Genomic DNA, 60,948 nt, shown 5'->3' on the forward strand with positions numbered 1-60,948 from the left:
ATGTTTGCAGGAGGACTTGTTATGTAGCACAGTTTTAAAAAATACTTACTCTTCCTTTTGTCTTTTTAAACTTCAAAGAATTGCAGAACTCCCCCGGGCAACAGTCTCTTGACATAGAAGAGGAAGAAGAAGAGTTTGGATTTGATATCCCGCCTTTCACTCCCTTTAAGGAGTCTCAAAGCAGCTAACATTCTCCTTTCCCTTCCTCCCCCACAACAAACACTCTGTGAGGTGAGTGGGGCTGAGAGACTTCAAAGGAGTGTGACTGGCCCAAGGTCACCCAGCAGCTGCATGTGGAGGAGCGGAGACGCGAACCTGGTTCCCCAGATTACGAGACTACCGCTCTTAACCACTACACCACACTGGCTCTCATCTGTCATTACATTTCCCCCCCACAGTGTCCTAGAAATTTAGTCCTCCTCGGGCATTTGACTGCTTCAAAAGCCATCCATAATTGCTATCTCCCAGCACCACCATGCAATGGCCCAGGTGGGTATTGTAGGAAAACAAAATAGCAGCCACCAACCAAATTACAGTCACTGGAGCGCCATCCTGCTTGGGATGGAAGCAGTGATAAAAGGCATGCACCAGCATGCAGGGCCAGCCCAGCCATGAGGAAGGTGAGGTGACCACCTCAGGCAGCAGGATTCACAGGGGCAGCAGACCCAGCCTTCAAGGAATGCATCACCCACTGCTGCTGCCTGTGCTGTGGTGGCAGCGACAGCTGTGGCACACTGCCTAGAGGCCAGGTCTGCTGCTTCCCTCAGCATCTCCCCCACCAATGCTGCCTTTACAGCAGCCTCTGGGAGAATAGGAAGCTCTGCTGGTCTCCTCTCCCCATTGTTCCTGATGTAGATCTTCACTAACTCCTTCCCTAGCAAGCAGCCAGGCTGGTACCCGCCTTTTCTCACTGCTCCCAAGCAGAATGCGAAAATGTATTGGGCTGGCCCTGACAACATGGCAACTTGATTCTCAGCCTGCATTTAGAAATAAGAAGATTTCTGAAAGTTTGAGCAATACACACACACCCCTCCTTTAAATGTTTTGCCATTTGTGCCCGCTTCCTAAGTTCTATTGTACAAGGGTATAATTTATCATTTGATTCTCAGCATCTTCATTTTCCCATTTCTTTGACACATTATTAATTATCTGAATTCAAATGGAAGCAAATCACCCCAAAGAAAAGGGATGGCAGGGAGATAGAATTACACTTTTAACTGCTGACTAGAGACAGAAGAAGCATTAAGAAGAGTTAAGACGTTGGATAGATGGCCATTTAAATCCGCACTTAGCACATAACAAACCTGTTCCGTTTCTCCCCCAAACAGCCAGGGTGTATCTCTGAGAGATGGAATTGCTCCATGAAGCCTTGAAGGTCCAGATCTCCTCGTCGACAGGCAGGCAGTTTGAAACATAAACTACAACATTCCACACAGTAAAACAAAAGCTTATTACTAATGCAATTGCCAGTTATGGATTTCAGCAGCAGCTATCTTCTTCCACAGCCACTTTAAGCATTTAGTTTTTATTTAAAAAGCTTAATTGGAAGTTTTTATTACTCCCAATTAAGCTTTTTAATTAAAAGGGGAAGTTGAAGGAAGCTGCAGGCATCTACTGCCGAAGCTCGCATCCTCTCTCGCCGCCTGCCTCCCCACCCACCCCCAAAACACTGAAGGGGAAAAATTGTTTTCATAAAATTGCAACTGTCAGCCAGCTGCAGCTTTCAGCAATGCTCACTGCTGGTCCTATTTACCTTGCCAGGGGCACTTTGCGAATGCAGAGACAGACACGACTAATTGGAAAAACAAGGCAGCTGCTTTATACGTTATTATAAAGCAATTAAACTCATTCCACCAAGGCAAAGCACGTATCACAGGAAAACATCCTACCAATTCCATCCTCTCTTATCTGCCTGCCTGCTCACAAAGCTGAAAGAGTCAATGGAAGCCCTCCCATCCAATTGCTGTTGAGTTAATTGCAGTTTACTTCAGAGTAAGGACATTTTTGGATCAAGACGTCATACAGAAAGAAACTCAGAACCGGCATAGCCGGTGAAAATCCAATTCCCCCCCAAGCTGTGTATGGGTTTGTGCTAGGTTTGTGCTATGATAAATCATAAAAACGAGTTTGCTGGATCAGACCAATGGTCCATCAAGCCCAGCATCCTGGTCTCATGGGCTGACCAGACACCTGTGGGAAGCCTGCAAGCTCCACATGAGCACAAGAACACTCTCCCCTTCTGTTTTCTAGCAACTAGTATTCAGGGGCATATTCCTCTGACAGGAGAGGCAGGATGTGGCTAGTAGTCATAGAATCACAGAGTTGGAAGAGACCACAAGGGCCATCGAGTCCAACCCCCCTGCCAAGCAGGAAACACCATCAGAGCACTCCTGACATATGGTTGTCAAGCCTCTGCTTAAAGACCTCCAAAGAAGGAGACTCCACCACACTCCTTGGCAGCAAATTCCACTGTCGAACAGCTCTTACTGTCAGGAAGTTCTTCCTAATGTTTAGGTGGAATCTTCTTTCTTGTAGTTTGGATCCATTGCTCCGTGTCCGCTTCTCTGGAGCAGCAGAAAACAACCTTTCTCCCTCCTCTATGTGACATCCTTTTATATATTTGAACATGGCTATCATATCACCCCTTAACCTCCTCTTCTCCAGGCTAAACATGCCCAGCTCCCTTAGCCGTTCCTCATAAGGCATCGTTTCCAGGCCTTTGACCATTTTGGTTGCCCTCCTCTGGACACGTTCCAGTTTGTCAGTGTCCTTATAGGGTTTGTGATGTATATGGATGCTCAGTGTTCCCCCACCTGTTGTCTGTGTTCTCAAACCACCTTTGGAATTTGGTGGAGAGGGGCCAGGGGGTAGGATAGCTTTCCAATACATGAAACTTGAGGGCATGGTTTGAAGGTATGTTATACAACAGCTGTAATGATCTCTGGCAGGCAAGCAAGCCCCAATAAGAAGTAATGGCTCTCCAGCAGTTTTGTGTACGTTTATTTACAAAAAAAAACAAACTAACACACACATCCAGAGCACAGCTTCTCACCTGTTCGTACTGGCAATAGTTGGTCAGTCTAAATCTTCGCCCCTCCCACAGCAGGAAGGACGTCAAACTCCTGCTTTTCCCCCTTTCCCCTTCTGTTTCCCTCTGATCTTATCCAGTCTCCTAGAACGGGGACTGAGACACTGGGCTCCACCCTCCCCACTTTCACTTGACACAGTCTCAAACCTCTGCTTATCTGCTGATTGCCTACCAATGCTTTGGCTGCCTTCCAACTCCTCCTCTTCTTGAGAGCTAACAGAGTCTTCCCCTTTCTCGACTCTATCAGCTAGTTCTCATCTGCAGAGTCGTCCCTCCTTCGCTTAGCTCAGTTTCTGATTCTGAGTCTTCCCCTGCGTTCTGGGGGGCCACATTCCTGACAACTTTGCTAAGCAGGTCTAGCTTCTGGTGACTGGTGACATGAGAGGGTGACTGCTTGGAGACTCCGTGTGTTAGAGCTTCAAATTTATAATGGAAAACAAGTGGGATATAAATGTAGTTAACAAACAATGAAATGTCTGCAATGTTTGTCTGGGGGGGGAGGGTTTGACTCTCTTGTCTGTATGCCATTTCTCATGCACACAGCTATTGATTATGTTCTTTACTTGTCCCATAAGACTGGAACCTGCTTCACACAACAAGCTTTGGTTTAGCAAGACCGAGACCTCCTGGAGAGGAGCTCACAGCCTCTTTACTCCTCCCTAGTTTTCGCTGTCAAGCCACACTAAACTAATCAAGGTTGAGCTTAATGTTTCATCCGATCCAGGACTTGTGTTTAAGCTCTCTCTTCACTAACCATGAGCCATAACCAAGGTTTGTTATTGGCTACAGCTTATAGTAAGGAAGAAGAGAGTTTAACCATAAATTCTGGTTCAGGGGTAGACAAATCCGTCAATTTTGATTTCTCTCAGTTTCTCATTTGTCCAACATTAAGTTCCACATCAGCTGGATACTGGTAACCTTGATAGAATAGCAATGAACATATTTCCACACTATGTTGTTTTTTGTCTATAAGATGCAGTTTCACAGGACCTTGCATAGAGAAGCGGCACTTCTCAAGTGTAGCATCCGCACATGACCAGGCCTTTCTGGTTGCATTAGTGCAAGGCTGCAACTAATGACACTGGGTTGGTTCAAGGGCTCCTGGGTATGATCCTGTCTAGCTTTCATGGATAGAATCAGAATGTTAGATACAATTAATATGCTGCTCCATAGGATGGAATACACATTTTCCCCATGGGTGTACTTCAGTTTACAGTATAAAGTATTTGGCACGTAACTTCATTTTGGCCAAGTTTAAACCCTCTAAATTATTAATATTATAGAGGATTTTTTTTCACATTGCTACTGTATAAATTGATTATTACTCTTGGCAATGACTTTGAACCTAATACAGTTCAACTTAAGAAAGATCGTGGAAGAAAAATTCTCAATCACTTCCCCCTTCATCCACTTATGACCCCCCAGAAGTGCTCCTGAACAATAAGGGATTGTTGTGGTGGGGATACCAGGGAACGTCCTTCCCTTAAACTTTCTTAACTTTCCTTAGGATCCAAGCCATTATTCTCACTTATTCAGGGAGGAGAAAGCAAACAGTTTATATTCATCCATTCTGATGAGATATTTAGGATCAAACAGCATATGGCTCAGTAGGAAACAATGGAAATAAAAGAAATTATTATGACATGCCTGTTCTTAGTACAGTGGAGCCTCCAGAATCAAACTTAATTCATTCCGGGAGGCCCGTTTGCACCACAAAAGTTACATAAATAGGGGCACACTTCTGCACATGCACAAAGTGCACAGAGCACTTATATGCATGCGCATGCAGCGAAACCCATAAGTATATACTTCTGGGTTTGCCGCAGCCATAACCCGAAGATTACGTATCCAGAGGGATATGTAAACAGAGGTACAACTGTAAATGAATAAGAATTCTTATCCTTAGATTTGAAGGATAAAATGTGTATTTTGTCTGTTTTTACCTATAACTAGAAGGTGAAACCTATGGTTTGTATTCTGTTAACACAAGGACTTAACCTGCACAATAGGACTTTCTCTCCCTCACTTCTCTCTGTGTGTTTTGGGGGTTCCTATCCATTCTTCAAAGCAGATGGTGGGAGTGCATGTGGGTAGTGCAGGAAGAGGGGGGAAAGTTCTGTTGTCCTTGGAGTAATGGGATGACTTTGGTAGACAAACTAATCTTTATTTAAAAGAGCAGTAAAAACAAACATTTGGGAATGCCATGTATATGCAACAGTACAGACTGGTGATAGGCAGTGGTGTAGCGTGGGTTGTCAGCACCCGGGGCAAGGCAAGTAATTTGCACACCCTAACCCTAACCCCCAGATGTTGCACCCGGTGTGGCCAGCCCCCCCTGCACCCCCCACACTACGCCACTGGTGATAGGATAATAATATGGTGCCCTTCTTTTAAGTTAACATCTTGGTCTGTACACTGTTTTGTAATGGATTTTCCCCATTGTTCTGGGCATCCGGCCAGTGTGGATTTGATGGTGGGAAAGATGCTAAGCTTAACAGTTGGCACCATGGTTATTAGTAGTAACATCGGAAAAGGAATAGAGGCTCAGCATCCTTGTGAGGATGAAAGGAGACTGATAAGCAGTCCTGCAGCAGGAGGAGGCGTAGGTTTTTCTTATCCTGGTGCATTAGGTAATGACCTCCAACTGTCCAAATTCCCAATTAATTCTGCCTGATGGGGAACACTAGCTATTTAACTCAGCTATCTTTGCCATTAGGCTTCCTGCTTGATGCTGTTTGAAATCTGAGTCATGGCAACAGCTCTCCGTTTGATGCTTGCTGAGGATGCTGGGCAAATTCTCAGCTTTGCATTTGCTAATCATTTTACTTCCTGCAGTGGTCTCTTGACCACTGCAAACCAAATCAAGGCTGTGGCTTTTTAATGCAACAGGAATGTATTATTATCTTTCTAGCCACTCCACAACAGAGTTAAATCACTTCAATTCTTTTCCCCTAATGTAAAGGATCTAAGCCAAATACTTTAAACAGGCTATGGAGAAGATGGTTATTTTCATAAAATAATGATCACTGCTGATTCTCAAAGTTATCTGCAACTGTCATTTTAATCCCATTGTTGTTGAGTACTTTAAAAACCTATTTGAGTTTTTCATTTAAAATATTTTTAATGCACCTTTCTAAAAAATATGTTCATGGTAGTAAGCAATAATGGCAAAGTGGCTCGTGAGATATGGTGGCCTTACTAGTTGCTGAGAATCTCAAATGGAAAGAGCACTGTTGCACTCAGATCCTTCTTATGGGCTTCCATAGGCGTCTGGTTGGCCACTGTGAGAACAGGATACTGGAGCAGATCACCCATTGGCCTGATCCAGCAGGACTCTTCTTATGGTCTTACACATTGGTCACCCCAATATGCTGCTTCCTGTGCCACAGCAGCTGTTTCTCCTCTCTTCCTCAGAGATGCTCTTTGGATGACCAACCTGCTCTGGCAGTTCCCCCTGGTGACCTCAGTGACTCACCTGCCCCTGGGGTGAGTCACTGGGGTGAGTCCTCCTCTGGGCTTCCTCTCAACTGGACCAATGTGCAGAAGTGGGGGAAGTGGAGGATTTCATGGGCCCTCTGGCACTTGTACATGGCCTCTTGAACCCGGCCCTGGTCCTGGTCCTCATTCCTTGCTCTGAACACTTCACAACAGTGATTAAGTGCCCCTAGCAATAGCAGCTTCCCTGCATCTCCCCCTAATAAGGCTTAGATTGTTGCCTCCATATTTGAAAAATCAGGAGCACAAACCAGTTCCCTGGTGTTCATGTCACCTGGCAGTGATTAAAGGGGAAGAGGAGAGGACCAAGAAGAGGAGGAAAAACAATGGTTTTCAACTTCTTACATATTCAGTGTTGAATATACAATAGTTTTTTGTCTGCTAACACGTTTCCGGGAAACAAGGCAATGAAATACTTCCAGGTGTTTGCCATTTAAGTGTATGGCAACATAGTAGAACAGACCAATATCGTGCAGAAGAGTGTTAGCTGAATCTTCTAAAACCAGAGGCCAGCATAACTAGATAAGATTGCTTCGTCAGCCACATCCATTCCCATTAGCAACTCCTGTTGGCAATACAAAGTCATGTCGATAGCAGCAGCTGCAGAAAGCAAAAGAGGCAAAGATGTGGAACAGAATTCAGTGGAGGGAACAAGCAGAAGGTGTGCAAATTATGTCACTCTAATTGGATATACTATAATTTCATCCTTGCATCAGTATGAAGCCTTCTTTTAACACAGGAATGAGGACCCTACCAGAGTCCTCCAAATGTTATTGGACTCCCAACTCCCACCAGCCCCAGCCAGCATGGCCAATGGCCAGGGATGATGGGACTGTTCAACAACATCTGGAGGGATGCACAGAATGGTCCATGTCCTTTGCATGCAAGTAGACCTTTAAGTCCAATCCACAGTTATTTTAAGGCAAGTTCCTTAAAAAAATAAATCAACACTTTGAAACAACTTTGAAATCATAAATTTTAAAAAGCACTCAGGAGGTGGTGTGATAGCTTTCTGGCTTTTCATTTAAAAAACAAACAAACAAACAAACTGATTTCTAGCTGCTTCTGGCCATCTTTTTTCTGTACTTAATGCTGGTACCCTTATATAGGGTTGCCCTATGTAGAGACATATCTGGAATACTGCAGTCAGAAGCTGTTGCTAAAATGTCTGGGGAAATCCAGACCCATGGCAACCCATGTTGGCAGTGTTGTTTTTGGCAATATTCCTTAAAAGTTTGTCCTTATGAGGACATTGTATGAGGGGGGAAAGATGGTTGCTGGTACATGGGCATAGGCAGCCATCTTGTCCTCTGTACAATTACTCTGTACAGTTACTCAGGTAGTGGTGGCATGTCATAATGTACTTTCACATCCAGGGACTTCCGACTCAAAACCTTTAAATGAGCATGACAAACATTGTGCTTTCTAACTGCTCCAAGCAACTAGAAACGGGTCTTTTACAAGACACAAAGAACTGGCAAGAACCGTGCTCAAAAAGGTTCATAGTCATATGCTGTAATCTGCTTTTTGGTTTTTGTTCCAATCCATGCATGATCCACTGTATGCAGACTTGGGGAGGTTTGCTCCAAATTGTGGCACACGTTGAAATTCTCCCCCATCCGTAGTCACAGGTTCTGCATCTCTCTTGCAACAGTGTGTGCTTCAAACATCTTACAAAGCCAAACCAACTACAAAAAACATGCATGCAAACGCCACCAAGGCATTTGGGGTTCTGCTGTCCTTGACTGTGTTGTTACATAGATTGACACAGTTCCCTAAAACAGGGGGCTAGAGGAACAGGGCCTGATCTACATTTGAGAGGATGGTATGCTTTGAGAGTGGTGGGCTTTGCCAGGATGCTGGGACGCTCATTGTGTTGTGCTGAAATCACAACTGGAAGTGACTCTAAAGTGCATCATGTAGACTTCTGAATATTTTCAGTCTAGCCTATGTGCAGATATTGCTTCAATTATTTTCTTATGGACTGTGTTCCGTACCTCATGGCAAGGCATCAAACATAACAGAAAGAAAAGTTTTCCACTGAAGACAGGATGCTGAAAAGTTCCTAAAGAAATGACCCCACACTGAAGAACTTTCCTTATCATAGAAGAATGGTGGCTTTATCTTCAATAATCACAGTCACATAACCCACAAGGTTGACACCTTGGTGTGCAGGTATCTGACTGTGGAGTAATGCTCTTCTAAGGTATCTAAGGCTGTATTTCAGTGTCCACTGCCAAAGTCTAAGAAGTTCTCCAAAGGCCTATCTGAACAGCATGACTTACTGGAGAAACATTTGAGCCAAGGTGAGTGTCTGTTGAACTTGAAACATTTTTTTTCTATCATTTGTATCCAACTATTACTTTGAGAAAATGCTGCTGTTTATAGTTCACAGCACACACTCTGCGCCACTGCAGTGCTCCAAGGGAAGATCTGTGCAACCTTTCATCATCTCCATGCAGATTAAATTCATCCCCCGGAACACTAGACTGTCTTTTTATTTGCTAAATTGTCTGTTTACTCCTACAGCAGCATGCAGATTCGTTTTCAGACTTTGCTCAATGGAATGATCCCCAGCAAACATAATGTGAATAGAATTTCGATAAAGGTTTGCGTGAGATTGCACCTGGACCAGCACACGGCCGTTCAAAGCTTACACACACAACACACACACACATTTGTGTCCTGTTCCCTTGACCTAATATAGCAACATGCTGACCACAGTAATGCACACCATATTCATATTAGACTGGGCTACTATAGCATGTTCTGTGTGGAGATTCCTTTTGGGAAATAATTAGAAATTGATACAAAACGTGGCTGTCAGATTATTGAGCCAAGAGAGATGCTTGGAGCTCATCATTTCAATGTTGCAACAATCATATTAGTTCTGTCTCTTTTTTAAGGTCTATTTTTTATTGATAACATAGGTTCTCAGTCTTACAGAAGAGTCGTGGCTTTTCTACAAAAGAACAGATCCACCTCTCATTTTAGGCGTGTGTGTTCCTTTAAAAAAAAAAGAATGAAAAAGGAAATGAACAAATGTGAAAAATAAAAGTGACCATACCTCTTTTCATTTTATTAATTTTCTTTTCAATTCGCCTGCCTGAAATTTGGCAAGTCTGATACTCTTGGGGCATAGAAGAATTCCGAAATGTTATGCTATTTGGAAGGAAAACATTAAAGTTACCAGCAGAAGAAGCATAGATCTCCACTAAGATCCATGGAACAACGAAAATGAATATGAATCAAAGGCAACTAATTGGTTGTAAAATGACCTGAATATTGCCTCAAAAACAAAAAAGAAAAATTACCGGTAAATGAAGATTTTAATTTTTTTTAACATTGCACGTCCCTAATTTCTTGTTCTGCCCTCTCACAAGTAGCATCTAGTGATAGAAATCACATCAAACGGAATCGTTTGTGCTCTGCTCTGAGCCTTCTCAGCTGCACAATTAAGCAGCCAATTAAGTGAAACAAGGACAGGGAAACCAGGAACATAATGATATCATGTCACACATTTTGTATAACTAGATGCCACGGGGAAGAAAGAAGGGGACCTGGAATTTCTACTTTTTCCAACGGCCACGCATCCTCTGTAACATCCTGCTCTGGTCTTCATTACATTGCCTAAAATCCATGCATGGCTAGCTGCACGTGCTTTGATGTACTGATAACTTTTACAAATTGCAAGAATAGGCCTGCTAACAGATAGTCACAGCTGGACTTTGTATGCTGGATTTGGAGGAGCCAGCTTCTGACTGTCTCGTCCAGGTGACCACAGGAGCGACCTAACTCATGCAGTGGAGGTTTCGTCGTGCTATAGCAAGTTTGCAGGATGCTTCATAAACCATCTGTTGGATCTATAATTATATTATTGGCCCATAGCAGCCACTATGCTTACACTGCACAAATTAATCCTGCCAGTGAATACTTTGGAAGCCATTTTTCTAAGAAACTGCCCAATGCAAGGGGTTGTATAAAGAACTGTATTGCAAAGTGCACACAATCAAATTATTTGAAACTATTTTAATGCTCATGACTAAGATGAAATACCAGGAGTCAGTGGCTGGGATTATATGAGTTCTTGCAAACCAATGGCCATCCATCAGTGGCTTTGTATCGCCCCTGAGGATTCGTCATGTTGACTGGGGCTGATGGGAGCTGGAGTCCATCAGCATCTGGAGGGCCCCAGGTTTCCATTTTTGGTCTAAAGAAACATTGGATAACATGATAAAGTCTCTGCACTTAAACTTCAGACATATAGTCCAAATTGGAAAAGGCATTAGTTACAGACTGCACTAGCTATTCTATTTGCTGGTGTGGGGGATCCTCAGATCCCAAGACAGGGCTCATTAAAGACTCTGGTGGAATCTACACACATATAAAATATGCTAAGAAAATGCTTTTTAAAAAAAAGTTTTGAAAAATACATTGAATTTGGCATAGCTCACTGTCGCCATCTGGTGTCACATTTGTATATTGCACTTTGCAACACATTTAAAATATTTTATTTGCCGCTGTATATCTGAGTCCTCTGGTTCTTAATTCTGCCTCTGTCATAAACTGGACACAGAATGAAGTGCTCACTTCCAGAAAGCTTCTTTGTGAGATTGGTCACACAGTAGTTATAACAGGACCCCATAATAATTTCAGCCACACACAATAAAAGAGGAGTGAGGAAGCAAGATGAAGCACTAAGGCCAAATCTGGCATATTCTCAGGGGCTAAGAGTGGAGAGGAAAATAAAACTGGCATCTGAAATAGAGCAAACGCTCCCAGATGCCCTTTCTGAACAATAGAGCAAACACTCATCTATTATATTTGTCAGGATAACAAATCAGGGTAGCACAAGTGAGAGGATGCCAGTTCTTGGAAGGACATATAGGGAAAGCATTTTGAGACATGCAAGATGAATACGCTGCCTAATGAAGAACAATGGAAAGGTACGCTCTATTAAGCTACTAATCACTACTCTGCTCTTTTCATATAGTTCGGAAGAGGAGTATGATGAAGAGTGAGAATATTTACACAGATGTTCAAAGAGACAACAAGGACTAGGAAAGGACAAAAGAGCAAATCCAATTCAGTAGGTGTTTAAAGCCAAGGGCGATGAAGGAAAGCAGAGAGTTTGTATAAGTGAACTTGTGTTTGGGCAAGAAAGCTCTCAGTCTTGGGTCTATGTCAGAGTCATCATAAAAATGCAATGGAGAATATATTAAAGAATGTTGGCCATCTTCTAATCAAATTTAAATCCAATTGCATATTATTACCTCTACCTTTTTGAGATACTGAAGGAAAAGTTAGATAACTTACAAATGAACAAATTATCACTCATTGCAAAAAGAAAAGCATACTTTTAAATATTTTGTTATTCATTCCTTATTGCAGTAACCCAGTAAGATCAAAATAGCCTCAAAAATAAGCAATCGTGCCCTTATCTTTTAGATTCACCTATGAAAATGAATCCTGGTTGATTAATCAACTAAAGCTTTAGTTGATTGACCTACTGATTACACTAATCAAAACTTCCAGCCTGACTAAATGAAAATTGCAGCTGAAGGAATCTTATCACAAATGTATCTGAATTGTTGCAGCATTATGCAGAAAATTAATACTAGCTCTATTATGGGATATATAATTTATATATATATAAGCAGTGTTAGAAATGCAAAAATAAGGTGCAACAGAGGCATTTAAACCTTGTTGTAGTGTGGATAGTCTAAAGTATGTGCACAGGTCAAAATAGAGGTTTCTAATTCCTGACTTCTTTGTAACCCAACGGCAGACTCTTCAAGTGTCCCTATTTTCCAGGGATATCCCTGATTTAGAGAAGCCATCCCAGTTTCTGATTTGATCCCAGAATATCCCACTTTTCCTTAGGGTGTCCCTATTTTCATTGGAGAAATGTTGGATGGTATGGAGTTATCCAGCCCCCAAGCCGTCTGAAGGCAATCCTGTATAAGGAAGGTTGTTTGTGTTTTGTTTTTTAAATGTTTAACGTTTTACAGTATTATGTTTTTATGTGGGTTGGAAGCCGCCCAGGGTGGCTGGGGCATCATTATGGAATGGGATCATAGCAGAATCATAGCACTGTAGAGTTGAGGATCATCTAGTCCAACCCCCTGCAATGCAGGAATATGCAGCTGTCCCATACGGGGATCAAACCTGCAACCTTGGCGTTATCAGCACCATGGTCTAACCAACTGTGCTATCCAGGGATGTCCCTATTTTCATTGGAGAAATGTTGGAGGGTATGCAACAGGAGGGGGTCTTGGGCTAGATCCTTAAAATATTCAACTACATCATGTGGCATGGCAACCCAACAAAGAACACTATTTTAAAGTCTTGTTTTGCCTCTGCCAAGGTAACAGCAGCAACAACCCCACTACTTAACGGGGTTTGTATCTGGTGTAACTTTACGGTGGTTTAACTTACACAAGCTTGCTTTACATCAGCTTCTTGTGAGTAGGACTGCTCCCTTTATGCTTCACTGTGCTTGTTTATTAGGTGTGGGAAATACAATTTGAAAAGCTTCCCTGTTCTTTGTGTCCATTCACAATTCTGCCAACACATTCTGCATATGAAAGTTACACTCTGTGAATGCAAAGTCACCTTTGAATATATATTGTTTCCTGCTCCCTAATTAAATGCACAATATGACAATTTCTGCACACAATTACGTGTCTCAACTTCAGAACCAATGCACAACAAACAGGCATGCATAGCATTATGGTATGATTAAAATGTAAGTCAGGTTTCTCCCCCTTCCCCCTTGGATGCACTAGAGAAAGCAAAATAAGATCAAAAACTCCAGATGCTCTAACTTGCTTTACTGGAGTAACCGCCAACCAAATCAGACATGAGTAGAATATAATTAGGTTATAAGTAATATGAGCAAGATGAGCAAGTGGATAACTGTTTAGCATTTTGTTAATGAATGTTGCCAGAAATTAAGGAGGGGGGTTATTTCTTAAAGCAGAAACAGAAAAACTGACAGTGTTCTAGGTATAAAATGTGCAATTTTCTTGAAATTGAGTTCATGCTCCATCACCTTGTCCAAGCAAAAGGCTGGCTTGCTAGAGCCATCTGGATCTGTTTCACTAAATTTACTGACACCTGCCTCACTCTGTGTATAGTCAATGGTTTTGGAAATCTGCACTACAATATATTGAAAAAATCCACATTTGGAATTGAAAAGTATGCCGGAATTATATTTGCACAAGGACGCTGGATTTGCATGCTTTGTCATTCACACAGTTGCAAAATTGGTTTCTAAGGGAGTTTGCTTGGATTTAGGAATATTATGTTTGGTAAGAAAAAAAGGGGGAGACAATTAGATGAAAGAAGATAGAATAGACTAGTAAAGGCAGAGATGTGCAGAAGAGGAGGCTGAAGTGCAAAGAAGCTCATTGTTCTCACCTGTGTCTTCTCCTTTGTCTATATTATTACCATAAAAACAGACATTTTATCAGGCCTCACCTGGAAGGCTCCCTCAGAGGGTACAGAAACGGCCTTTGCTGTTACTCAGGCTTCCTAAGCTATTCCCTGTGGTACACCTGGTCTTTGAGGTGTGTGAGGGGCTTGCATCATCAGCAACTGAGCAAGCTGAGGTCTCAGTTATCCTACAGGTAAGGATCTCCTTAGTGTGTCCTTCCAAACAATCCCATCCTCTCACCATCCTCTCGGACTCCACCTTTGACTTCCCATCACCAAATTGGTCAGGCAAAGCCAAACGGCTGCTCCATAGGCAACAGGGACTCTCCATGCTTTTGCAGTGGAAACTTTCCTCACTATTTTTTATTTAATGGGATCACATTCAAGAAAGCAGCTGAATTTCATAGGAGACAGCATGCCCCATAATCTGAGAAGGCTGCCATTGCAGACTATCAGTCCAGCTAGCTCAGTGTTGTAAACAAAGACTGGCAGCAGTTCTCTGGGTTTCCAGACACGGTACATTCCCACTCCTAGCCAATGATGCCAAGGATCAAACCTTTGGCACACAAAGCAAATGCAGAGCTATGACCCTTCCCCAAGAGATGCAGCCATGGAGATTTCCAGAGCCTCTGAATGTCATTTGGGTGCTATAGGGACTAATCAGCAAAAGGCTCCAAATAGAGAGGCTCTATTCCGTCATAGGCTGATGGATTTTATCCTGTCACAATCAGCCCTACAGTTCAAAGAACGCGCAGCAATAAGAGCAGTGAAGAGTCACATCCTATGTGACTCTGTGATTGAACAACTTTCAGGGCCAAAAACTGAACGAAGGAATGGAGCAAGGCCTGAAACTGTGGGTGTCCTGCTCAAAATTGAATTGCAAGTATGAATATGTACTATTTTTACCCTAAAATGATACTTCTGTACATGTGCACAAATGTGGGAATGGTTCACGTATTTTTAAAAAATGAACAGGCAAGGGAGGTGAATGTTGCTTATAAGGTAAAGGATCCCTGGACGCTTAAGTCCAGTCAAAGATGACTATGGGGTTGCGGCACTCATCTCGCTTTCAGGCCGAGGGAGCCGGCGTTTGTCCATAGACAGCTTTCCAGGACATGTTGCCAGCATGACTAAACTGCTTCTGGTGCAAAGAACACCATGATGGAAACTTGGAGTGCACGAAATGCCATTTACCTTCCCACCAGAGCGGGACCTATTTATCTACTTGCACTAGTGTGCTTTCGAACTGCTAGGTTGGCAGGAGCTGGGACAGAGCAACGGGAACTCACCCCGTTGCGGGGATTCGAACCGCCAACCTTTTGAACCGTCACCCACATCCCTTGTTGCTTATAAACAGAATCCAATAAACCTACTGCGATGATTGGTTCAAAATGCATGCAAGGGGCAAGGTGAGCACCTATATATAGAACTTGCCTGTGCTGACTTATAAACATATGGATGCAAATTTAGAAAGTTGTCATCATTTAAACAGGAATGCAGTACCTCTCAGCATAATGAGGAAGGCTATGGCCAAGTGACCCATGTGCCTTCTCAGGCCCCTGTCTAGGTGTTGTTGATAAGCGATTACAAGGGCCCTGCAGCTCACCCTTCTTGTGGGTCTTTTATCTTTAACCGCTTCCAACAGAGGATTTCCTCAAATAGAGGACTAGCCTCTGCAAAGGAGGGCACATGGCCACCCAAGTAAGCAGTGAAAGTTGTTCATGTTTGCAAATGGTGCTGGAGAGACAACATATATCCCATAAAGTTTAAAAGAAGCTCAGTGGATCGGTTAGCCGAAGACGCCAACAAACTTTTAAAGTTTTACTGCAGTCCTTTTAGAAGCCATCTTCTTACTCAACAGTGCCACCCAGAGGCACAAATAAAATCACCTACTGCGAAGGTAAGAGATATTTTTAAAACTATGTTCTCATATAAATGGATGTGCATGACAGAATTATCAATATGTTTCATGTTTAGCACTACGTGCCCATATGTTGCTAAACTGCATGTTAACTGACAAGCAGTCGTAAAGCGCACATTTTGCCTGCAAAATAAATAAAAATTACAGCTTCCTATTCTGGCATCTCCAATATTTCTTCTTCTTTTAAAGTCAGGTAACAGTGCTGGAAAAGGCCTTGGAGTGCCTCAGCCATTTGTTATGGTGAGCACAGGGGTGCAGGATCTGACTCGGTGCAATGCCACCTCTTCTGTTCACCTCTACAATATTTTTTCAAGTGTAAAGGGTTTCACACCTATCCAGCTGCACATCTCTCCAACAGGAAGATAGAAATAAAGTTAATGCATGAAAAGGTCTGTAGAAAATAGAGGCATTGTGAAGGAGAAGGCACTTCCTTCCATATCCTGGAAGGAAAGGGGCTTCTGAATTATTGGACTGTGGGACTAAAAGAAAAAGGAAAGAATTTGGCATGCTTGGATACTGAAAATGCTAATTTTGACTGCAGAAATATTGCATGTAACGGAAACCTTAGGAAAGAGAACCTCCCCATTATGTGAAAGGAAGCACTCCACAGGGTATCATAGAAACTGGGGCTTAGTTTAAGGTAGGGGTATGCTTGTTTGCATCCTGACTAATGAGGCAAGTTGAGATTTCAAGGCCAACTATTGCATGCCTAAATCAGATTGCGTCTTGTGTTTTGAGGCAAATCAAGGACCTCCTAAGCTCCTGAGACACTCTGTAGCCTTATTTTGTTTTTTACACTCACACTCACTCACACACACACATAAAATCTGGTTAAATGTGACGTCCTTTATTTTCCCCTCTTCCTTTCTGAGAAATGAAACCTTGAGAAATGCCCAAAGCTCAAGAGGGAAAGAGTGTAGAGGGTAAGGATCTTTCATTTTGATGGTCAGATCTAGCTTTTAGTCCCAGTGAATTATTTCCAAAGGCAACTCCATTCACAGTGGAGGGGTGTTGCAGGATGATGTTCGGAAGGACTGCCCTGTCAATAATAAGTAAGATCATTGGTTTGCAAGCAACGATAGTCTCTCTATAGCTTGCTTTATATTTGGGGCACAGAAAATCAATATAGCAGAACACATGAATCTAATACTTGAGGTTTGTCCATGTCCTACTCCCATGTCAGTACACTGAACAAAATGAGGGACCCACTGGCATTATTCAGTAAGGCCCGTACATATGCATGGCTCCTACAACCAACTTAGAACCCGAATCACACAGAAGACCTTTAGGCAGCACAAGTAAATCCCATTGAACTCACTGTGGGCATGCATACAACTGTGTTGTTAGGCATTATCGCTGTCAGCCTGCATAGCCCATGGTTGTATTGGTATTTGGAAACACTGGTATTTGGGGACATGGCTATCAGGCACACCCAACTTCCCCTTATACATTCAGTGAGATAATTCCAGCAGACCTAGAAGCAGAGGTCTGCATCTCCCCACATCCTGCAGTCCAGCCTGTACCCTGCCTGAGGCTGCTTAACTGGTGAGTTTCATTTAGATCTCTCAAAGTCTGAGAACAAAGAACCAGCCACCACTCTTCCAAGATGGTGAGTTTGCAATTCAATACCTCTCATGTGATCTAAGGTTAAACACTCACATGTTAAGTAGCAGAAAAACAACAATAGTTAATTATCAACTCAGTTAAAGTTCAGAGTCCCTACAGTGGAATTTTCCAATTTTAACCCTTTCACCAGTACACATCCAGCCATTCATCATTTCAGTGTCAATTAAATAATAATACTTAACAAAATATGCAGCAGCCTATGGATAACTGCCCTTGTAGAATGCAGGGATGGTGCTGTAGGAATACCCCATGTCTGTGAGACCACTGATCTAACTAAGTTCAGTGACTGCTCTGAATGGCAGCAATACTCTATGGTCTCAGACAAATATCTTTCTCAAACCTGCTGAGATTTTAGCTGAAGAAACTCAGATGCAAAGCATGTATGCTATCACTGAACTTTGGCCTGTCCCTTGACTTGTGGAGGGGGGGCAACTCATATTAAGCTCATATTGATCTTCTAATAATAAATCTATCCAAATAAAGACTTCAGTTTTATCACTTTTGCCAAAGCAGACTAGAAAGTATCAAGCAAGGGCCCACAGAGGTTTCTCCAGCAAAATTGCTTCATAAAAAAATGAAAATGAATATACAATGCATTCCCGAAGAGAGCTTTGCAAAGCATTCATATTTTCTCTTATGCATCATTTTTCTTTTTTAAAAAAATGCCATTGCAACAAGAAAGCTGAGAAGAAACAAACTGAATGCTTCAGCTAAAAGCCCCCCGAGGAATCATCCCTCAACTGCCCCGAAGACACAGATCTCCAAATTAGAGATATCAAACGTTTATCTTGGGTTTAAAGTCCTCTTGAAGGTCAACAAGAAAGCAAAAAAGACTACAAAGGAAAGAAAGCTGTTGTCTAAGTGTTTGCAAGTACCAAGATCGATTTCATATAAAGCCACTTAAAAGTGCTTGAGTTTTTCTCCCATCGTTGGTCTTCATGTGTAAAAGGCAGACGCCATTTTATAAATGAACTTGTGTTAGAATCAGATTATTTTAGTTGATTGATGGAAATGCAGGAAGATGTATGTACAACTGCACAGAGGTGTGTATGGGCCCCAAACTTCACTTTTTATTTGTATCTGTGCTTTAAAAAAAATATTTCTGATTTGCCTGAATCACTCTTTGTTTGATCCACTTCACTCTCTGATTTGGGTTCCAAGCCACACTATAAAATGAAGCTCTGGGTTCCCAGTTTACTCTTATGGAGTGTCTTGCACCTTCATTTCGTATCTTTATGTGCCAGGCAAAACACATTCCTCTTCTCCCAGGCCTCTGACTAATTAAACAATCTACGGCCTTTTAAACTGTGGGGGAGAGTATCAGTTTTTGTTACTATGTTTGCATTTTGGTCTTTTTATATTGTAAACCACTCTGTGATCCTCAGATGAAGGGCAGTATAGAAATTTAATCAATTAATTAATAATAACAGCTGTAACTCCCCCCCTTTTGGAAGAAGCAGATGAAATTTGCAGGCACGAGAGCCCCTCCAGAGCAGTTTAATTCTGCCCAAATGCAAGTCCGTGGATTTTTGTGGGTGAGGATTAGGCAAAAGAGATTCACTATCGTCCATAATGCATATTAGGGCAATATCTTTATTAGGTCAACTAAAACTCCAAAATCCATATTAGCTTCATATTATCCAGGGAGAACCAGGAGGTTGTTTGAAATAATTAAGAGGTGACCAAGTTGTGTATATTACATTATTTAAGCAGCTGGAAAGTGTAGGGTGTATTTTAAAAAAACATTAGCAGTTTCACACTGCTTAGCTAAATATAGACATCTGGATGTGGACATTAAGTTTTTAATAAAAATACATCCTAAAGTTGCATCACCCAGAGAATGTTTTTAATGTTTCTGTACTGGCCTTTAGAATCAAATTGCATCTTTAGTGGTTTAGTGAAGCACTCTATGATTTTCAACATAACCTTCTTCACAGTGCCCCTACCTCAATTGTTTGCACCCCTCCTTACACACTGATAGGTATTCTCTTGTCCTAATGCATTTAGTATATTATCTGACTTAGAAGAAAAAGAAACCATTAAGAGCAAAGTTATTAAGTTTGTAGCTGCACTTTTAAATTACCTATGTAATATACAATACCAAAGACTGAAAAAATGAAATTCAGGAAAATAAAAAGTACATTATCTATTAACCTTATTGATAAGTCTTTTCAACAACACAAGCTCCACATAATAATCAGCATACCAGGAGCATAATGGCACAGAAAAGGCTTTCCTGCAGTACGCAGGAGACTTATAAAAGCCATTTTCTGTACAATTGACTTGGCCTGTTGAAAGAAAAGAGTTGTCTGCAGCAACCGGTCTCCCTCAGAATTGAAACTCTGTGATGGAAAAAGCTTTTGCTGGAGTCTTGCATGCTAAAAAGCAAGCTGTAATTTTCATTCAAAATATATTAAAGGAATTACAAAAAGAATGATTGGAGCAGTTTACTTCCATAGGAGAGCATGAGTTTTGAGTTTGGGACAGATAATAGCATCAACCAGCTTGCCAGGGTTAGGCAGTTTAATGGCTACTATAAGGTGTTTCTATCATGGCTATTTGCCTTTTTATCTGGGTGAGAGACCTGAAGCCAGGGGTTGGAATCCAACGTAGCACTACATGAACATTCCTTCAGGGCATTGTTTGTGCAATGGAATGTTATCCCCCTCTCTTCTCCCCCTCCCCATTGCCTTCTGTTTTAGGGGTCCCCCTAATCCTCTGGAGCAAATGGGGGGATGGAAGATCCCTGGGGAGTAGGAGAGAAAGGAAAGTCCTGTCACAGCTGGGTTAGTTGAATGCCTGGATATTTTTATCATGCATCTGGAGATTATTTGGATAAAAATTATTTGGATAGTTTTGTTATTTATTTGGGAAAGGAACCGGGGGCACAGTTTGAGTCTGCTCTTGAGCCTTGCAGAGATACCTGGGAGCAGGGATGGGGAGAAATCTGGAAGGTCACCAATTTCCACACCTGGATTCAGGCCTTTAGAACTTTCCTAATGGTCATGTAGGACCGAATCAACAATAAGAAGAAGCCACCAATTCACAGATATTGTTAATAGAGATGCAGATGCCAGTATTTTAAATCACCAACTCTGTGTTGCATTACTGCTGAAAATATATGTTAAGGATGTGTCTGCCTAGATGTTGCTGGATTAAGACTCCCACCATCTCTGAACACAATCCCTATCTATAGGACCACAGCCTCCCATTCCTGATCTAAGCTGTTTTGTCTATACAAGTCTATACAAAAGCAATAAATTACTGCCTTGTGCTCCAATACTGTGCAGCATATTGCTGTTAATATAGAACTCAATCTGTATAAATGCTGAATCCTTGAAGACTTAAAATAATACAAAGCTAGTGGTTTGTCTTTTCATTTTTCCTTCAAATTTCAAAAAAAACCCACAACCCTCATCTCTTTAAAATTGCTCAGTGCTCCTCTTGTACCAGAAGAAAATAATGCATTTTTTTTAAAGCAAGCATTCATGGAACTGGCTGATTTGCATGTACTTGGGATATATTAAAATTTATGTGTGCTGCTCTTGGAGTGTACTATAAATCTCCATTATTGATGTTGGCAGTTTCCATATATTTAAATGTCTAGAGCTCCTTGCAGATAGAGATTTTTATGATTATTTTGGTCACCAACTGCACTGTTTAGAGAAATGGTTCAAACGGTATGGATAATTCAGAGCTTATTCATGAAAACGCCAGGAAGATAACTACAACATAATAGCTAATGAAGGTGTCTAACTTTGCTGACTACAAAGGATAAGTGGTGAGTCATCTCATGACTCTCCCATTCAATATCCAGACTTCATTTTCTCCCTCATACAGGAGATTACTTATATCTGGGTTCCTTTATTTTACAGTACTATTATACATAGGGTGGAATGCTAAGTGGCACAAATTAATACATACATTGTTGCTCAGAAATACTTTGATGGTTGGGAGGATACTAACACTAGTTAACAGTAAGTGCAAAACCAAGACTGGAGGTACTGGGAGGAATTAAGTGCAGAATTTGAGGAAAAGATTCAGGAGCTAAAAAGTATAGAGCAGAGACAAAGAATGAAAATAAAGGTTTTGGAGGGGGGCAAAGGTAATTTAGCCATGAAGCCCAATGGGTGAACTTGGACAAGTCAATGTCCCTTGGCCTTGTAAGGTTGTATGTGAGGGAGAAATGGAGAAGGGAAAAGTGTGTGTGTGTGTGTGTGTGTGTGTGTGTGTGTGTGTGTGTGTGTGTGTACTGTTCTGATTTTATCTGGGAATTTTAGCTTTTTGAATAATTCCCCTTTGCATTTCCCCTCTGTGAATTTTTCCTGGCTGGATTACTGCAAAGGGACTACTCTTAAGGAGGATACAGAAACTTGGGTTGCCAAACCAGTATGGCCAAATTTATGAAGTTCACTGGCTGCTGGTTCACTTCTGGGTCCAATTCAATATGTTGGTACTTACATTTGAAACCCTAAGCAGCTTAGGAGCCATATACCTGAAGGAGCATATGGCAACCTAAACAGTAGGGATCTTGACACCTATTGCATATGGCACCAAGGAATGGTGATTTAAAAAGAGGTCAATTCACCAGGGCCTTAATAGGTGCAAAGTGATGGCATCCTCAGCCTGAGCAGTCTGGATGTGTACAGCTGTACCAGGAAAACCAAGCCCTTTTCTTTCATGGCATTATTACATGCATTTATTCCAAGTGCTTCTATGCTGACTTTCAGGGCAAAGCCCATCCAAGGCAGCTTACAAAAGATACTAATCACTTCTCCCATCTTGATTTCTTTGCCAAAAATGCATCACTCCTGCAACCTATATGCTACCTAGCATGCTATTGGCACCATCGAAATGCTTGACTGTAGCTTTATGAGTTAACTATGAAGAAATGGAAAACTGTGAGCCTGTCTAGGGTGTCCATTGGCCTCCCGCTTATTCCCCCGGGCTCAAATGAGAAGCAATTATTCAGAAGCAAGGAAGAAGAAGCTTCCATCCAGAGAAACCACATTTCCACTTGGCTGAGAAGTTACACAGAAGCAAGGCAAAATCTGAAAAATCAATAACAGGGTCTATGAACAGTGCTGTTGGTTTTTTTTTTTAATTTGAGTACATACACACTGTAATTGCTCTGCCTTGCTTTAAATGTCTGGTGGCCGCACACTTCACAGCTGCTGGTGCCATGGCTTAGTCTTGTGGGATATAAGGTGAAAACCGCTTGATGTACAAATTGAAGTTCAGTTTGAGTACATACATCATGCCACAGCTTTTAGGACCATGGAAGAATCAATAAAGCATGACTTTGGAGGGGAAAGGGAGAGACTTGAACAGAGAAAGCAGAGAGAGAGAAAGGAAGGTGGAGAGAGATTGAATATGCTCTAAAGAAAACCATGAGAAAATCTCTCCCACTCATCTAGTTCAAATGTGCTTTACTTTTATGTCTCCTTAAGACATAATTGGTTGGCATTGTTTAGCAGCAACCAAAGCACCAGTCCAAATTGGATTCAATCCCCTCACACACAAAGGCCCTGAGGCAAAGCTCTGCTGCACCAAGCCTAATTCATATTTTATAAAATGCAAATACCAATAAGATGTTCCAGCATGATGGATGGGTGGTTATAATCTGTCATGTACATCTAATACTTCTGTAAATATTTTCTTAAGATTATTCTGCTATTATGTTTGCTGTTCCCTAGATGAAAAGTTCTAATTCTAAATAATACTAGCCTGCAACTCATACCAATCGTAATAGTATATTCCTCCCTGCTGCCCTGTGATTTATCACTGTTTCCATTAGGAATCCATATGAATGCAATATACCTGTTTAGACTTTCAGGATTTCAGAGGAGGGACAGCACAGCTTCAGATGACTGACAGAGGGAGTTTGGAAGGCATGCAGAGAGCAGGAAGAAGAAAGGTGACAGCTGAGACACTGTTGAGAGCACAGGCAAGCACCTTCTCTTGTTGGGCAGGAGATGAGCGAAGCAAAAGGTCCCTATAGTCCAATAAGTCTGTTATCGATTTCTTAACCATTTAGCCTTCACTGGCTCCCAGAAGCATCAGTGTGATTGGTCCTGCTTCCTGCACTTACTTGCTGGTCCCATTTAAGCCTTCTCAAAACTGTAAAGGTTTTTATTTGAAGTAAAGAAGAAATAGTCCAAATGTCCATATAGCCAGGCTGCTGTCATGCCCCCAACCCACTGTGGAAAGGTTGAGAGGGGGCCTGACATTAAAAGCCAAGCTAACAGCTGTCTGCAAGGAATGCAAGGAGGTTTCTTCAGTTCTTCCTCTCAACCTTTTAGGAAGCTGTTTGTCCTAGTATGGGTGCCAAGCCCAAGTCTGGGGTGCTGCTGCAAAGAATTGCTGCAAGGAGTGCAGATCTGATAGTTGAGCAACCTATATCCACCCCCTCCAGTCTGGTTACCATTTTGATGTATTTTTAACCTTTGTTGACTCTGGGGTTGTGGCGCTCATCTCGCTTTATTGGCCAAGGGAGCCGGCATACAGCTTCCGGGTCATGTGGCCAGCATGACTAAGCCGCTTCTGGCGAACCAGAACCCGGTGGCGCTGTGGGTTAAACCACAGAGCCTAGGACTTGCCAATCAGAAGGTTGGCGGTTCAAATCCCCACTACAGGGTGAGCTCCCGTTGCTCGGTCCCTGCTCCTGCCAACCTAGCAGTTTGAAAGCACGTCAAAGTGCAAGTAGATAAATAGGTACCGCTCCGGTGGGAAGGTGAACAGTGTTTCCGTGCACTGCTCTGGTTTGCCAGAAGCAGCTTAGTCATGCCGTGGGCCAATAAAGCGAGATGAGCGCCGCAACCCCAGAGTCGGCCACGACTGGACCTAATGGTCAGGGGTCCCTTTACCTTTACCTTTAACCTTTGTTGGAAGCTGCCCAGAGTGGCTGGGGAAACCCAGCCGGATGGGTGGGGTACAAATAAATAAATAAATAATAATAATAATAATAATAATAATAATAATAATAATAATAATAATAATAATTGTTATTACTATTATTACTATTATTATTATTATCCTCCATATGTTTTAGACTTCAACACCCATCAGCATCAGCCTTCTTTTCTAGGGTTGTTGGGAATTTCATTTCGAAAAATATAGAGGGCACCAGGTTGTAGAAAGATTATCTATAGTTGTGGCTTCTGGTTTGTGGCTGTGCCTAATTCAAAGTGCAGGTACTTATTCTCTAGAGCCCTTCATGGCTTGGGATCATGAAAACTGTTGAATGACCTGTCTCCAAATGTAGCTATTCATATGTCGGATTCATCATCTGCCTGGGTCCCCTTGTCATTGCAGATACAGCAGATGGCAGCCAAATGGTGACACCTAGATACAGTATAATCTCTGCAGGACAGCTCACCTAGCTAGAACCTGCCTTGATAGCTTTCTAGAGGATGAGAAGACCTTTCCCCCCCTCCCTCCCCCTTCCCAGACATTATCAGTGTGAGCTTATTTTAATGTTTGGTATTCTGTCGCTTGTATCTGTTGCTATGTTTTATTGTGCTGTCATTTCATGGTTAATTCTTGTGGTTTTATTTTATTGCAAGCCACACTAGGAAAGTTTTTGTTTTGAGTGTAGAATAAAAGGTAAAGGGAATAGAAATGCATTAAATAAGAAATGCTGTGCAAATCAGTTCTGGATAGAGACTGGAAATATTAAGAACTCAGATTATTTATTTACTTTTAATAAACTGGTATTAGGGTATGCATGCCCTGCCTTTGGGGATATCAGGGAATGATCCATCCCGCCATAGCTGTGAGGTTTCCTAGCGTCGCTTGTGATGCCAGCTCACAACTTGTGACATTGTACCAGCACAGCTGTCACTGTATTCAAAGCTAAATCTTTATTTTCAAGAACAGTGCCTCAGATGAGAAGGCTGAGTCCATTAACTTTAAATCTTGCCATTTTTATTCTCTGTTCCATCTCTTGCAGCTAGAGTGTGACTGCCCGGCTATAAAGGAAATTACCTCAACAATTCCTTTATTTGTACTACTTTATGATAAATTTTAAGAAGCGCTATAGTGCAGGGTTGGTTTATCACATCCAGGAAAGATGTACTTAAAGCGGTGCCTCCCAAAACACAACTGATTGCCATGCAGATGCACACCTCTCATTTTATTGCAAGCCACCAAAAGCTTTTGGTACACTAGTTATAAAAAAGTAGATTTGCAATTGATGGTAGATACCGCAAGTGATGCAGCATGAATTGTATTGATGGGCACGGGGCATCATTTCTATGATACGGAAATATCTTCCAATAGAAGCAGCAGGGGTTTGATTAATTATTCCTAAGGCTGAGTTTGCATGCAGCAGATTGTTACGCGCATTTCTGTTTTGTTTTTTTAAAAGGTGGGATACACTGCAGTCCTGCTGGTTTGACAGGCGTGACAGGGTGGAAACCACTTTTGTTAAAACAAGCCCTCCCTACATACAAGCTAGAGAACGAAGAAACATGAAATGAAAACAAAGAAACATGAGATGAACCGGCTGTTTATGCTCTTAATTTGTATATTAACTATAACAATGCTTCCAAGATGTTGTTTAGTCGTTTAGTCGTGTCCAACTTTTCGTGACCCCATGGACCAGAGCATGCCAGACACTCCTGTCTTCCACTGCCTCCCACAGTTTGGTCAAACTCATGCTGGTAGCTTTGAGAACACTGTCCAACCATCTCGTCCTCAGTCATCCCCTTCTCCTTGTGCCCTCCATCTTTCCCAACATCAGGGTCTTTTCCAGGGGGTCTTCTCTTCTCATGAGGTGGCCAAAGTATTGGAGCCTCAGCTTCAGGATCTGCCCTTCCGGTGAGCACTCAGGGCTGATTTCCTTAAGAATGGATAGGTTTGATCTTCTTGCAGTCCATGGGACTCTCAAGAGTCTCCTCCAGCACGATAATTCAAAATCAGCCTTCTTTATGGTCCAGCTCTCACTTCCATACATTACTACTGTGAAAACCATGGCTTTAACCATACGGACCTTTGTCGGCAAGGTGATGTCTCTGCTTTTTAAGATGCTGTCTAGGTTTGTCATTGCTTTTCTCCCAAGAAGCAGGCGTCTTTTAATTTCGTGGCTGCTGTCACCATATGCAGTGATCATGGAACCCAAGAAAGTAAAATCTCTCACTGCCTCCATTTCTTCCCCCTCTATTTGCCAGGAGGTGATGGGCCCAGTGGCCATGGTCTTAGTTTTTTTTATGTTGAGCTTCAGACCATATTTCCAAGATAGAAGATGCCTTATATATCTGAGGAGCAGACCTGAGGGGAGTCTACATGCTCTGTCAGGCCCGTCCCCAAGGAAAGCGCTGCCTTCATGTCTGCCTCTGCAGGCAAGCTTGGATCCAATTCCCTGGTTGGTGATGTGAGTGTTATAGCCGGAAATTAACTGAATACTCCATTTGACATTTAAAATGTTCCTTTAAAGAAATGTAGAGAAGATGCATGAATTCACAATTGTTCAGACACAAGGGGCTGTCAATTCTTTTGTTATCTCCAATTTGAAATGTGATTATAATTGGGATTTCAGATCACTAGGCAAATTCAGAGAGGAAAGGAAATAGCTGGAGCTGTCAGCCTGAAGAGTCCTACACAGAAATATTGAAATAACCCATCTTTCTTCATACTTCCTCTGTAGGTATGTGAGGACCCCTGGGAGAATTTGTGTCCTGAACCCCTGACCTACCTGGCAACAAATGAGTATGCCAAGTCTAAACTTCAAAGTCAGAGGGTCAATCCACACAAGCAAAGTCCAAAGGTCAGGAAACACAGTTCAGGGTCAATCCAAGTAGCCAATCTCAACAAAACTCTCCATTTGTGGTTTTGCAGCCCCAGCTGCTTGTTATTTCTACATCTGATAGCTAGTAGAGCAATTAAATGTCAGCTACTTCAGTTATGCTACCCTGTAATCAACCAATTAGTGAAATGCACCTCAGAACTGTGGGCTCATTTATATTTCTCAAAGCTGTTATCTATATAGGGAGAATGTACAGCAAGAAAGCAACAGCAAAGCCAATTTAAACAAAACGCAAAGCAAGGAACAGAATAGAGTTTGCATAGGTGAGGAATTTTGCCTATATATATATATATATATATATGCTAAGCCATATTATTTCCAAAAAAATTAAGGTTTTGTTTTTCTCTAGACATAGGTAGGGTCAACCTTGCACACCCTCCCCATATATATGCATGCATAATTTGAAAGTTCAACCCTTTTATTAATGGCTGCTTGTTTTTACTAGACGCAGGTATGAGGAGTTCTAAAATAGTCCCCCGTACTCAAATTCCATCATTATCCTGCAAGAAGTATATATTAACATATTGAAGTTCCTTGTGCCAAATCAGGCCATTGATCCTTCCAGCAGTTGGATCACAGACTGAGGTTTTTCCTCAGCCCTTACACCCAATATAAATTTATTAGAGAGACCAGGGATTGAAATTGGGACCTTCTGCATGTTCTACTACAGGCATAGGCAAACTTGGCCCTCCAGATGTTTTGGGACTACAATTCCCATCATCCCTGACCACTGGTCCTGTTAGCTAGTTAGTTCTACTACATACTATTGATTCTTTAACGTGTGGTGTAGTATAACAACAACAACAAATGTGCATCGCAACTGAAATATACATTGACATATCGGCAAATCAGCAAGGTACAACATGGCCTGCATGCAATTATTCCACACAAGAATAGATGTATATTTCCAAAATGTAAATGTACGGCATTTCTAGCTCTACTGGTGTAGCTGGTACTACTTAATTCTATGACTTTTCACCAGCTGTCTAAACACCTCTAACGTGCAAAGAATTCTCCACTGGCTATACAGCTTCTGTGATGACGCAGCTAGAGCATCCATGGGATGTTGTTATGGCCACCAAATTGAACAGCTTTAAAAGAGGATTAGACAATCAATGGCTAATAACCATGATGGGTAAGATGTATCTCCACAGGTGGAGGTAATATGCCTCTGAATAACCATTGCTAAGAATCACAAGTGGGGAGTGTGTTGCTGCCCTCAGGTCCTGTTTGCTGGCTTCCCATAACCATCTGGCTGGCTACTGTCAGAACAAGTTGTTGGACTAGATGGAGCCTTTGCTCTGAACCAGCAAGGTTCTTCTTAAGTCTTTAAGAAAGGGAGTCTGACCCCAGGGTCATGACACCCAGCTACTTTGATGCTATTAAAGCCATAAAGAAGTTCACAGCCATTGTTTCTTTGTAGTTGGTGAAGTTTCTGCCAGCAGCAATTGACATCTTCCCGTGTTTCTGAAAAATGCTGACAAAGGTAAATCCTACATCGTTTCAAATCATCTAAAGTATGGCAAGATGAGAGTGTCTCTGAGGTGTGAAGCTGCTCATTTGGAGGATGAAGGAGAACAGAGACAAAAATGAATCAGAAGTACACATACTGACAAATCAAGTCTTTCCTACTTCATCACTGTATCATAAATACAACGATCCATTTGACAAAGTTAATTAGCAGCAGGGAACATTGCAATCTCTACCAAGATGAAACAATATTTGGTTCTGTCATAGTTCAGTAAGTATGCAACTACTTAAAATGCAGAGAACTTTTGCAGAATAATTTAATATGAACCCATGTTTCTAGCAACAGAGACTCTGAGATATCTTTCTTTTACATCTCTAGGCCTCCTAGAATAAAATTATAGGGCAAAATGCCAGGTATCTTCAAAACAATTTACCTGAAATGAGTGGTGTGACTACCTTGAATATTTATTCTGGTAATGCGGAAGGTTCCCTGTTGTTTCTAGACAGCAGCAACACCAGTGTGTGTGTGTGTGTGTGTGTGTGTGTGTGATCGCCCTAATCAGGACCTGCACGACACACAGCTGATTTCCCATGGTTGTTGGGAGTAGTTGTCTCTCCCATTTTGTACTATGCCACACCCACTCCATGGCAGCCATTTTGTGAGTGGTACTCCCAGCACATTCTCAAAATATGCCCACTTGTCCAGACAGGCAATGGTATGAGACTGATGTGATTGGAAGAGCAGTATTTAGGGAAAGGATCAACCCTTCTTTCTCTTCCTGATCTAAATCACACACAAACCTGAAGTGCAAATAGCTCTGTGGTTGATAAATGCACATATCTGTATTGTGTCTGTCTTCTTTTTAAATTCCCACTGTGGATCTAAATAACAGCCGGGTGAGGTTTAAACCAGGAAAATAGGTCAGGCAGGGGAAGAAGCTTCTGTGGTTCCTTTAGAGTAAAAATGAACGTGTTGGGGGATCCATTCACAGACCAAGCATACATGTGGCCCTTAACAATGTAAGTTGAAAGCTGCTGCTAGGAACTGTAATTTGTGAAAGGTGCTGGAAATTGCAGCTCTGTAAATGGTAAGTTAGAGTTCCCAGGATTCTTGGAATGGGGAAGATGCTTTAAATGTACTCTAAATATGTGGTGTGTATGCAGCCAAAGATAGGTTATAAGAAGACAAGACAAGCCTGAGGGATCAAACCAATAGCCCCTCTAGTCCCGCGTCCTTTTCTCACAGTGACTGAACACTTGCCTGTGGGAAATGAGGAAGCAAAATCCCGGCACTCTCCCCTCCTGTGATTTTCAGCAACTGTTATTCAGAAGCTTCTGATGTGAGCAGAGCAGATTTCTGCTTCCACAAGAGGAGTTCCTCTTCTTCTCCCTTCCTGCAGCCCCCTGCCATGCATCTTCAAAATCTGCTCCAGATGGTTGCTGCATGTGGGGTGGCGGGGGGCGGGGGAGCTGCAGGTTGGAGGAGAGACAGGGAGAGCCCATTATGTGAGCCAGAATTCACTCATGCACCATTAGATGCCACCTAAGGTTTCTAAGGCAAAACTGTCATCAAAGCATAAAGGTGTACATCACTTGCTGAAGCACTGTGCATGAGACACACCCCAGAGTGCTGTGCTGGGAAGGTTCAAACAATCCAGAGTCCTTGGCTATTCACTCCATAGCATAGATATTTTATAAACCAACAGGACTGCTGTGGTGAGAAGGTGGGGTTCTCATGCTCGATTGTGTTTTTCCTCTCTTCCAGATGTCCTTGAAGTACACCGCAGGAGAGGGTTGTCTCCAAGTCTGACGACAATAAAGCTCTCAACGGGATATTGTTTCCAACCTAGAAATAAACAAGCTACCTTGGTGTTATAAAACAAACCAAAGCAAAAAGCCTTGTGTGAAGAGGGTACTCCACTTCCTTATGAATATATCCTCGTAGCACTGGAGCCCATTACTCCTAACACTGAAAAGTAGAAACACAAAGGATGGTTGCTGTGGGAGGGTTCCTACTGGTTGTCTTCCTACAAACCTTTGCAATTGACTAGGGAAGAGCTGAAAATTGGAATGATTTGTTTCCAGTGTTTGACTTTCTCCCCCAGTAGCTAAAAGCGGATCCATGCGCAGCAACAAAATGGGCAGATAGTGGCAGTGGCAGACTCCAAACAACAGTGTGGTGTTTACTGGGGTGGACTGTGGCAGCAGCAAAGTACCTATATGGTGGCAGTGGCAGCATCCTGCAGGTAGAAGACCCACCTCATCCCCATTCTGGGTACCACCGCATCCCTCTTCAATGACACTGCTGTCTATGGGACAATTTATTCCGGATATTGTTCTTTTCAATTCAGGTGTATATCAGACCGATCTTCTAAATCTGCAGATGTCTGAATATCAGAGATCACAAAGTATTATTTTATGTTACAGATAGGTAGCCGTGTTGGTCTGCCATAGTCAAAACAAAAAAAATTCCTTCCAGTAGCACCTTAAAGACCAACTAAGTTAGTTCTTGGTATGAGCTTTCGTGTGCATGCTGTGTGAGCATATTATTTTATGTGTGGTTGTACACACACGTATTTTACTGTTTCCAAAAATATATAGAAAATGTTTCCTGGGAGTCTTAAACCCCCCCTCCCCAATATTCTGAAAAATTTAAAAGAATGGGGAAATGTTTGAGGGTGGAACAATTCCCTCCCGCACACAATTTTTCCAGGCCTTCACACTTCCACTAACTCCAGTGTTAACAAGAGATCAACAGTGTACTCTGCAAAAAGAGCAATCCCAAGCATAGCACATCTGTGTAAGTTTAACATGCTGGATCTCAACACAGAAATCAAACCTGTTATAGTTAGTCGTTTTCCTTACTAGCTGGCTTACCTGTGGAGTGAACATCTGGAATGCACATATGGACAGGCAACTGGACAAGGTAACCATTTGTTTTCTGGACTTCAGTCACAAATCTATGGCCGAATAATACAGTCGTTAAGTAGCCTGTGGCCTTTTCGTTTGCCTTTATGAGGTGCAGTTAGTCAATATGCTTCTTTGTGAAGAGTGGCTGCAAGTGATGAATCGGTGTGCTCCCTATAAAGCTAGATTAACTGCTCTATCAAATGCCTTTTGTAAAAGCTCATTGTCCTTCTGCAACAAGCACACCTGTGCCATTGCAGAAAATGCTCGTTAGCTCAGCGACAGGTGGAGTAAATGAGTGCATCATGTACTTTGTCAGAATTATCACGTATCATCAGGTCTTATCTACATCAACATCTGTTCACAAAGCAGTAGAACCAGCTGCAAGATCATCAGTTGACTCGTGGTTGAATTTTCATTACAGGGCAGTATGTTACTGGATAACCATATAACGATATACATACTGTAGTAAGTCTGCTAAAGGATATGCCACAAGTACTATTGGGTGAATTAATATTTGAAAAAGGAGCCGTTTTCCTCCCAGCGTGAGAAATAAATAGGTCTCTTTTGGCTGTTGGTGTTACTGTAGCTGGAAGCTCTGGGCCTCAACAGTGTTACTTTCAGAACAAACAACAGGTTTTCTTTATAAGAAACCGATGTCTCTACTTTCGTGGAAGCTGGAGAACACTTCTGAAATGTCACAAATTTGAGAGCAACATTTGCTAATCTAGTACCATACAGATGTTGGACACCCAGCTGCCCAATGGTCAGGGATAATATAGGAGTTGTAGTCCAGCAACATCTGGGCAGCACCAAGATTTTAGGCAATTTTAGGCAAAAGCTTCTTCAAATCCTCAAATTGCTAAGAATGGCTGAAGACAATAGTAGTTAAGGCATGGTAATGGTTCACAATTAAGAATTTAGTTTTTAAAAAGGCAAAAGAAACCCAGCCAGATGGGAGAGGTATAAATAAATTATTATTATTATTATTAATTTGTTATACAATGAAGAGAAACCAGAGTATAGAATTTAGAGGTGTAAAAAGCAAAAAAGTATATCATGGAAAGGCACAGACACAAAGTAAGCTCTCCCTGAATTCTGCATAACTTTTTTTCAACTTAATCCAAAATGTACTTTGGGTAATTTCTATAAATATTGAAAGAAAGTTGAGTTGAATCACTATCACACAGGTCACAGGGTTATCTGAGGAATAAGGAATAAGTGTGCAAGGTCAGAACCCTCTCTAAAGACTGTTGGATGATTAATCTATCATTCAAGGTCAAAACTGTGTTTAATGTTTTGTTTGTCAGTTAATAAACTGATAAATGTTGGACTAAGAATTAAATAAATAGCAACTGATAAATTTTGAACTAAGAAATACATGATCTTAATATATATATGCTATTATAAGGATAATTCTAAAAGTTGATGCATCGATGAAATGATAGTAAAAGCTGAATTTAGAATTTGTTAAGTTAAATTTAGGAATTCACTTTTATATAGAGGAAATTGTGTCTCCTTGTTTATGTCTTTTAGGACTGTTTGGGGATAAAAATTTAGTAAGTAGCTGCAAGTCCCCTTTATATTTACATCTCAAAAACCAATGGAACAGCTGAGTTAATCTTTATGTAAGAGAATTCTCCAAAATGGTATAAAAACCATGTGTTTGAAAATAGCAGCATCCTAGAACTCTCTTGCCTGTTTTTCTCCTCTTTGGCGCTATCATATACAGGGAAATCCCCACTTATGTGAGGGTTCCGTTCCTGGCACATCACTGGGATGATGCATGTGTCTGTGGGCACATGCGTGCTAATCATGCACAAGTGCGGAAAAGCCTGTACAAGCACTTTTGAGACCTGCACTTATAAAATGATGGACTTTGTTACAAATAATAACAACCACCACCACTACTGATAGAGTATGTATGTTTTATATTTGGATATTTATGTGATACCAGAATTATATGTTTATTAATAAAAATAGAAAATGTACTCAATGATTCTCCTCTCCTTTATGTAAAGCCAAAATCAAACCCACCAGCAAAACAACTTTAGGTATATGCTTTGCTGAAGTGTATTATATGAAGCCGCTGGGAGAGATCATCAGGGGGTTTGGACTGGGTGTCCATCAATATGCAGATGATACCCAGCTCTACCTCTCTTTCAAATCAGAACCAGTGAAGGCGGTGAAGGTCCTGTGTGAGTGCCTGGAAGCGGTTGGAGGATGGATGGCGGCTAATGGATTGAAGCTGAATCCTGACAAGACAGAAGTACTGTTTTGGGGGGACAGGGGGCGGGCTGGTGTGGAGGACTCCCTGGTCCTGAATAGGGTAACTGTGCCCCTGAAGGACCAGGTGCGTAGCCTGGGAGTCATTTTGGACTCACAGCAGTCCATGGAGGCGCAGGTCAATTCTGTATCCAGGGCAGCTGTCTACCAACTCCACCTGGTACGCAGGCTGAGACCCTACCTGCCCGCAGACTGTCCCGCCAGAGTGGTGCAGGCTCTAGTTATCTCCTGCTTGGACTACTGCAATGCGCTCTACATGGGGCTACCTTTGAAGGTGACTCGGAAACTACAGCTAATCCAGAATGCAGCAGCTAGACTGGTGACTGGGGGCGGCCGCCGAGACCACATAACACCGGTCTTGAAAGACCTACATTGGCTCCCAGTACGTTTCCGAGCACAATTCAAAGTGTTGGTGTTGACCTTTAAATCCCTAAACGGCCTCGGCCCAGTATACCTGAAGGAGCGTCTCCACCCCCATCGTTCTGCCCAGACGCTGAGGTCCAGCGCTGAGGGCCTTCTGGCGGTTCCCTCATTGCGAGAAGCAAAGCCACAGGGAACCAGGCAAAGGGCCTTTTTGGTAGTGGCGCCCGCCCTGTGGAACGCCCTCCCATCAGATGTCAAAACGATAAACAACTACTTGACATTCAGAAGACATCTTAAGGCAGCCCTGTTCAGGGAAGTTTTTAATGTATGATATTTTAGTGTTTTCTGGTTTCTATGGAAGCCGCCCAGAGTGGCTGGGGAGGCCCAGCCAGATGGGCGGGGTACAAATAAATTATTATTATTATTATTATTATTAATTGGCTATTGGTGGTAAATTCCAAAAGGGATTCCTAAAGACTGGCACTGTAAACTGATAGCATTAGCAAAGTCTAAATTCATAAGATGTGTTTGCATATTGTCTCTCCTTCCGCTAGCCGACAAATGGGTAGATTTTGATTAATTCTACTAATCAGTCCATTCCAGAGGAACTAATCTAAACAGGGGAAAATATTCTTATCTTACAATATTTTATAGTGTCACATTTTCTATGCCACACATAATTAGATGCCACTGAAAAACAACCCAGAATAGTAGCAATATTGACCTTAAGACAACAGTGAAATTGGAATTTTACAGATAAGCAAATAAAATATTCTTATTCTAGACTTGGATAGTGTAAGACAGTATGGAATGCTTACAATGATGCATATTTTCGTGCCCATCGAGACACATCCCATTTCCCATGTTGTTCCAATCTTATTTGGACATTGCAAAAGAACAGATATCTGCTGTACAATGGCCAGATCCCACCAGTCCAGTTTGCTATCCTTCATTGGACCTAAACATAATGGAATATTTCCAGTCATATAAATCCGGAATTACACTTCAAATGGTTACAGTCTGACTTCAGTGCACAATAAATGTTTGAGAGAAGCAGCATAAATAATTCCTTCCCTTTGCCTTCTGACACTGAGCTCATCAAATCCCATCCATGCTCCATGCTGAATAATGAAGGTTTTCTTGTCTTTGGAAGCTCTGATCATGCAACAAATTATTATACATCAAAGGAATGAGTTCTGCCTCAAAAGTGATGATAAAGGTTATGCATTAGAAAAGAATGAGGGGGGAAATCACACCTTAAAAACATCTGCAGAAATAAGTCAACAGGGATTTTTCACCCATTCCTTTCAAATTACTGAAACAGTCCAATGAGAAATAAAGAAATGTTATACAAATTGCAGGGTTCCATGGCTAGGGCACAAGTTTTGTATAAAAGGTATGGTGGAAAATTAACTGGAAATGAGGTAGCACCACTAGCGGGCAAAACAAGGGAAGGAACTCCAGGTGCTACAAAATTATGTTTACCGTGAGCTGAACACAACTTGAGAGAAAACTTTATTACAGCACATTTTTTGCAACAATTCTGACCCAACAGGAATCCTATAGGAGTTAGATTACCGGTACCTAAAAAAAACCCAGTGTGGTCAAATCAAAACCTGGACTTGCTCTGAGTAATTTTTGCAAAACAAAATATGGTCTACAAGTATAGTATATGAGAAGGGTGGAAATGATGAAATGAGAAAGAAACAGTTTATCAAACAAGAAATTAGACCCGCTTTGAGGAGGAAGGAAGTCTATTAGAATAGAATAAGAATCGGAAATAGAAAATAGGGTAACATAAGTCCGTGTGTAAGAGCTTTCAGGTTATGGCTATATACTTATCATTTGTTTTGTGTTTTCTTTTTAGTTTGTTTCTTAAGTGTTGTGTGTTCATGTGTTGTAATAAAAGGTAATAAAAATCATTATTAAAAAAGTAGTTAGTCCAGTTTTTTCTAGCCTAGAACATTAAAAAAAAATATATTGAAAATTAAATGATCTATCCTTTCCTTTATACTCCTTCACAGTACTCCCGCCCCCCAGCACACACAAAATTGTTCTCTGTCGCAGGATAACATAGCATGCAGACAGGTAAGGTGGGAAAAGCCCCACTACTTTGTCACCAAGGCAACCTCTTTGGACATGTAAATGATTGCTTAACTGACCAGCCAAAGTTATTATCTTAACAAAGGAACAGTATGATGGGTTCAGCAGGTTTCCTCCTATACAGTATTACTTCACAGATACAAGATCACAGGCCTGGAAGGGACCCACAGATATCACCCACATGGACCCTTCCCCCAAACCTATAACCACATCCAGGGCCAGCTCACCCATGAGGCATTGTGAAGTGACTGCCTCAGGCAGCAAGATCCATAGAGGCAGCAGATCTTTCTTCCCCCACTTGTTCCTGATCCTCTGTAATCCCTTCTTCCATGGCAGGGAGGGAGGTGCCATTTTGGGGTCTGCCTCAGGTGCCAAAATGTCTTGAGCTGGCCTTGATCATGCCTTGCTTTTGAGTGTCTGGCTTGCTGCTCCCTTTACTCCAGCACCTTCTTTCCCATAGTGGCCAAATGAATGTTCCCACAATACAATCGTTAAACAAACTTTAAGTTATTGACGCTAACCAGGATATGTGAAATTGACTCATAAAGGCAATTTACCAGCTTGGGGGGTACTTTTTTTAATTCACAGTTCCAGAAGTATTGTACTGGAACTAAATTGAATCAACATGAGTGAGAAGATTTTCTTAAGAATTGTTTCACTTAAAAAAAAAAATCAAAGCAACAGATTACACTACATAAAAAGCAAAACAAATACACAACACAATTCCAGAAAAAGTCAGTCAGATTGTTTAAAGGAACAAGTCTTAAATCCAGTACCTTACCTATAGTGACAGATGTAAAGCAGCTGTCTCAGAAAGAGGAACAGTTTTAGATTTTTATTTTGCATTCCACAATCTCTGAACTGAAAATTATTTTTCTCATATTCAAAAAAAATATTATTAAGGAATTTACCTGGACAGCATTCCAATAGGAACAATGGATTATTGCAATTTCAGTTTGCAGTCTAATAAAAATATTTGCTTCCTCAGCTTTGCAATTCAGTGTCTCTTGTTTTAATTTATGGTGAATCTCTTCAAACTGTGGATGTGTTTCTTTTTGCAGTGCACTGTTAATTAACTACATTTCTGCTGACTTCCTTCTTATCAATGCTATTGTCATTTCTATCTCACAATGCAGTCTTAAGTGGAGGAGGGAAAGGCCATGATGAAGCAGATTGACTGCAAGGTCCAATTCCTGATGGTTCATGCCAGCTAGGTCAGGGACTAGGAGGGGGCAAATTCCATCCTCACCCCCATTATCCTTTGTTTTTAAGCCACAGTGCAGTGGCAGGAATTAACTACTCCAGCTCCAGGCTAGCATAGAGCAGGCCTTCCATCCAGGGACACATCTTAAGAACATAAGGGTCTTGGACCTGATGAGGTGCTGCCATTTCAATATTCCTGGATGGACAATTATCTACCATAGCATTTGTTTTTGCTTCTTTTTTCTATTGATGCAGAGCCTGGACAGAATGCAAGGTAGCATAGCAAGGATGGCCAACATGATGCCCTCTAGATATTTTCAACTACAGCTCCCAAAACCTCCAGCCAGCATGGCCAATAGTCAGCTGTGATGGGAGTTGTAGTATAACAATATCTGAAGGGCACTATTTGGGCTACCCTTGTTGTACAGGAACACCAACATTTTTATTTGTGGACAAAAGAATTGAAAAGCTGGAGGTGTTAACAATATACTGACTGTGTTTTGGAAGATGAACAGTAGAGAAATGAAATGCAGAACAAAGAAACAAATTGAACCAAATCAGATTTTGGTAGCTAAGATCTGATGAATGCTACTGGGATGGAACCCTGCAAAATCAGATGACAGCTCAAGCATTGCTCATAATAAATGCAAAATGAATGTCATCACCACAAGGTGGCTCCATCTTGCTTTCCAGGAAAAAGAAAGCTCTATTTTAATTTTCCATTTGTCCTTCTGTGTTTACGTTAACAGCTCTAGCAAAACATTTTCACAGCGCAACTCAGCTGTGAATGAAGCTGCTTTCACAGAAAGCCTGCCATAAATAAAAATCAATGAAGACCGAAAGCAGAACAGGAAAAGATATAGCTTTATGAGTTGTGCCAGCTTGACTGCTGGGAATGAGTACCAATGCCCTAACAAAAGAATACTAAGAGTTAGGTTTCTTACAGTGCAACCCTTACATGCCTGGTTGGAAGTATACTTAGGAGTTACCAACCTTTTGGAGCCTGTGGGCATGTGTGTGAACCAGAGAAACACTTGTGGGCATGACACACACACCACAATCTATTCTACTGGCTACAACACAATGCTTCTTGAAGCCAAATTTCAGTGGGTGGAGCAGCAGAAAGACATTATGGATGCCAGGGAAGGCCTCTGAAGGATGTGTATAAAGAACTGCAGGCACAAACTGCCCAGTTCCCTCAATAGGCAATTAGGAAATTCAGTTCAAGAGTAAGTTCTGAAATCACATTTCAGGGAGGGAGGGGTGGCAGGAGAGGGAAAAGAAAAAAGTAAGACAGTCTCACTTTTGGAGACACCAAAGACTGAGAGAGCACTGTGAGTTGTCTGAAGGCTAAGTATCTTAGGGTGGAGTGGCTCCCTCCCTGGCAGGTGAGGAACTACATCTCCCAGCAATCCCAGCTAGCATGGCCAACAGCCTAGGACAAAGCACCAAATGGGAACCAGCTGCATGCATATATATTACTTAAATATATTATTTACCAAACAGAGGGCCTTCTCAGTAGTGGTGCCTGCCCTGTGGAACACCCTCCCATCATATGTCAAGGAAATAAACAACTGACTTTTAGAAGACATCTGAAGGCAACCCTGTTTGGGGTAAGTTTTTAACGTTTAGTGTTTAAGTGTGTTTTTAATATTCTGTTGGGAGCTACCCAGATTGGCTGGGGAAACCCAGTCAAATGGGCTAGGTATAAATAATAAATTATTATTATTATTAAACTTAATACAGAAAATACTACAAAAGCACCAGACACCTTCAGTACTCTGCTCTCTCATGGAAATGAAGCTCAGGTTACAAAGGGAATTTTCAGTTTTTGCAGAAGTTATGAGCCGGCACCACTATTAAACAAATCCATTTGTTTTCTGGCTTCTTGGTTTATTTATTTTTTAAAGGGGTGGGCTTAAAACGAACCTAGGTAGTTAAAAAAAAAACAAACAAGCATGACAGTGCAATCCTGTACTTGCCTACGCAGAACTAAGCCCCATTGGGGATCAATGGAACTCGCGCCCAGGTAAGTGCATTTAGGATTGCAGTTGTGAAAGTATCACGAGGATTGGCTTGTTCGTTTGCTTTCTGCGGGGGCGGCAGTTGATTGGCAGGAAGGAAAACATGGAGACGCGACACTTTTCCTGACATTCCCTAGCGGAAAAGTGAATTTAGGAGACAGCCGCAAGCCGCGCGAACTTTAAAACCGGATCTGCTGCCCTTGGTTAAACACCACCGCATTAGGCCAGTCTGGGCTGCGCAGCGAGTCATTTCTCGCCACCTGTTCCTGAAGTAGCACAACACCTCTCTCTTTCCCCCACAGAACTACAAATCCCAGCAGGCTATGCGGGAACAGGTGGCGGAAGGAAGGTGGAATGTTTTCAGCCAGCTTTTCCAGAATACGCCGATTCACGGGTCGCGCGTTTGACCGCGTTGCTTGTCGGGACTTGAAGTTTTTTTTTCCCTCTTCCAGGCGGCGGTGTTTTGTCCGCGGAGGGGGTAGAGCAGGTCTGGCCGCGGTGCACCCCGGGAACTGTAGTCGGAGACGGGCTGAGGAACCGTGGCGGCGGCTTGTGGCGGCTCGTACCTCTTGGGACTCGGCAGGGGCGGCCGGCGAGGGTGCCTCCGGCGCGCAACAGGTAGTCTTTGCCGCGAGCGCGTCCCTGTAGCGCCTTGGCCTCGCCTGGCCAAGCGGAGTGCGGGGGGAGGAGGACCAGGGGCCGGGGCGGCCGGCGAAGGGCAGGAGGCGTCGCGTGACTAAATGCCCAGACCGAAGATCGTCGCGTGGGAAGGGGTCGCAAGGGTCATCTAGTCCAGCCCCTAGCGGTGCAGGGATCTTTCGCTCAACGCGGGACTCGAACCCGCGGCCCTGAGAGCGCGAGTCTCCTCCACCGGCTGAGCTGTGGAGCGGAGGGGACGGTGGTCCCGAGCCCCTGGTGGAGGGTGAGGGGCTCACACACGTCGACTGCACCCCGAGGAAACGAAGGTGGGCCTGGGAGAATGTTGCTCACAAATCTTCCTTCGTAAATCTTCCTTCCTTCGCTCGCTGATAGTTTGCAGGCTGCTGCTCCCTGCGGTTCGGGGAATCGGCTTCAGCGCCCAAGTAATAACTAATGGCCACAGCCAAAGTAAGAGGGGGAGCGAGAGAGTTTTGTGTCGCCTCGAAAGGGCTTTATTGTGGTCTATTGGGGCCTCGTGGTCTTTGGAGATTGAATTTTGTGGTCTTTGGAGCCTCGTCAGATGCACGGGACTGGCAACTGAATATGCAAAAACTAGTAAACATCTCGAGTAATGATTTGGCTTATTTGCTTGTTAGGGTTGCACCCTGCCCTTCACCACGTTGAAGGGCGGGATATAAATCTAACAAACAGACGGTCTCTTGATTTTCATTAGCCTTTTGCCCTATGCAGGGTTTTTCTTTATTTTCTTTATAGTTATGTATTTATCTTTTCCAGTCTAGGTTAACACTTCATGGATCAAATGAAATGGAATTTTTGTCCATAAAAGCTTATGTCACTACTTATGCTTCATTCATTTATAGCCACAACTGAAACACAAGAGTTAATAATACTTGGAAATATTACTAATTAGCCAATGAAATACTACCCTAAACTTTGCACAAAAGCTGTGGCAAAAAGGTATCCTTTAGGCAATGCCAAAATACAGGGATGGTGTCTGCCTTATCTCAAGGGGGTTGGAATTCCATAACTGAGGGGCCACCATGGAGAAGGCTCTGTCATGCCCCACTGCAGGCGTCCCGTAGTGACAGAACCACAAGAAGGATTTCACCTGCAGATCTTAGTAACCATTGCTGTTGATCTGGGTGCATCAGGACTGGTAGCCTAGTGCTAGAATAACTGTTGGACATGCTGCTAGCATTGTGTTTTTAAAGACAATTTCTACTGCACAGCAGTAGAAATACTGTTGTCAGATGTAAACCACACAGAGTATAACTCTTTTCTTTTCTTCTGGGTAGGAATAGTTGAGCTAAGTATCATCATCCATAATACTCCCTCCCTCACAGCAAGGAATTTGTACTGTGGGATAGTCTTTACATGCCTTTCCAGAAGGTGAACAAATCAAAGAGGAACTGCAATACCTCCTTCTGCCCTGTTCTTTCCTATGGCTGTTTCAATAGGGAGTAAAGTACTTTGCTGCAGAAATTAGTGTGGGAGTAAATGGCTGTAGGTGGAACTCAGTATTTGCACATGACATCCCTGTAGTGGAGTCAGTGCTGCTTCCAGGGAAGGAGGAGGCAAGTTGACAGGGGCATCAACATTGTGAAAGTGCACTGGTGGAGTCACTCTGATGCTCCTTCTGATGTGCCCCACAGTGCCAACATCTCCTCTCCCTGCCAGTAAGGAGCAGCAACTACACTGCAGTGGGTTGTCAGGTGCAGAGCGCACCTTTTCCTGCTTGCTGCTACTGAGTCGCATCTACAATTACAACAGTCAATTGCTTCCATATTAATCTCTGCACTAAATTGGTGGTGAAAAGAGAAAGCATAGCCGAGAGAGAATAAGTTAAAAAGAGATAACTAGGTTGAAATACAGCAATACCTCCATGAACGTCCGCCTCGTCTAGCGTCCGTTCCAGTGAATGTCCACAGCAAACCTGGAAGTACCAGAACCGGTTACTTCCAGGTTTGTCACTCGCACATGCGCAGAAGCGCAAACCGTTCTGCACGCATGTGCAGACATGGCGCTTTGCTCTGCATCCTTTTTGGCTAGCGGCTGGGGCTCCAGAATGGATCCTGGGCACAAAACGAGGTACGACTGTAGTAAAGAAAATATTGCCTGCTCTTGATGGTGTTACACTTCCTGTGAAGGAGCGGGTATATAGATTGGGGATACTCCTGAATCCATTGCTATTGCTTGAGGCTGAGGTTGTCTCAATGGCATGGAGTGCCTTCCATCAGCTTCAGCTGGTGGCTCAGCTATGCTCCTATCTGGACAAGGATAACCAGACTTCTGCTGTCTATGCTCTGGTAGCCTTTAGGTTAGATTACTGCAATGCATCATACTGGGGGCTGCTTTTGAAGATGGTTCAGAAACTTCAGCTGGTGCAAAACTCAATGGCCAGGTTCTCACTGGGGCAAAACAGCTTGAACATATAATACCAATCCTGACCTGACTGCACTGGCTGCCAATTAGTTTCCGGACCCAATTCAAAGTGCTGGTTTTGACCTATAAAGCCTTATGTGGCACAGGAACTCAATGCCATAAGGACCACCTCTCCTCATATGAACCAATCCAAACCCTGCAATCATCATCTGAGGCCCTTCTTCATGTGGCAACACAAGAACAGGCCTTACCAGTGGTGGCTGCCCGTTTGTGGAATGCTCTCCCCAAGGAGGCTTACCTGGTGCCGTCAATATAGACTTTTAGGCGCCAGGCAAAAACTTTCCTCTTTAACCAGTCCTTTGACCTCTGTCTGGCCTTTTGTAGGTGTTTGAAATGTATTTTAATGTATTATTTTAAAGTTGGTTTGGTTTAAATGTATCTATTGGAATTTTGTTTGTTTGCTCATTTGCCCATAAGTTACTTTGAATTGCCTTTGGCAAGAAAAAGCAACTAATTAATGTAATAAGAAATAATATAAAGAAGGTTACTTCCTGCAGTTAAGTCAATACAGTCCTTGAGTTGGGAAAAGTATAAAAGTGAACCTTCAAATTATTTGACTTTTGAGTCCATGTAGTAGTTGGATTACAGGTGTTTCCAGTTTTAAGTGGGAATTTTGGTTGATATAATTTATGCTGTTGAATATCATTTGATGATTCAGAGATCCTGGAATCCAGTCTCTGTAGTATCATTGTGAGGAGATCATCACTTTGGAGAAGAACATCAGTGTGGCTGCTTATTCTTCTTTACGTTTGCTAATCATACTGTTTAATTATACAACTTCTGCTTTCCCCAAAAAGCATGAAACTAAAAGTGTGGATAAAATTAAAATGTCAAACTATTCTTCAGAAACTCAGGTTCATTTGTTTTCTGTTTTCACTGGATGGAATGAGTCTTGCAGTGAAATGTGGTAGAACTATATTAAATAATACATCAGATAGCCAGCTCATTTAAAATGAACATACTTCCTCTTTACTCAGCATCTTATCAAAATATCTACGCTGGATGATTTTGCTTTCTGCATATGCTAGTCAGTGTTCAAAGCTCCCATTGTTCTAGGCGCATTTTGTGACAGGGAATTTTGTTAGTGCATCTAAAATTTCAGATTCAAACTGCAGAGTGCCTCCCCACTTCCAGCTACTCTCTGAAGACGGCAGAAGAGACCCTCTTAAGAATATTAGGGGGTGGACAGGGGACGGACTAGACCATGTGGAAAATGAGGACAGTAGCAGGAATTTAAAATAATTTGAACTGGATGAAGCAGAAGATGACCTCATAGTTAAGAAGGATGTACCAGGCAGGATTAGGTCAGCATCCTAGGGTGTGAGAATTTACTGAAGCATTTTGTAAGACTTTGTGACATGTAGCAACCCTAAGTTACGTTCTGATTGTGTGAGATTATTTTCCAGTTTTCGTTTCTTTATAAAGCCATTCATATTCTGTTGTTGCTTAATACAGACATTGAGGAATGTCCATGTTTTAAATAAGGTTATGAGAATGTCTCTATAAAAAGTTTTGTTTGTTTGAAAACCTACTTTCTCTTATTTCCAGATAACGGAAGGGAACGTGAATGAGAGTTCCATAAATTCTACAGTCAAGAAGTATAAGCTTTCTTACAGTCGCTAATGAAGGATGGCTACTCCATATGTTCCTGTTCCAATACCTATAGGAAGTTCTACTAGTTTTACCACGAATAGAAACCAAAGAAGATCATCTCTTGGGAGCATTTCAACATGTTCAGATTCTTCAAAAGCACAGCTAGAGGAATCTTCTATCAGTAGTTTTAAAAAGAGGAGTGTCCCTGATGCAATTGGTGCCACTTCATCTCCTTGTAATAGTCCGCTTGTTAGGACTAAATTTATAGGTACGAACACATCTATGGAATATTGCATTCAACCATCGGAAGATAGTGAGCAAAACATAAACTCTGGGAGCTGGGAAGATCGGCCTGCTACGCCTACGATACTAGGTTATGAGGTGATGGAAGAGAGGGCAAAATTCACTGTAAGTTGTGCTTTTTTCTTCAGGAATTTTGACTAGTAACACATCATTTAAAGATTCACAGAATCCTTAAAAAATACTAATCACGCTGCACAGTAAGTATGGGTCTCTTCACTGGCTTTCTGAAATGGCTCTTGAATTGCCTGCTAGATGCCGTTTCCATACTATGTGATTCCTCACCCCCATTCCTATCTTGTTATATTCTGGACAATGACTGCCTCATAGTATCCGGCTACCAGTGTTGTGGTCTGGCCTTTGTGTATGTACTTGGGATTACTGAGATCTGCAATTGTGGAATGTGTGAGTGTGGGTGAATGCGTGCAGGTGTGGTAGATGGACTGAGGTACAGATGTGTGAGCAGACATAGAAGTTGAGCAGGTGCAAGTGTATTGAGTAAGTGTCGCAGGGTTTGATGCTTTATGTATTGTATAATTTATGGGTTCTGATAATGTCCATACAGTATTTCTATTGTTTTACCATTATTATTGTTGGTTGGTTGTTTATAAGCCGCTAAACTGCTTTGTGATCTTTTCTATTGAAAAGTGGAATATAAATACTTGAAATTAATTAATTAAGCCATCTGTACTTGTATAAAGGTTTGCTGATTCCAGCACTGTTGAGCTACTAAAAACAGTAAATGCTTTCAGTTCTGCAAATTTTAACCTTGCTCAGCTTTATACACATGGGTAGCTTCAGCATGGCTGGAATTACATAAAGCTGTGTTAATTAGTTTTTGCAGTCTGAGATGGATTCAACAATTGAGGATAACCAAGGCTGTGTTTTTGAAGTGGTTGTTCTGTGTAAACAACACTTTTTTAAAAAAAATCACAGAAAAGGAATTTTTATGCTAATTTAGGCTGCAGTCCTATATACTTCCTTATTTGGAAGTAAGACCCATTGAACTCAGTGGGACAGTTCTGGATGGATATGTATAGGACTGCACTGAAATCACAAAAGGAGAAGACGACGTATGCAGGCACCAGTAGTTTAGATACCAAATAGGTGGGTATAGTCCAACAAGTTCTCCCATTCATCTGAGTCATCGTAAATTAATATTGCAGATTATGGCAATGTTCCATAATGTTTCAGTAGAAATTACTTCATTGGTTATACTTTGAATATGCATTAGATTTTTAATCCTAACCTTAATTTACTGGGAAGCAGTACTGTATTCAGATCTTTGAGACTTGATTCTGATTAACAGTGCAAGCCAAACTATAGGAACCCAGCATAAATTAGGATGGGATAAATTACACCATTCCAAACTCAATCTAGGAGCAGAGCCAGCCCAAGCCTGACAGAGGGGAAACAATACTTTATAACAGTGTGACTTGCACTACCCTTTCTGCCAGTCTAACTTCCATTCCATTGGTAGGTCATGTGATTGAGGCAACTGGAATTTGGAACAGAGGCAAGACTCCCCCTTACCCAGTTCTGCCTGAGCTGGGATGAGTGACTCAATGTAGATAGGATCAGGGTATCTTGTTGAAAAACACTACGTTTGTGAAAATAGTTTAAAATAGAAAATCCAAATTCCAGGAATTGGTTCCTCCTGGGAGCAGTAAAACAATACCAGTTCTATATTTGCATGAAATACTTGTTCATTTTTTATACTTTAGTATATATACATTGGCAAACTTTGATAACGCTTGCTTCCTTTCTGAAAGAATAGTTATGTCAGCTTCCTAGTAATTATAGTGTAATATGACTAAAATGCTCACACAACTTATTGAAACTGCTATAATAGTTTTTTTTTATTTAACAGGTTTACAAAATCCTTGTAAAGAAAAATCCAGAGGAAAACTGGGTAGTTTTTAGAAGGTATACGGACTTCTCCAGGCTTAATGACAAGGTATATAATTCTTGATCTCCAGCTATTTATGTACCAGATTAACATTTTTGCTTCCAACTTTGAAAAGTTAGAATGAGAAAAACAAGCAATTGTTTTGCCATAGAACTAGTAAGTTCACCGAGAAGCACTACTTTTAAATGGTATTTGGAAAGCCATTCCAGCGCCGTATTTATTTACTTTTTTTTATTAAATTATTATACCACACTTGATCTGAAGATCACAGGGTGATTTGCATATCTGACACCTGAAAATAATACCTGCAAGCCCTTTAACTTTTTCTGGTTACCTTCCTCCCCCCTCCCCCCCCCAGCCCTGGTTTGGTCTGCAAAATCTTAGGTGGCACTCAACTAAGTTTTACTCAGAGTACACACATTAAAAATGAACAGGCCTAACTTCCATGTTCATTAATGTTGAATGCTACCCCTTGCTTAATCAAGAGAACGCTAATTTGCTAAGATTCATATATCTCTGCCTATTGTTGTAAACATTCTTCTAACAAGATGCATTCCCATAATGTGTTTCTTGACTAGCCATTTGTTTGTACCACAAAAGACAGAGGAATAGTGCAGTGGCATGGCTCAAATTTTCACAATTTTTTGCTTTTTTGAGAAAGCACCAAATTTTCACTATACGTGAATTAATAGATAGTGGTTGTTTTCAGGTATTGGGGCACTGGTATTGCATTTGATATGTTGTTGCTACTCTTCAAACCAGCTTGACCTGCCTCTCTTTGCTGAGAAAATCTCAGCAAAAGAACCCATTACACATTAATCTAAGACAAAGGGAGAGAAATAGATAAAAAGCAAAGGAAAAAACAAACACCTTAGTGATATATTAACTCTATGCAGAAAGTGTAATTCCTTACTATCTACTTGGTTTGCTTTTTTCAGCTCAAAGATATGTTTCCTGGTTTCCGATTGGCACTACCACCAAAGCGCTGGTTCAAGGATAATTACAATCCTGATTTTCTGGAAGATAGACAGCTGGGACTCCAAGCATTTTTACAGAATTTAGTAGCTCACAAAGACATTGCTAACTGGTATGTGATTCTCACCTTCTTCTACCAATTGGATTATCTTAACAGGGTAACAAAAGAATAAGACCCCCTTTAGCTGTTGCTCTTTTTTGGTAATACTTGGTTTGAGCTCTACTGCCCACTATTCTAAATTGTACTCCTGCTTTTCCAGAATTAGACTAATGAATAATTAAATTGCTTTCTGTGAATAAAGAAACCCTCCCCCAGACTAACACCAGCACATATGTTGCTGGGCCAGGTTCAGGATTCTTGTATCAATTCACAAGGACTTTAACAACGGTGGTCCAGGAAATCTTGACGACCACCTAATTCCATATATCCATGCCTAATCCCTGAAGCCCTTGCAGGAGTAGCTGTTAGTTGTCGTCGATGGTCAAAAGCACAGCCACAGTTTCAGCATTGTGGGCCCAATTTTGTAGAACTTCCTCCCAGGTGAGATGAAATAGGCCTTTTCCCTTTTGTACTTCTTACACCTAGTGGAGGCCTTTTTACGTCACTAGGCATTTTAAGTAAGTTTTGTTATTGGTTTTAACTTACCTATCTTTATTATATCTTTTCAACTTTACTGTTACTCAGCACTGCTGAGACAACAGAGTTAAGCAATATATAAGCTGTTGAAACTGAAAATTAGTAAAAGTGTAGGAACTTGCGTTATTTTAGGTTACAAAAGGGCAAATGTGTTTAAGACTGGAAATTGCTAAAGGAGTTTTGAGAGGTCTTTAAAAATATTTCAGACTTCTACATTCTAGCCGCTAGCAGGGTGGCAATCTGTCTAAATTACAGGATTTGCAACAATTGGGATGCAGAGAAAGGGCCAAAGGAAGTCAGGAATGTATTTGTGTAGATAAGAAGATACCCTAAATCTGGGGTCAGAAAACTTTTTCAGCAGGGGGCTGGTCCACTGTCCCTCAGACCTTGTGGGGGGCCGGACTATATTTTGAAAAGAAAAGAAATGAACAAATTCATATGCCCCACAAATAACCCAGAGATGCATTTTCAAGAAAAGCACACATTTTACTCAGGTAAAAACACAATGATTCCCGGACTGTCCACGGGCCAGATTTAGAAGGCGATTGGGCCGGATCCAGTCCCTGGGCCTTAGTTTTCCTACCCATGCCCTAAATGGTGTGAATCAAAGTTATTTAAAGCTCTGCCTGCACCTGTATGAGACAGCTCAAGCTTTGAGACCAAATTCTGAAACCCAGGTCTCTGGCTGATCAATAAGATGGACAGATATCAGAGACAAGGCCTTATGAGTAGCGGCTCCACATTTGTGGAATTGCCTCACCCAAGAAGTACATAACTCTTAAGGTAACTTTTGAGATGCTTTTATTTCATTTCATTTTTGATTAGTCTGCTGTGCTTTAATTGTTGATGCGTACTTTAACTGTGTCTAAATTTTCTAGTTTTATGTAGTATTATGTTCTATTTATTATCCTTGTACATCACACTGTGAGAGCAATGTATTTGGAAGGTGGTTGTTAAAATCTTTAAATATACAAAAAATCTGCTGTTGGCTGTTTGGCATTGTGTATTCAGCATGCGGAGTTACAATATGGGGATTATCCGTTAATTTTATTTTTCAGTTTCTAAAAATACATATAAGAAGAAGATTTTTTTAAAACCCTCTAAAATGCAGATTTGAATGGAATGCCTTTGATTCTGCCTGTATTTGTTATATGCTTTCTAAGATGGGTAATTTTGAAGATACTCTTTTATGAATGCTTTAGAGCTTGGCATTGCAATTGAAACCATATGTTGTTGTTTTTAATTATAGAATCTCTAGTTTTAGGCAATCTTGAACCACATATGTTATGAGCAGTGTGCTATTTGGCAGTACATTGAATTCTAAATGCCAACCTTGAAGCTGAAAAGTTCCATTTCAGTGTCTTTGTGTTAATGGTGGCTGGTTATGGATGAGTACCGTAATTGTAGTACAATCCTGAATGGCTGGGTGAGCTAGACTGCAAGTTGTGACAATTTCTCAATGGATCAGAAATTGGTTTGGGGGGATTTATCTTTGCCACTATTGTTGAACATTTCAGTACAGGAGTGGTTAAGCAGTTGTTCTCCAGTTGTTGCCAATGGTTAGTGCTGATAGGGCTTGGGCATAATCTTAAGAGCACAGGTTAGCTACTTCTGCTTCAATATAACAGCTGAAAAGTAGTGACAGAAGTGCCTCTTAGCAGGTACTTTCAGTTCCTATCAACTCTGTTATATATGAACTTCTTGAACGTTTGTCCTTTAGAGGTTTGTGCCATCTGATAGCATGTTGGGAGTCTCTCACAGAAATTGTAGCCTTCTGTGCTGCAGCTGTGACAGCAACAACCATACAGAATTCCTCCGCAATAGGCTGTAGACCCAGTGTTCAGCTAAGAGCTTGTACTGCATAGTGTTGATGCAATTATGTTTGTGTGTGATTTTATTTTTATAAAAAAAAATGCAACCTAAAACACAACAAGAGACGCAACAAATAAACTCATATTTTTCTGTCGCTTCTAACTTCTGCACTTCAATGCTAATAGACTAGCCTGTAGAGTTTTCCAAATTCTTTCAAGATGTCTTGAGCTTCTTATGCCAGAATAAATGTTCTCATTAATGGTTTGCAAAGCAGCAACACTTGTTCAAGACTCTGTGAACCAGTTCTCTTGCCCCAATATTAAACAAGATTTTGTTAGTGAGATTCTTCACTATATAACACCATGAATAAGAGTACTGTACAGTAAAACTGTGCATCCTAAAGTAACATCCTCATTGGAATGATTTTTAATAGGGATATAAGTTCACAATGAATATCAGAAATACACATTGTGCAAGCTGTGTACTGGAGACATTAATAGACTTGCTCAAGAGAGTTTTCCCTTTTATTTGCTCATGAGTATTTCTTTCTGCATATTGTGGAAACTGGAGAAAGGTGTTAAACCTGTAAAACAGATGCTTGGATTACTTATTCTTCTGATAGGCTGGGCCGGAGTCACTTGTGGCTCCACCCTATCCTAGAGGAGAATGTAAAAATGGGATTCAGTGCTCTTCTGTTCATAAAAGGCATGTGTGCGTGTGCATTTTCTGCTGCTCACGTTGCAGCATACTTTCTGCTTCTATCAGTATTGCCCATCTTAGTGCAATAGAGCTAAAATAGTAATGCTTAATTGAGTCTGTGTAAACAGCTTTGCTCAATCAAAAACTGTAAGTTAAAGATGGAATTCCCTTCCCCACATGCACCGCATTATGGTTTGGAAGGAGGAGAGGAAATCCAATATTGCTGTTGCTTCCATTAAAGTTCTAAATGCATTTGAATGAACTTTTGCATCACAATCCTAATCATATAAATCACACATAGGAGCATAAGAAATGACTTGCTCCAGCCTGCATCTAACAGATAACCAGCATTCTGTTTCCAACAGCTGCCAATCAACCGGTTCTAATAAACTCTCAAGTATGGCACGAAGGCAGCACTCTTCTCTTTTGTACTGCATTTTGTCTCCAACATCTGGTATTCAGAAAGGTGTACTGCCTCTGGCCACAGATCAATGTATATTTTTAGCTTATTACAACCTCAGTTGAGAATATACTTAACAAAACCCTACACTTGAATCCCCCCTTTTCCACTAGTGCACAAAAAACTTTGTTTCTTAACTGCAACCACATATAGTACTGCCAAAGGCATCATAGCAAAAAAAAAGCTACCCAAGGCTACCCAAAACCAACTGATATTTATCTTATTAAGTGCTTGGATTCAGTGGTTATAATTTTTTATCATCATTCTTCCACATAAAAGCTTTATACCATTAGTCTCAAGATACACATTTTGTAGTATTTTTCGCATTTTGTAGCTTAATATTGCCAAAATTGTCCTTAAACTCAATAATGGGGTCTACAAGAGGTACAGACCAAGTGAAATCAAGCTTGGAGAAGGCAACAATGCTTTCATATAATAAGCTGTTCTGAGGATGGCCATTTGCGATCTCATTCCACATCTTTTCAAAACAGCAGTTCAACCATGAAGAGAAGCTCTACTGTAAACAAAACTGTTTGGAAAAGAGTGTGATATAACTGTCAAATGAAGCAAAGAAGCATTGTTCCTGTTTTTTCTAGACAGTTCATTTGACTGAATAGATGCTATGAGAGGAAAAGACACATTCTCACTCGCTTACAAACTCGCTGACGAACCTGGAAATTCTACAGATGTGATGTTAGAACAGTTTTCCACAAGCTTTCTTCATGTTTTATAATATAAAGCTTCTTTAGTCCCAACCCGTGTGGACTGCTGCTCCAGAATTTCCAGCAGCTCATTGTCCTTTGTTGTTGTTTTCTTCAAAACAAACAAACTTTGCATATGTAAACTGGCAAATCTGTGAGAGCAATTCCTTCATAAAAAATATTTGCAATGTGAAGTGTTCTCCATATTTATGGTATTTAAAGCAGCAGGCACACTTGTTTGCATGTTTGGTTGAAGCCTTAATTTAATCTTCTCAAAGAGATGCTTCCACACAATTGACACATACAACTTGGTTTGTCTTTGTGTTGTTATATGTTTTGTGTTCTCATTTTGTATTTTTATGTTGTGACCCGCCTTGTGATCCTCAAATGAAGGGCAGTGTACAAATTTAATAAACAAACAAACTTCTGCTAGTCAAAAGTACGCTGGAAAAGAGACAGTTTAGGAGTAGTTACATGGGCTAGACATGGCTTGAGAAAAAATCGAAGCCATCTTCCAGAATACAGCAGTGCAAGTCATTCTTGCTCAGTTTATACATGCCTCCCTATCGTCTCCCCTTTGAACAGTCTTTATTGACCCCAAACAAGTAGGCAGACAGTTATGTCTAGTGTACAGATAAGGCGGTAATCCTGGGTGAAGGCTTATCGACAATATTAATCTTCAGTTTGAGTGTGGGGGAGATCCTGTTTGGTATGCATAAAGCAACTATTATTATCCTACATTTGTTTTGAAAAGCAAGGTTTTCATGTTTCAAAAGCAATTTAGTAGTACAGTATAGAGAAATCTGCTATTTGAGAAATGCAAATTCTAAGCCTTCACTGGGACATGGGATTAGTTAGCAGTTCCCTTACTCCTGGCTGTTGTCATTCTGTATTTTAATTCAGATTTATTTATTTATTTTACTTTTTACTGGGGAGTTAATCGGATTTTAAAATCCAGGATAAATTAAACTTTAAAAAAAATCCTCACCCTGAATGTCTTTTGTTTTAAACAATTTCATTTTATACTAGGCAAGCATCCATTGCTGGGGAGGGTGAAAATGGTATGGAAAACATTTATTTATACCTTCTAACTGAAACATTACACGTTGGTTATAATAAAAACCAACTTGCTCATTTTCGGAGAAATACTGTGTTTTGTGTTGTTTCTCACTGACTTCAGCCTGTTCTGTTTGGAGACCAACTTCTTTCTTTCTTTTCATTATTTCAAAGTCTTGCAGTGAGAGAGTTCCTTTGTTTGGATGATCCACCAGGACCATTTGATAGCCTTGAAGAGAGTAGGGTAAGTGTAAAGTAGTTATTTGGTTGTTAGACTAAAACACTCTTAACTGGCCTGTTGCATATGATGTTTGTCATGAGGTACGTTTATAACAGGAGAAGCAGCTGTTCTCTTTAAGGCAGACATAAAATATATATGTCTGCCACATAGAAAAAGGCATGGAATGAATAATCTATGGACTGTACATTTACACAACAAGCAGCCCAAAGGCAGAAAGACAGGGCAGCTATGGAGCAGAGATCACGAAAGCCTGGGGAGGTGAGGGTGGGGAAAGAATGCAGGTAAGGTAAAGGTAAAGGGACCCCTGACCATTAGGTCCAGTCGTGGTCGATTCTGGGGTTGCAGCGCTCATCTCGCTTTATTGGTTGAGGGAGCTTCCGGTCATGTGGCCAGCATGACTAAGCCGCTTCTGGCGATCCAGAGCAGCGCACGGAAACGCCGTTTACCTTCCCGCCACAGCGGTACCTATTTATCTTCTTGCACTTTGACGTGCTTTTGAACTGCTAAGTGGGCAGGAGCAGGGACCAAGCAACGGGATCTCACCCCGTCGCGGGGATTCGAACTGCCGACCTTCTGGTCGGCAAGTCCTAGGCTCTGTGGTTTAACCCACAGCACCACCCACATCCCTAAAGAATGCAAAAGTTGTAGGAAATAATTTCAAAGTTTCTTTTGACTATATTCTTCCTGCAGTTTTTCTCAATCTCCGACTGTTGAATATTGTTTTATTCTGCTGCCTGGTATATAATTATTGATGACTCATGTTTGATGCATTGTTTTAAATCTACCTCTGCGATCTGATCCTTTTGCTTTATCAGTTGTGCATGTATCATACTTTAGGGTTTTCCTTCACTGGTTTAATTATATTTAGCATAAAGTATTTTCTCACATATTTTTAATATGTGTATCTTCATGATTTATCAGTTACACTGCTCAGTCTCACTGCTATTTCCTCCTACCTGAAATAGGATATTTTATTCGGATTGTATGTCATTCTTTTTATTTGTTTTCCTTGGGCATCTGATTTTGCAGAAGCCATCCAAAAGTCTTTCTGAATTAGAATAATACCATTTGCTGAATGCATGCAGAAGAACAAAGAAAGATACTTTTTTGGCTCACATCTAGCAGATATGAATCAGCTTAACACATTATGTTAATATGTCCAGTTCAAATACTTGGTAAAATTACTTTTAAGTTAAGTCATTTGGAATTTTGTTAGCATTCCAAAATATATACAGATGATGTGTGTGTGTGTGTGTGTGTGTGTGTGTGTGTGTGTGTTTTGGTTTCAGTCAAATATAATGCCATTGAAGTATTTTAATTCCTGTTAATTTTGGCTCTTGTAAATGGCTGGTCCCTTCAAAACTGTCCCATAGTTTAAGGGATTTGCAGCATTGTATCTGTTCCAGCCCCTGGTGGATGCCTGGTTAACTGAATGTGCTACACCACCAAATGAGGATCACTGCCAAATTACATAATAGTCTGTTTTGCTAGGGAAGTTAGCGACAAATTATGAAATGCAAACTTCTTAACGTTAATTGCAGGCTCTCTTAAAGAGAAAGAATTGTAAGCCCTCAGTCCATGCTTTGTGATTTTCTGCATCAAATGGTTTTGTTTGTGTAGGTAAAGGGGAGCTCACAGCTACAAAACATCTTATATCTATCAAAAATATAGAGGAAGTCAAGAAGAAAAATATATCCACTTCTTATAGAGACTGTCTCAATAGCATGTGCAATGTACCCAAGCACTGAATCAAATATTATTTCCTCTAGCAAGCTATGAGCATTTCACCCCAAAAATGTTAAAATGCCGCGTGTATATTGGTTTAATTTTTCTTTACCCTGTTTTAAACACACACACTTTTAGTGATTGGAGAAGTGGTTCCATTTAAAGAAAGGGAAGTAACTTTGAATGACTCCTTGTGACATCAGTAAGGGTTCTACAAAATATCAATTACCGTATTTTTCGCCCTATAGGACACACTTTTCCCCCTCCAAAAATGATGGGGAAATGTGTGTGCGTCCTATGGGGCGAATGCAGGCTTTTGCTGAAGCCTGGAGAGCGAGAGGGGTCGGTGTGCACCGACCCCTCTCGCTCTCCAGGCTTCAGGAAGCTCTGCGCAACCCTCAGGAGACCGGTGCGAAGTCGCGCCGGTCTCCCGAGAGCTGCGCAGAACTGCCTGCAGTCCCGGGCTTCGCGCAGCTCTGCGCAGCCCTTGGGAGCCCGGCGCGAAGTCACGCCGGTCTCCTGAGGGTTGCGCAGAGCTGCCTGCATTCCAAAGCCTGGGGCGTGCTGAAGAGTGCGCCCGGGCTTCGCGCAGCTCTCCGCAAGCCTGGGGAGACCGGTGCGACTTCCTGCTGGATAGTAGGCTGTCCTCGAGGCTGGGGTCGGGGGAATTTTTTTTCTTTACTCCCCCCCCCCAAAAAAACTAGGTGCGTCCTATGGGGCGGTGCGTCCTATGGGGCGAAAAATACAGTAACAATTTTGCAGGATGTTTGCTTTTCAGGTACCGTAACTATTAACCTTAGAAACTTGGCAAGGTATCATTGGGTCTGTGTGGCACCTTGGAGATGAACTAGCTTAGTGGCTCATGAGCTTTTGAAGACAACTTCCTCTTTCATTGGACTCATGTCTACAAAAGCTCCTACCTCAAAAACCCAATTGGGCTTAATCCTAAACATACTTACTGAGACATAAATCCCATTAAAATCAGTGGAATTTACTTCCAAGTAAGTCTCTTTAGGAGTGGGTGTTGTTACTGCAACCGTACTGATCTCTTTGCTGCAGTTCAGTCTTGGGATCTTAAGCTCTGCAATAAAATCTTTTAACATCAGATAACCTATTTAAGGGGGGGGGCTCCACAGTAGTTGCAATGTTTATTTATGTCACAAGGGACTTGGGGGGAAATCTTTAGTTGACCTTCTGAGCCTCATAAGGGAATTTGTAGAATTATGTGGTGTGGCAACAAGACAGCATCATGTGTGCCAAGATGTAATCTCAAGTAATTACAGTGAGCTTCACCTATGCTTTTTTATCTAGCTTTAGCAGAAAAAGTCAACTTTTGGTGGACTTTCTCAGTAGCCACATTCAAACCAATATGTGTTTTTTTGTGTTACATTGTGATTAGGCTGTTACTATAAGATTCTGCAATAGATGCAATGCTTTTTCTGTAATGGCATAGTAGTTCCCTTACATTTTCCTAGTTCTGTTTTAATGTCTCAGTGCAATGAATAGCAAAGTTGCTACAAGATGCATGTCTGCAGAGCTGTGGTGGCTGGTCATGCAGATATTCTCAGCTGCATGTGTAGGTCACAGCTTGTCACTCTGAAAATATTTTGAAATGTGGGTTAGGACAGTCCCTTTGTGAGCCATTATATTGTTGTATACCATGAGGTTAGTTTTTGTTTTGTTTTTTGTTTGCATAAAAAATGACAGACTGATACAGTTTGTCCTCATTACTGCCACATAAAAGTGTTCAGTGCAATGAAATAAAATTGAGGTTGTGTGCTTTTATGCATATTAAAAATTAAAACTATTGCGGTAGGGGAACATCATCAGTCTCAAGTCTTTGCATTTCTCACACAAAACTATTGCCTTCAAAAAATCGTTTAATTTTTCTTCTAGGCTTTCTGCGAGACCCTAGAAGAAACAAACTACCGTCTGCAAAAGGAACTTGCTGAAAAGCAAAAAGAGGTGGAAGCTCTGAAAAAAATGCTAAACGAAAAAGAAGTGTACATAGACGCCATAGAGAAACAATTGGGGTAAGTGGACAGAAAATTCTTGAAACTAGACCGCAATTTAAAAATTAATCCCAAAACATTGAGCACTTATTCATGCATTTCTGAAAACTTCTTTTGTTGCAGTCATACTGCACTGGCTCCCAGTGGAGTAGAGGGTCAGGTTTAAGGTGCTGGTTTTGACCTTTAAAGCCCTATGCGGCCTAGGACCCACATACCTATGGGACCGCCTCTCCTGGTATGCCCCGGGAGGAACTTAAGGTCCACAAATGACAACACTTTGGAGGTCCTAAGTCGCAAGTTGGTTAGATTGGTCTCAACTAGGGCCAGGGCCTTTTTAGTCCTGGCCCCGACATGGTGGAACTCTCTGTCACAAAAGACTAGGCCCCCCCCCCACGTTATGTTTTTATTGTAATTTTTCTGGTGTTAGCCACCTTGAGGGCGGGGTATAAATAAAAAATTTATTATTATTATTATTATTATTATTATTATTATTTATTATACCCTCAATTCTCTCCTGAAAGACAGGAGATAACCCCCAGAGTAACTCTTGCATAATTTTAAACTTCAGTTTAAAAAGGAAATAAAAAGTCTTGTGTGAAGTAAAACACTTTAACATGTATGTGAACCTTTCTGACACAACTGAGGTTGGTGCAGGCCACATATAGCAAGTCAGTTTAACTATGCCTTTCTTTGGATAGGAATGATGGGAGGGAGAGCAGTTTCCCGGTAGCAATCTCACAAAGAGGAAATCCTTAGTAAAGTATCCTAAGGATGAGGACTTGTATTTTACTGTCAGTATGAACCTGAAATCTGGCGAAATAAATGATGCTGCTAATTTTATAGTTATTGCTTACTAGCGGTCTTGTACCTGACATTGCCCGGGAATTCTAAGAAGGGTGGGAATGAAGGCAGAGTTAAAATTGGTGCCATTTTGAAAGGTTCAGTGCAGTTTTGAAAGGTTCGCCATCTTGATTCAAAGGACTGTCCAAAGGACAGAGAGAGAAAACTGCTCCTTCATCTCAAGAACTACTATGCAATCTGATTATGAAACCTTAAGAGCTGTCCAAATGCATAGCAAACAAAATACTGTACTTTCCAAAATATTTTGTAGATGAGCATCCTATTTTGTAGTCTAGTATCTAAAATACTTACTTTTTCAACATCTAATATAATTATATTTTCAGTGCATAATGAATAAACAGTATGCCGAAGCATCAATACAAAATAGATACAATTTGTAATGAAAGTTCTTTGCTAATTAGTATCAGTGTCATTTCAATATTATGTCTTAAACCTAATAAAGGAATGAAAATATAATTATGTGTAGAAAAGTCTTCTAAAAGAAGTTCTGCTTAGGTGCTTTTTCATTATTTCCTAGCTTAACTATATTGGATTGGATCTAAACTAATGTTTAGCAGGAGCTACAATTACATTTGAAGAAGCAGTGGGGGCAATTTTCACCAATTCCTCCTGTTCCCCTTATCCTCCTAGAAAACACTGGGGGAAGGGAGAGTTAGCAAAAATTGTGTATTCTCTTCTTTCTATAAATAGAAAGTATCCTTACATTTGTGAAAGTGATATTCTGGATCCAATCAGCTGTATCTTGAATTCGTTACACAGGGATTTAAATTTAGGAAAAGTGAAGTCTCGTAAGTTGTCAGGTCAAGAGAGTGAGTGCAGTGGAGAAGTGGAATCCTCTGCAATAGAGGCAGATCAAGGAGCCCTGGAAGAAGACAACAGGTACAATCTAAAATTCTCTTATGTTTTATTTAAGGTTATTTTTTGAGAAGCCTTTCACTTCTACAGTCACCTGTGATACGTTGTTGTAGAAGTGCCATTCACATTCCAAATGCAATTCACTCTCTGGAAATATTAAATATATTTATGTTACTTGTGGTTTCCTGCCCTTTTCTCCCCTTCAAAAAGTCCTTGCCCCAAACTGAGGTTAAAAGGATAATAGTTGAGGGCTGTACCTCTTCAGTAGGAGGTATGCTGAAGAAGCTGCATGTGGATAATGCTGGGTGAACATGAAATGATCTGATAGGCATGCATCAGTGATCCACCTTAACCCAGAGGTCTAGGTATCCATGACTAATAATGTAAACAATGGGGGAAAATGGCATAAAACACAAAACCAGCAACCTGGCTTAGCATATTTTGCGGGGCAAGGGTCTACCTCTATAAACTCTTAGTAAAAGAGATTAGTTTTCCAAGTGTGCTGATCAGAACCGTGAGATAGATATGAAATGACACCCCCCCCCCCCGAAGTGTGTCAAACATATTGATTTGTCCCTACAGTTCTGAGAAAGAGAATCGGGCAACATCTTGGAGCGGTTCATTGGCTGAAAATCACGTGCCGGAAATTGAAGTTGCCGAGGTAGCGTATACCACCGATGAAGAGATGTAAATGCTACCAGCTGCCTTTACAGTAGTGTAAGAAAGTAAATGTCTGGATTGCATTGAACAGAAGTATATAGTAGCTGTCAAGCAGAAGCTGAGATGGCAGAAGCTTGAATGTTTACATAAACCAATCTAGAGAAACCTATGGCATAGGAAGGATATAAGTGCTGCTTTGTCTCAGCCTTTATCTAGCCTTATGAGGGATATATATTAATATATAAAAAAGCTCTGGTTAAAGGCAGGTCAAGTTGGAATCCTAAGTGATGTATATAAGTTATATGTACCCATATATAAAGGATAAGTGCCACACATGTAGATATACCAATCATGTAGCATGTTGTATATCACATGCTTGCTATTAATATTTTACATTTTGTATGGACAGCTTTTTGGTATTTGGATTTTCAGATTCTTTATATAGGCATGTAACTTCTGCTCTGGGAAATATAATTCTGCCATCTGGACTTGGAAAATGTATATGATTTCTTGTGGTTTTTAAAGTCATAAATGTAAATAAGTGATATGTAAATTATAATGCAATGATCTAGGAAAGCTTGCAGTACCAAAATTAAACCTTTCAGTAATGGGAATGTTATTTGTTTTCATAATGCGGAAAGAAATATCACACTGTGGGCATTCACCTGCACTTGAAAACAATATAAAAGCTGTCTTTTAACTGTTTTTCTTTAAATCTCCTTACACTTTTGCCACTCAGCCACATAATCACCGAATCAACAAATCTGCCTTATATAAGGAACACTACCTCTTTCTTTTGTTGCTAATGCATAATTGCTCTGTTTAAAGTATGCATATTATAAACAGATATTTGAGTCATTAAAGCCATACTTCTGCACAGTTAAATAACTAGATCTAATTGCAGTTTATGTTTGTTTATAAAATATTGTACACCCAGGAACACACTATAAGCTTCGCTCTCGTTTTAAAATTTGTGTTGAACCTAATAATGCACTTTATAACAAAGAAAATATTGTGCCAAGTTCATTGGCTCTATGTTTTTTGTGCTTTTTGTTCGACCTTTGGACTGAGGGAAGGTGCAATTGGTTTGTACAGGAGTGCCTTTTTGTATTTTGCTTGTTACAGATGTTATAATAGTGTGTCAGCTTTATGGAATCTTCAGAAACATTCTGCTCAGCAGTTATTTGCTGGAAGTGCCTTGTTTTGTCTGCTCTTTCGGTAGGAAGAATGCTTCTTTTGTTCTTCTCTGTGCCACCTACTTCTTTGTTTAATGCTGTTAACACACAGTCTCATGTGCCGGAATTTTCAATGGTCGCTTTGTGTTTTAGGGTGTAAGGACAAAGATCTCTGCAGGACTGTATGAAACCATCTGGGGCAAATAAACCTTTGGACATGATTCATCTTTTTTTGGTCATCTGTTGCAAAATAATGCTGGGTTTAAAAGAGTCTGGAGCTTGGCTAACTTGCTCCTTGGCTTTTTGAAATCTACATTCCATGTTTTGTCACGGTGCGTGAAATTTTAATGTTGGCTTGGAATGCATTTTCTCTGCCTTTTATTGCAGGAGATTTTTGTATATTAGCACCGTTCTGGAGGTCACTCTGCTACTTCTCCCTTCAACTGT

The 60,948-nt window shown here is 41.2% G+C and overlaps 1 protein-coding gene across 2 annotated transcripts; it reads left to right on the forward strand.

Moving 5' to 3' along the window:
- The first annotated feature begins 40,184 nt into the window (after positions 1 to 40,184).
- Positions 40,185 to 60,722, forward strand: SNX16 (sorting nexin 16). Of its 2 annotated transcripts, none has more exons than XM_081919841.1 (8): positions 40,185 to 40,346; positions 44,379 to 44,831; positions 46,594 to 46,680; positions 47,571 to 47,719; positions 53,147 to 53,216; positions 56,835 to 56,971; positions 58,571 to 58,690; positions 59,249 to 60,722. In XM_081919841.1, the coding sequence occupies exons 2-8, from the start codon at positions 44,460 to 44,462 to the stop codon at positions 59,355 to 59,357; spliced, it is 1,044 nt and encodes a 347-aa protein (XP_081775967.1). In that variant the 5' UTR covers positions 40,185 to 40,346; positions 44,379 to 44,459; the 3' UTR covers positions 59,358 to 60,722. The 2 variants fall into 2 exon arrangements, with proteins under 2 accessions (XP_081775967.1, XP_081775968.1); XM_081919842.1 differs by lacking the exon at positions 40,185 to 40,346 and adding an exon at positions 40,373 to 40,693.
- Positions 60,723 to 60,948: the final 226 nt, after the last annotated feature.

Source organism: Podarcis melisellensis (assembly GCF_964234715.1).
Source record: "Podarcis melisellensis genome assembly, chromosome: 7".
NCBI lineage: Eukaryota > Metazoa > Chordata > Lepidosauria > Squamata > Lacertidae > Podarcis > Podarcis melisellensis.

Coding starts and splice junctions, on each gene's coding strand:
- SNX16 (XM_081919841.1), top strand. CDS start 44,460: ATGGCTACTCCATATGTTCCTGTTCCAATACCTATAGGAAGTTCTACT. Junction 44,832..46,593: donor AAGAGAGGGCAAAATTCACT/GTAAGTTGTGCT, acceptor TTTATTTAACAG/GTTTACAAAATCCTTGTAAA. Junction 56,972..58,570: donor GCCATAGAGAAACAATTGGG/GTAAGTGGACAG, acceptor TTCGTTACACAG/GGATTTAAATTTAGGAAAAG.